Below are 72,089 nucleotides of genomic sequence, written 5' to 3'. Positions count from 1 at the left end.
CTGTTTCAGGGAACCTGCTTTCACTAAACTCACACAAGCGTCACTGACTGACTCCTGTCCTCACTATTGAATAAAAAACTAAATGCTCCGTCCTTGTAAGAAATGTCGACAGCTCTGTCCTATCAGCACCTATAACACTATCAATCCCTCTCAAGACATCTCACACAGGAATGCTATTACTGTAATGGAGATATACCCAGTGCCCAATACAAAACACCTCAAGATCCAATGTTCCTCCCCTACAGAAGCTCAAAAACTCTTGCATCATGAGATAAAAATTCTCAAGACCAGCACTCCTCCCTATCTCATTAGTCCAGTTGACTATCTTCCTTTGCTGCAATGCTTCAAATGTTACAAATACAGTCATGAAACCCGAAAATGTAAAAGCCCACAAATTTGTTCTAAATGTACTGCAGAAGTCCGTTTTTATACTCAGTGCTCAGCCAATACTTTAAAATGCATTAATTGCCAAGGAGATCATTCAGCAGTTGACAAATCTTGCCCTTTGAGAAAACAAACCCTAAAAACTCTTTGCAATAACCAACCTCGCACTCAAGCGCACCTCCTCATTCTTCTTCAACCTCCCATAACTTATCTCATCACCAAACAGCATCAGCCTCCTCCATGTCCTATGCCAGTGTCCTTAATGCTTCACCTCACCAGCAACATCATCTCCACAATACTGCACAACAAACTCAGTCTTCTCCACCTCTCTTCCCTCACCCACCACCTCCACCTTATTCTCCTCTTCAGAACCTTTCATATGAACGAGTCACTGCCTGTGTACAAGCTGCTTACTTGAAGGCCAAGGACGATGGCCGTGACTTTGCTGACTATCTTCCTATTTTTTTCACTCAGTGAAATTGACACCAGTAATTCCATCTATCATCATATTATCATGCAAGAGGAGCCACAGATCTATGGATCATCCAATAAAATCAGCAGACTTCTAAATGTTACTACTGCTCGGCTTAGACTCGGTTACAAGTATCTCTGGGAATTCTCATTATCTGCTGATATAGACCTGACCAAATGTGAACTGTGTCAACAAAATTATTCGCACACCCTCCGTCACTATGTGATGGAGTGCGAAAAGATACGTGAATTTAGAGACAATTCTATAACCAATGTTCCAGCGATGTGTCAATATTTCATTCAAAATGATCTGCTACCAGAAATTTTAGCCAAATATCCCCAGTTTGCTAACTGTAGGTAGTAACTAAGTGATTGTAACCTATCCACCGCTGCCCACTGGATGGGGGGGCGGGGTGCAGGACAAACATAAATTTTGACACTAGCTCTCCACATGTCAGTTGCTTAATTTAGAACCTGTACTTGAGGTCGATCTCGAACCCATTGTTGATGTGACGACTTATATTGAATTTTGTAACTAGCTCATCAAGATTGTAACTTGCTTAGCTAAATGAATTGTGGGGTTCAGTCCCTGAGCCCATTATGTGCCTCTGTAACCCTTTCCACTACCGCCCACAAGATGGGTATGGGGTGCATAATAAATGAACTAAACTACTATAACTTTCTCACTCATAACGGCCTTCCTAGTATCTCTGTTCCTCCTACTCAACTATTGCGCTCTGCTCCATTCTCGCTTACAGTCCTCACTCCACAAAACACCACGTCGTCAGCTGAGGAAAATACTACAGTTCCCCCTCAACGTCCTACCAACCTACTCCTGACTACTACAGAAAACGGTGCCACTGACCAAACAGCACATCCTGGACTATCCCAAACTGAAGCATCCATGTCAAAGGCACTTTCAACCTCTTCTCCCAACATTGTCCCCTCCACTCTCAATCTGACTTCAAACACTACAACCTCTGATACCTCTCACCCGGTTCCTGTCAACAAGCCTTCTGCCTTCCTCCATCCCCCAACAACTTCAGTCATTTCTTCTGTAACTCATCTCGTCTCGTCCCGAGCCCGTTCAGCAACCCGTTGTCTTACTCCCACCTCCCGCTCTAAATATCCTACAATTCCTACCACCCTCCTCCAAGATGCACCCTCCTCAATAACTGCCCAACTCAGTGAATCACGCAACCCTCATGCTCCTGTACATGCACAAAACCCCACCAGCACCCCATCAAAACCTAAGAATTCATAAAGATCATCCAATTTAATGTGCGGGCATATTTCTCCATTAGACACATGGTGTCAGATTTTATTGAGATCGAGAGACCTGATGTGTTATTATTAAATAACACATACATTACGAACTCATATAAAATCAAACATTATGGCTACTCCTCTTACCAGTCACCAGATGAAGCATATGAAGGAGTTGCAATACTCATCCGCTCTTCATACAAACACGAACTCTTACACACTCAATGGCTTCACAAACATTTCCTAGCTATCAAAGTTCACACACAAATGGGTCCTCTCATCATCTGCACAACCTACACCCGTCCTAACACCGGCATTCCCATGCAAGATTTCACAACTCTTTTCAACCACACTCACTTGCCTGTTTTTCTGCTTGCAGATCTCAATGCACAACATCCTACATTCCACCACAATACCACAAATCAGCATGGCAGACAGCTTCACCAAATACACACCCAAAAACATCTATTCTTTCTTGGCTCTGACTTCCCCACTTGTTTCACACATGTAGGTTCTGGCAGGCCTGATCTCATATTCACCAACAGACATGGCAGCAACTTGCAACACTTCATTTCACCAGGGCCCATTACGGGTTCTGATCATATTCCCCCAATTCTCACAGTCTCCCCAAACCCGATTCTCATCCCCAGCACTCCTCAATTCTCATACCTTAGGGCAAACTGGGACATGTTCATTGATGACACTGATCTCACTTATGAATACAATGACAAACATCACACTGACATCGACACACAAGCACGCAACATACAAGACACCGTCATTCATGCAGCAAATATCTCCATTCCTAAAACAACACACAAACCACATTTCACTTTCACCCCTTCCATTCGCTCAAAACGCCTCTTAGCTTGCTATCACACTAGATTCTTACAAAACATGCATCGTCATGGACAAATACTATGGGACCTAACAGCATTAAAAAACCACATCCTTAACAGCCTAGATGAAGATCACACAAAACATTGGAAACACCTCATAGAACAAGCAGAACAACACAGAAAACTGACACCTCAAGAATTCTGGAAACAAATCAAACGCTTACAAGGATCAACCCACACACCGTTTAAATACCTTCTTCATAATAACAACAAAATCACTGATCCTGATGTAGTACTCAACATTTTTAAACACCACTGGGAACGAATCTTTCACCCACATCCTCCTGAACCATTTGCCCACCCCAACATTGAAGTAGTCGAAGACTGGATACACCATAATAGACACGCAACTACACCAGACGACCTCATCCACCTTGACAATCTCAACTCAAACACTGAACTACAGACTCCCCTAACTCTAGCTGATGTCAAGACAGCTCTCATGGGCACTCGTCGTAGAGCCCCTGGTGCGTCTGATATTGGACATATCGGTCTTAGACAACTCCCTGCTTCTATCATTACTGCTATTACTAACCTATTCAACGCCTCCCTTGCCTCTGGATACTTTCCACTCAACTTTAAGTCTGCCACAGCTGTTCTTATTCCAAAACCTGGGAAACCCCACACTGACCCAAAGAACTACAGACCCATCAGCCTTCTAGAGACACTTGGCAAAGTCTTTGAAAGGCTGATCAACCAGAGACTTAGAACCCTCCTAGAACACAATGACTTACTCACTAACAAACAGTTTGGATTTCGGCGTCACCGGTCCACTCACGACGCCTTAAACATCATGACCAACTACCTCAGTATCAATCAGCACCAAAGACTTAAGACTGCACTCATCACTAAGGACGTTGAGAAGGCCTTTGACACTGGCATGACGGCCTAAAATTCAAATTATGCAACAACTTTAATCTTTCTCTTATCACCACCAAACTTCTTTCTAACTACTTAGACAATAGGACAATGAGAATTAAGTTCCTCTGACAACACTCTGACTACTTCAACTTACATGCCGGTGTTCCGCAAGGCTCTGTTCTTGCCCCGACACTCTACATCCTATACATCAACGACATTCCTGATCCTGTTCATCACACTTCATTAACCATATGTTACGCCGATGATGTCTCTCACCTTGTCACCAGCAACACCATTGATACACTAACAAACAGAGCACAAACAGAACTTGATGTTGTCACTGAATGGGAGTATAACTGGCGTATCAAAACCAACTCCACCAAATCCAAAATCACCTACTTTTTTTGTAAAAGAACTATTCGCCCTATTCCTCTTAAACTCTATTCATACATTCCAAATCCTACTTATATCTCTGTGTCTCCCTCCTCCACAGTCCTGTGTCTCCCTCCTCCACAGTCCTGTATCTCCCTCCTCCACAGTCCTGTATCTCCCTCCTCCACAGTCCTGTGTCTCCCTCCTCCACAGTCCTGTGTCTCCCTCCTCCACAGTCCTGTGTCTCCCTCCTCCACAGTCCTGCGTCTCCCTCCTCCACAGTCCTGCGTCTCCCTCCTCCACAGTCCTGTGTCTCCCTCCTCCACAGTCCTGTGTCTCCCTCCCCCACAGTTCTTGGACTCACTTTTGATCGACAACTACTCTTTCACACACACATTACACAGAAACATGCAATAGCTCTTCTAGCCATGGAAAAACTGTACAGACTTAGATTTGCAAAACCTGACACAAAAATCCACCTTTACAAAGCACTTATTAGACCTCTTTTAACATATGCTCCACTTGCTCTTTCTCTATCTGCACCTACAAACAAACTAAAGCTTCAACGAATACAGAATAGAGCACTAAGATGGGTACTCAACACCCGATGGCAAGAGTTTATTACCAGTCAAAGTCTCCATGAAAGTACGAACATTCCTGCCCTAAATGTCTACTGGAAAACTTTATCAGACAGACAAATTGATAGACTACTCACTTATCATGAACATCACATTGATTTTCTCCTACACACTCTCAGACGACCACGATACACTCATGACCTCTTCTCTACCATTCATGATCCTCCTCCTAACTCTGTATTTCGATAAACTTTAGCTCTCAACACCCAGCATCCACCATCATTACATATTCAGCTCTCAACAACCAGCACAAACCATCCGTAAAAGTTCAGCCCTGACGCTCTTGAGCCAATCACTGCGATGTTGTGAGTTTTGTGATGTCCCTGCTGTTGTCACTGAAACACCCGACTGAGTCCCTGCCTCGAATGCCGCAACCAAACGACACGCAGCTGGGTTTAGCCCTGGCACTTTTTCTCCTACAAATCTTCTTCCTCTCACCCCCGTTATCTTCTTCTGTCCCCACTTCAAGGCTCGCCCCACGGGCATCTTCTCCTGTATTTTCAGATTTTTTTAGTCTCTCCCTCATTTACGTTCCAGCTCCGGCCCGCATCGCTTCGAAACGCGCGCCCTCCTCCCTTGCCTGCAGGACAACTATGCCCAGTAGCACTCCTCACGCTTTCTTTTATGCACACATTTCTACTATGCACTAATTTGTGGGGTGCTGCGCCGGATCCCCAAGGCTAGAGCTGCCCGCAGCTACTTACAATATGTCAAGTGCACACTTGTAGTGCAAGTTGGGGGTTGCACACTTTACATGTAACCTAGGCACTAGCATATCATTACCCCTGGAAATTCTTATCTATCTTTTCTATGGCTTCTGTGTATACAGAATATATATTTATATACATACTGTACTGGCTGTGCCACTCAAATTATAACTCTGGTGTTGTACTTTAATTATAGCATTAAACTGATTGTGTGTACTGCAACATTGCATTGACTAACTAGCACTAGGCTCTGTTATTAATGTGCTACGACTTATTTCTTTAGTTGCATCTTTACAGTACTGGTATACTACTCAGTTATGTTATACAACATCAATTATATTGTGATACAGCAGTTGTTCTCTATACAATAATTAATAAATAAGTCCCCCCATACTGGCTTGTGTTTTTCTCCCCGATCAGAAAAAAAACATCCTATCCCTGAACTGATATAACTAAATACAATATCCTTAATCCTTCAGCAAAGCTAGCTAGCAAAGATCATTGGCTCCCCATTAGTCATACACGTGTTCCATCTAGAACACGAATTTAAACACAGACTGAAATCTCAGTCTTTCAGGAGAGGAACACTGAACTCCTCAAAGTTCATCCAGGTGTTCCACTTGTCCTTTTCTTCAAAAATCTAAGGCCTACATGACCTACCCTAAGATTAAACAATCAAACACAATATATCATTTATTTATGAATACAACTAATATCACAGTTCTAGCTGAAATTACAGCCATAAGGGTGTTCACACTATCACTTTAGTGTTAATTGTTTCTTTAGTTCGCCCCTCTTGCTCTCAAAGCACAGAACAGGACATGACAACAATTTTCCTAGTACCTGTTGTTCTAGATACCGTACAATAGGTTTTCATTAGACAATGTTATTTAACCAAAATTTCCATATTTCCCTCCTCCAGAATTCTAGTAACTTATTTTCTTGGTTTCAACATTTAATCACTATTATTTCAAACTCATGTTCCTAGGTATTAAGAAGCATTACGTTAATATTATAGAGCAAAGATGACATTTACTTTTTCTGTTTCACAATTGTTCATGAACAAAAAAAACATCGATGTTAGAAGACTGACGATTAGTTGATTGTAGTTCCACGACCATCAGTTGTTGACTGTAGAGAATCTTGATCCTCTTGTACTACATACCAGTTACCGTTGAAGGACAATAGACTGTCGTCCGAGAATTGAGTGTTGAGTGACCAGTGACAGCCCGTGACTGGCTGCCGCCGGTCGGGTGAACCTCGCTAACGAGACGCGACTCATTACTCATCTTGTAGCCCACAAAACACTCTTGATAGAAGCGACTGAACCAGTAGATGAACCGCGGGAGTGCAGGACTTAGACGCACAACGATGTCTCGTGACGGAGGTAGCTGCAGAAAGGCGTTGAGGTGGGTGGCGTGTTGACAGAACAAGTGGCTCCCAATCTTCAGTCACCATGGTTCACTTCATCTCAGGCGGGTCTTGATGACACCAGACTACTAGACCGTAAACACCATGCGTGTTGACAGAACAAGTGGCTCCCAATCTTCAGTCACCATGGTTCACTTCATCTCAGGCGGGTCTTGATGACACCAGACTACTAGACCGTAAACACCATGCGTGTTGACAGAACAAGTGGCTCCCAATCTTCAGTCACCATGGTTCACTTCATCTCAGGCGGGTCTTGATGACACCAGACTACTAGACCGTAAACACCATGCGTGTATACCCTTGTACAGTTAACCTCGGGCCGAGGGAGGCTGTGGCCCGCTTTTATGGCGAGTACACTGTACTCTGTAGGGAGCTCGTGTCGTTCATCTAGTGTCCGCCTCGTTCCGCTTATGTTACAATAGACGACGTAACCATGGATCCAACGACGAGAATAATTTGTACTGCTACATGCTGGCTCCCTCTTCGATTTTTCCACAATTACTTCCGATCTGCTTGCAGTCTTGACGACGCAGCTGGTGGGTGGTGAGGACGTCGAGACAACCACCCACGATGGTGTGAAACGTTGACATCTGGTGACTGCATCCTTGTAGACAGCATACTGAGCCAAGACAACCTCGTTAGTGACGTGAGGTGTCGGCTGGGTGACTGGTGTATTGTCACTAACCCTAAATAACCATGTGATTAGTTACTGGGTCTGGTCGGGGAGGACTTTGTGTAACGTGCCTCCCCCTTGATCTTCTCAGATAGGGTTCACGTGTGGCTGGGACAACTGGCCAGGTGTACAAATCAGACCTGGGAAAAGACAGACAACAACATGGCGGAAGCATGGATATAACTCTGGGTTTGTTGGAAGTTGGAAACCCCAGAGCAAGGTAAAGTCTGCTATCTGAGTTAAGTACAGTTAAGAAATCAACATCATTATTGCCTCTACAGGAAAATCTAATGAATTCTAAATGATACTAACTAAGGGAGTTACTTTAACCTTTACTGTACAGTGCGAGATCTTGTTACCATGGGGTGACGAGAGTGCACTTGACTACTGACGAGAGATGACAGAGGGTCATTCTCCCCATCTGACTCGTAACTTGAGTCATTAGTCAGCTCTGCTGAGTCAGGAATTAGACTTGCTGAAGGCAATTCCAGTTCCTCCCTAGCATGGTAAATCTTCAACTTATTAATGTGGACAGTTCTTTCCACCTGATCCTCAAATACCCCCATTATGACAACATTGACAGGGCCGTCTTTCTTGATCACTCTGTACGGCCCCCGCCATCTAGGAGATAGTTTCCTACTGTGATTGGTGGGAGCAGCTTCATTGCTTCTCAAGACCAGGCTGCCCTCCTTCAGTTTCAGAGGTCGTACATTACTGTCATAATAGTGAGCATATCTACCCCGTGCTTCTCTTGAAGCCTCAGCTGCAACTCTCCAAGCATTCCTCATTTTGTTCAGAACTTCTAAAGGATAGTCCTCTCCATATGCAACATTGTGTCTGTTAAGCAGACCTGATGGGAAATTGCATGATTGACCAGTGAACAAAAGAAGGGGGTTGGGTATTAATAGACTAGTGGATAGTAGTATCCAGAGCCAGCTGAACATAACGTAGGTGTTCGTCCCATGAGTTTGCATCGCGTTCAGCAAGGATTGCAAGCATATCCTTAACTGAACGGTTGGTACGTTCAGTCATCCCGTTTTCCTAAGGGTGGTAAGCTGTTGTAAAGGCTGAGGTTGTCTCCAATATCTTACAAACTTCTCAAAATATATCCCCATTAAATTTTTGACCTCGGTCCGTAACTAAAACTTTAGGAGGTCCAAATACATTTACGAACCTATTTAAAAATACTCGGGCAACAGTATGAGAATCCTTTTGAGGGATGGCGATCAAGGTGGTGTATCTGGACAGATGGGCCACTAATACCAACACGTACCGATTGCCTGAATGGCTGCAATGGAGATCAATCAAATCAGCCCCCACTCGGTCTAGCGGTTCTGAAATCTCCGGAAATTCTTGTAGTGAGGCTTGTGCCATAATTTCAGTAACACGATCAATAACGCTCCGAATATTACGTTCCTTTCTTATATTAAATCTCTGCTTGGCACGAGGGCACCCAAGGGTAATTCACACGGCTTCCTTCTACAGTTTTTCAAGCCCTCCAAGCCTCCAACCCTCTCCAAGCCCTCCAACCCTCTCCAAGCCCTCCGAGCCCTCCGAGACCTCCACGCCTCCAAGTCTCCAGCCCCACGAAGCCTCCAAGTCCTCCAGAGCAAGCAGACAAGCAGAGGTGCAACATAATCCACTAAAGATCTGATGTATGCAAGGTACATCATTTTAACAGTTCTAACATTGGTACCATAGCCTGAGTGATAACCTGCAACAGCCTTGAGAGCTCGGAGCCTCTCTTTATACTGACGACAGAGTCTGAATACAACAGGACCATACAGTGGCACCTCAAGGCCAAGGTATTTGAACCTGTTAACATAGTCAAGCTGGGAGCCATCAGACAGTTGCATCTTGCGAACGTAGCTCCTCCCTGCCTGGGTGGGCGCCGATTGTGTATCTTTTTTTTCTCTGCTGAGATGACTAAACCTAGGTCCTGACATGAGTCTAATACAGAGTTAAAAGTGTTAAGAATGGTGGTGATGCAATGATGCACACTCCTTCCATGCATGAAGCCATATATGGTTCTTATTCTATGGAGGAGACGCTAAGCGTGCTAGTGGCTTTACAAGAATGTAAAATCAACTCAATTTCTATGTTCTCTGTTAATCCCCAATGTACTTTCTTATATATAAATAAATAAATAAATAAAAAATAAATAAATAAATAAATAAATAATAAATAAATAAATACTGTCAATGATATAATCGATAATTTTATACATTTTATGATAAACATTTTAACCCAGTTTTATCCAGTGCTCCCACATGTCCCTTAGGCTTGTATTTTAAATTATTTATGTTACTTAGTCTATAATTGTCGCGCTATCACGGAATAAATAAATTCCAGGGACACATTCTAAACATATCAAAAAAAGTATTTAAATGTATTTAAATACTTTAATAATAAGTATTTAAAGTATTTAAAGTATTATAAGTATTTAGTAATAAGTATTTAAAAGTATTTAAATTATTTATGTTACTTAGTCTATAAATGTCGCGCTATCACGGAATTATAAGTATTTAGTAATAAGTATTTAAAAGTATTTAAATTATTTATGTTACTTAGTCTATAATTGTCGCGCTATCACGGAATAAATAAATTCCAGGGACACATTCTAAACATATCAAAAAAAGTTTCAAAAACTGTGGGCATTCTTTCTAAGATCAGATATTATGTACCACGCCCTGTCCTGGTGACTCTCTATTACTCCCTTATCTATCCATATCTCAACTATGGTATTTGTGCTTGGGGCTCTACTACCCAAAATCACTTACGTCCTCTAATTACTCAACACAAAGCTGCTATTAGGACAATATCCAATTCTGGCCCCAGACACCACTCGGTACCCCTACTTAAATCTCTGAATATGTTAGACATTAAGTCACTGCACATTCTCTCATGTGTATTATACATATATAAAACGCTAAACTATAATGCCAATCCTGATCTCAAAAGCTTCATAGAAGGTTGTATCAGAACCCATGAGCATCACACCAGAAATAAATACAGTTTTGATATTCCTAGAGTACGACTTAATCAAACTAGAAATGCTCTACAAATCAAGGGGCCCAGAACGTGGAATGACCTTCCCAACCATGTTAAAGACTGTACCTCTCTCAACCAGTTTAAGTTAAAAGCGAAGCTATACCTAATAAATTCCCTGTAACCTACCTTACCCTTCTATTGTCATCCAATGTCTGTTTTTTTCTTTAAAGAGCGCTGTTTGTCGACATAATTGTATTTGTGCTGCTTTTTCATCTATGTTTTCATTTCTTGTTTTCATTCTACTCATTATGCTCAATTAGTATTAAGCTTGTCATTTAAGTTTATCATGCCTGAAACGCTTTGCGTAATAGTGGCTTTAGGCATTGTATGTACTAGCTCTACCTATAAGTCAAACAATCCTTGTAAATATTTATTGTATGTATGTACCTTACCTAAATAAAATTGTATTGTATTGTATTGTATTGTATAAATCCACATGTTGATTTAGATATCTCTGAAGTTACACAGTTTATGTTATTGACAAATTTTAACATTCTCTGTGATTTTTGTTTGACAGAAAACGAGATACATTTATGGGGTGACTCTGCTGGTTAGTGACCTTGACACCTGTTGTACGAGGAACGCTCAATGACTTGCTATGGATCATATTACACTAACAATTAACAATACCCAAATTGAAAGCAGAGTAGGTGGAAAATTATTTTTGGTCTTCACATTGACAAGGAACTGAATTTCACTTGTCATATACGAAATATAGCAAAAATAAATGTCTCAGACAGTAAGCATCGTAAATTTATTTATTAATTTATTTATTTTATATATACAAGAAGGTACATTGGGTCAACGACTCAAAAGTCCCCAGGTATAAACGAAATTAAATCACGTTATAAAAGAACTGGCAGATGAACTGTGTCTCCCACTGAAATTAATATTCAGAAAATCTTGTATTAATAAGCTTAGGTCTACACAGCAATATGCTGCTTCGCTATTCTATATGATGGATTACAAAGTGTAGATCAAAAACTAGCCACAAGTTCATCTAACCTCCCCGCCTCACAGGAAGGCCAGTCATACACGGAATCAGGAGAGAATATGGAATGCCAGGCTGATCCACCAGTACACTAGCACAAGAATATCTTCCAATACACGTAAGTGTATGAAGTAGTCCCGGTGGTGTAGTGGTTAAGACTCGCCTGGCGTTTAGCTTGCGCTTTGTCCTGAGTTCGTATCCTGGCCGGGGAGGATTTACTGGACGCCGCCAATCCTTAACTATAGCCTTTGTTTACCCCTACAGTAAAATGGGTACCTGGTTGGTATTCCAGGGAACATAGGACTAAGGACCTGCCCGAAACGCTATGTGTGCTAGTGGCTTTACAACCATGTATGAACTCCTCCATATATAAATAATAATAATAATAATAATAATAATAAAAGTAGTTACAGAGCTCAAAATACCTCGTACCATTTGGTCTGAAATCATTGATAACAGGGCAGTCAGAGATGTTACAATATTCCCAGTGTTATGTTTAGGCCGGAAGTTAGTTAGTTTAGTTCATTTATTATGCACCCCATACCCATCTTGTGGGCGGTAGTGGAAAGGGTTACAGAGGCACATAATGGGCTCGGGGACTGAACCCCACAATTCATTTAGCTAAGCAAGTTACAATCTTGATGAGCTAGTTACAAAATTCAGTATAAGTCGTCACATCAACAATGGGTTCGAGATCGACCACAAGTACAGTTTCTAAATTAAGCAACTGACATATGTGGAGAGCTAGTGTCACAACACAAGTGTCACAATGCCCTCGCCGATGTTTGTAAACACAGCATCTGCTCCCCCTCCTCACTCCCCCCCTTCAACTCACCTCGGATCTCTAGCTTTAGAATTCACTCAATCTATGGCTCCCTGTTTAAACTTCAAACCTCTCCGAAGTAATCCATGGCTCCAGAAACTGCACAACCTTGTGAAAATGCAATCAGAAGCTATTTTGGCCCTCCAAGACACAGTCACCCGACAACAACATACCATAGACTGCCTCCTTAAATCGTCGATGAACAACAACCAAGAAATTCTCAACATACAAACTGTTGCAAATGATGCAATGGATCAAATACGTAAGATTCAGGCTGAAGAAACCCTCACAGCTCAAAGTGACCTCCTTAAAAAGCTGGAAAAACAGATCAATCTCCTTCAGACTCACCAGGCGGCTTCCAAAGATGACCAAGAGCAACAACAACTTCATGACTCCCTGATAATTAGCTCTACTGATCTACCTGTTGAACAACAAGGTGAGGATTGCTGTAACATAGCCAACACCCTAATTAATTCAAAGATCAGTGTCAATGTTCAAATCAAATCGGCTATTAGGATAGATAAAAACAATCCCCGTAACTGTAGGAGAATGCTCATCAAACTTGCAAATCCCTCTGCGAAGTTTGACCTCATGCAAACAGCTGCTAAACAAAAAACCAACCTCTATATAAATGAGTGACTTACAAAGCAGCGTGGATCCCTCCTCTACAGGCTGCGCCAAGTTCGCAAACAAAACCCTGGTCTTATCAAGCAGTGCTACACTAGGAATGGTACGATTATTGCGAAGAAAGAAGCTACAGGAAAAAGATATGAAATAAAATATGACCAACAACTCCTGGCCTTCTTAAGTGATTGTGGTATATCTGAAAACCTGAACCCGACCAATGCCAGTACTTAAAATAAATCTTTCAGTGCCTGAGCCTAACCTAACTTAATCTAACTTTGTCTAAGGTGCTGTCTCTGCCTTACCATTTACCTGATGTTCTCCTATTCATATAATTTCCTAAATAATCCATCAAGTCTCCATGCACTTATGCAAGCATCTACCTCAGTTTCATTGTAAAATTTTACTCTTAAATCTAATCTTACCCTATTCCATTTATATTTTAAATTTATTTTGTATTGATCTATGTCATTTATTGAAATCAATTATTGATCTCATTTTTGTTCTTTTAATTAAGTTCATACTAATTATAAGTTAAAACTAAGCTTAATAAAATTTATTATCTTTAAGATTATTTTACTTTACAATTATCATTTGTCAAATTTTTTTATATATTCATCTTGACAGTCTCTACTGATTTTTTGTTCTCTCCACCAAACTTGTGTATCCTCCATGGCTATCTAGTGACCTTAATTCTACCTCTAATTGTTTCAATTCCTTGTTTACTTGCATTTTTTGTTGCGTCTTGCCATAATTATTCTCTAATTTAGCAGATTCAATACTTTGTAAGCTCGTATTGTATTGTTATATTATTATATTGTGTTTTGCTATAATTACTTCCTATTTTACAGCAGATTTGTTTTTCATCTGTTCATGTAATTGCTTATCTTATTGTATTGTGACATTCTTTTCTATATTGATATATATTTTCTGTCTATTGTTACTTACAGTGTACCTGAGAGTACCTGTAAGCAATCTACCTCATTTTTCATTTTTGCTCAATTTTTTTTGTATTGCTTAGTCTTGTTTATATTTTTGTTTTGTATATCTATATCTTGTGTTTTGTATAGTCCATGTTTATATGTTTTTTTTCTTTAATCTCATTTATTACCTAGGTTTCCTAGCCTAGCCATACTCCCTTACTCCATTGTACCCCTGTAAGCCCCTTTTGTGTTTGTTTTGTACAGTATTGTGTACATTTTTTTTTTCTTGTTTTTCCTGCAATCAGCTTTTTTTATGCAGTCAAGTATAGACCCAGAACTTAACCTCTTATCCACTATCTATGACAATAATCACTTTAATGATCTAAATTGCAGATATTTTGCAGCACATGATGTAAACAATGTATTAACTCATAATCACAATATCTCTGTAATCAATTTGAACGTTAGATCCCTAGGTAAACACTTCGATGATGTTAGTGCCTTGATTGAAGCTATTGACAACACATTCTCTTTTATTATACTTACTGAAACATGGTTGAAAGAGGATACTACTCAACTCTTTAACATGCCTAACTACTCAGCAATTCACAACTGTCGTCAACTTCAGAGAGGTGATGGCACTGCTCTTTACTACCACCAAGAACTAACATGCTTAAAAGAAATAAGAACTAGAGACTGCTATGGGGAGTATATCTTCGCCAGCTTCAGAGTCAAGGGTGCCGAGTCTATCCTGTCTGTGGGTGCAGTTTATAGAATTCCTAACACTGATGTGTCCGAATTCAACTCAAACCTTAGAAATCTAATACTTGATAACAGACTGAACAAAAACCACCTAATTATCACAGGGGACTTTAATATTGACCTCTGCGAGCCAGAACACCCTACTGCTGTTAGCTTCCTCAACTGTATGAATTCCTGCTTCCTCATATCCTTAATCATTAGACCTACTAGAATCACTGATAGCACTGCCACGACTCTAGATCACATCTGGACAAACATAACCTCTCCGCTTACTTCAGGTATAATCACTGATAGCACTACAGACCATTACCCCACATTTCTCTTAACTAACATTAGCAAACCACCTCTCGAGTCAAGAGAGACACGTTTTAGACTACACAATGAAACTGCTATAGACAATTTTATAACTGCTACTGATAATGTCAACTGGGAGTCCGAGTTAGGTAACATAGAGGACATCAACCTAGTAGTTCAATCTTTTCTTCAAAAAACTCTTAGCCTCTATAATACCCCACTGTCCTATGCTTACAAAACAAGTCACAACCAAAAGGCTTAACAATCCCTGGCTTACAAAGGGAATACTTAAATCTATTAATAAGAAACATGACCTTGAGAAGAAGTATAGGTTAGGAATTGTCTCCAAAGAATTCTCAAAGAATTACTCATTATTGCTATCTAAGATAATTAGACGAGCCAAAGCTAAATACTACGAAGATAAATTTACCCAAATAAAGAGCAACATTAAACAAACTTGGAGAACAATTTCACAAATATTGGGATCAAAGAAGTCTTTAATTAACAAACCGACTCTCCTGTCTAATAACGATGGTCAGCTTTCAGCCTCAGATTCTGCTATTGAGTTCAATAGGTTCTTCTCTTCCATTGGTTCATCCCTTGCTAATGATATTCCATCTTCCAGTACTGACATTAAGAACTATCTTACAGGGAACTATCCACAGTCTTTGTACCTAAAGCCTATTAATTCCACTGACGTCAATGAGATAATCCTTTCCCTTAAAACCAAGTCTGGTGCCCTTGAGGAGATACCAACTTTAATCTACAAAAAAGCCTCCAGATCTTTAGCCCCTGCTATTGCTTTGCTTTTCAACAAGTCACTTGAACTCCAAACCTTTCCAGATATTCTAAAAAAAGCGAGAGTAACGCCTGTCCACAAATGTGGTGATCTCACAGATGTTAACAACTACAGACCTATATCAATCCTGCCAAACTTGTCAAAAATTTTTGAAAAACTAATCTATAAGCAGCTTTACTCATATCTAGCCAAACTCAATATACTTAGCCCTTGCCAATATGGCTTCAGGCCCAAAAAAAGCACTAACGATGCACTTATTAGTATGCTTAACTCGATTTATACAGCTCTTGATAAAAATGAGTTCCCTGTTGGGTTATTTGTGGACCTGCGTAAAGCTTTCGATGCTGTCAACCACCAAAACCTTCTTCTTAAATTACATCATTATGGTGTCAGAGGACACTCCCTACAATACCTCAAATCCTACCTTACTGACAGGCTCCAATGTGTTTCTGTGAATAATACAATTTCTCCCACCCTACCCATCAACATTGGTGTTCCCCAGGGCAGCATACTTGGCCCTCTCCTCTTTCTCATCTACATTAATGACCTTCCAAATGCGTCCCAACACCTCAAACCAATTCTATTTGCTGATGACACAACCTTCATTTACTCCAGTCCTGATCCCCTTGCTCTAAATGCCACAGTAAATACTGAGCTAAATAAAGTCCATCTGTGGCTAACTGCCAACAAACTCACCCTTAACATTGACAAAACTTTCTATATTCTGTTTGGCAATAAATCCTCTAATCAAATAAATCTCAAAATAAACAATACCCAAATTTGTAACAAATTAGATGGCAAATTCCTTGGCATTTTCATTGACCACAAGCTGAATTTCCAGGGACACATTCTAAACATATCAAAACAAGTTTCAAAAACTGTGGGCATTCTTTCTAAGATCAGATATTATGTACCACGCCCTGCCCTGGTGACTCTCTATTACTCCCTTATCTATCCATATCTCAACTATGGTATTTGTGCTTGGGGCTCTACTACCCAAAATCACTTACGTCCTCTAATTACTCAACACAAAGCTGCTATTAGGACAATATCCAATTCTGGCCCCAGACATCACTTGGTACCCCTACTCAAATCTCTGAATATGTTAGACATTAAGTCACTGCACATTCTCTCATGTGTATTATATATATATATATATATAAACCGCTAAACTATAATGCCAATCCTGATCTCAAAAGCTTCATAGAAGGTTGTAACAGAACCCATGAGCACCACACCAGAAATAAATACAGTTTTGATATTCCTAGAGTACGACTTAATCAAACCAGAAATGCTCTACAAATCAAGGGGCCCAGAATGTGGAATGACCTTCCCAACCATGTTAAAGACTGTACCTCTCTCAACCAGTTTAAGTTAAAAACGAAGCTATACCTAATAAATTCCCTGTAACCTACCTTACCCCTCTGTTGTCAACCCATGTATGTTTTTTGTTTTGTTTTTTTGTTTTTCAAATCAACGCTGTTTGAATGTAATTTTCTGTAATAATTTGTAATTGTATTTGTGCTGCTTTTTCAACAATGTTCCCCCCTCTTTTACCTCTATTTTTATTTGTACTCAACACATTTTATTCTTTTTACTCATTAGTTTTAAGCTTTAGTCATTAGTGTTTTTTCCTGCCCGAAACGCTTTGTGTAATAGTGGCTTTAGGCATTGTATGTACTAGCTCTATCTATAAAGCCAACAAACTTTGTAAAATCTCTTTATGTATGTACCTTTACCTAAATAAAAATTATTATTATTATATTATTATTATAAACACTCTATGCAAATAAAGGGACCCAGTTTATGGAACTCACTCCCTACTGAATTGAAAAGCTGTCCAACTTTTACATCATTCAAAATCAATACTAAAAAGTACCTAATTTCATCTTCATAGTTTTTCTCTTTTTGCCTTAAAATTGCACTGTATCTATTGCTACCCAATCTCCCAACCTTTTTGTTCCCAATTTGAACATCTTTACCATTGAGATCATTGCTGTTTTCTTATATGTGCTGCCATTCTATTGTATGGTGTTTATGAATCTTGTTTATCTGTATCTTTTGCTACCCAGTCTCCCAATCTTTATGTACCCATTCTGAACATCTTTACCATTGTGATCATTGCTGTCTTATATGTGCTGTCAATCTGCTGTATGGTGTCTGTTAATCTTGTTTAAATTACTAATCAAGCTGTCAATGTAATCAATCAGAGCTTTAATATAACAATGTGCTTTAATATACTTACTTATCTCTCTCATCTCATTTTTCTCTTGTAATGTATCTTTCATTTATCGATTCTGATTGAAATTACCTACTTAAAATTATCTGCTAGATTAAGGACCTGCCCGAAACGCTGCGCGTACTAGTGGCTTTACAAGAATGTAATTACTGTACTATCCAATGTATTCTCACAAACCCAATTAACCTTCTTGTATATATATAAATAAAATAAATAAAATAAAATAAAATAAAAAATAATATAATGTTTCCATGATTCAGTGCTTACCTCTTGTGAAAATTGCTTAGAGTTGTTTAGTTAGAGTTGATTAGTTTTTTGTATTGAGGCTGGTATTTTCTAAATTGATTCCATGTACAGTATGTCTAACCATCCTGTGAGATGGGAGTATTAGATAAACTTATAGCTAGTTTTTTATCTACACTGTGTAATATTCCATATAGAATAGGGTAGCAGCACATTGCTGTGTATACCTAATCTTCTTAATAAAAAAAATCAGTAATAAAGATTTTAAATTATAGTCTGTATTATTACAAATACAGTACTGTATTATCCTTATTAAATCATGTTGACCATGGATCATTAAGATCTCATGTTGATATGTAATACAAGTCATATTTCTTTTGAACTGCTAATCTATGCTAATCATTCAATAAATTGTGCATTATGTCTCAATTTTTCACTTCCTTGGATATACTGTACAGTACAAAAAGATAGGATAAAAATAAACCAGTAATATTTCTTTCATTATATTTTTCATTTATATAACTGCATCAATATTTTTACAGCTGACAGGATTTGTTTTCCCATACAGGTGCATTATTTGTTAAAAAAAATTTGGTTTATTGTTACACACAATGGTGCTACATAGCCTTCCCAGCTTGGTGCCTTCTTTTAATACTTACTGATTAAAAAATAAATAATAAATATATTTTATTCAGGAAAAGTACATACAGTTGATTTACAAACATAATGTTGGATTTATAGGCAGAGCTAGTACATACAATACTTAAAGCCTCTAATACTCATAGCATTTCGGCACATAGCATATGTTGGTGAACAGCGTTGTTTAAAAAATAGCAAGACATGGGTTGACATTTAGGAGGTAAGTTAGGTTACATGGAGTTAATTAGGCAGTACTTGGTTTAACTCTTAAACTGGTTTAGAGAGGTACAGCCTTTGACATGATTCGGGAGGTCATTCCACATTCTGGGTCCCTTGATTTGTAGAGCACTTCTAGTTTGGTTACACACAGCCAAATTGAGTAACAAGAAGAGGTCTTGGACACAAATTTGTTCCATGCTAAATGTAGAGGAATCAGCCGAGTATTCCTCAAATAAAATAAGTTGCCTCAGCTTATAAGGTAAATAAAATAAGCATTTCTGAAATAAGTAGCTGCCTCACCTCACTGCCTTACTGCAACATAGCCTTCCCGGCATGGTGCCTTCTTTTGATAATTACTTGTTCCACACCCAAATTGTATAACAGGAAGAGGTCTTGGACCCCTACTACCCTCTTTCTTTTTTAATAATCTATATAGTCATAATTATAGCTTTAAGTATTCAATGAATAAAGTTTTTGACATTTTTACCCTTTTCCTTACCTAACATCATTTGTGCAGCATATTTTTATTTTATGTCTAACCCAGATTTAATTTCAAAATAAAACCAAACTAAATAAATTAGAAATGGGTATGTATAGCTAAGGTACACCCTTACTACTAGGTGAACAGGGGCATTTGGTGATAGTAAATGATCCCATCAGGCAGGGCTCATCACCTTCTCTCATATTTCATGTTCACCAGTGTTTATTTACTTAATAACTACTGGTATAATATCTTGCTATTATAAAACTAATTCTACTATCATCAAACACATATTTACTTCAAGTTTCAAGCAGAGAATGCATTTATAACTAACACGAAGGACTACTCTTCACTAGATTCACCAGCTATAATATTTTGGTCATGTTCCAATATCATAAATCGATCCCAGTGTTATGTAGTAGAGAAAAAATGACCTATATCCAGTTTACGTAAAGCTACGAGTGGTCGAAACCACACTTAAATCCCGGTTTGAACTTACGAAGGTTTTTCCACTTAGGGTACCTACTTGAATACGGACGTAGCCGCCACGAAGGCGCTAAGACGGAAAACGCTCTTAGCTAAGAGGAAAAACCTTCGTAAGTACCTTCCTGAATCCGGCCCCTGGTCCACATGGGGGCTACCAGTGCGGCTCTCATAGCATTGTTTTGGGCAACTTCAATCTTTTTCCACTGTTGGTGTGATAGATTTGTGAGTGCAGGTGCGGCACAATCGATCACTGATCTGACTGCCTGTACATAGTATGTGCGAAGGACTTGCAGATTGGCTCCTCCAGAAAGGGAGGTTAGCGACCTGAGGATTGCCGTCCGGGCCGCAGTTCGCTCCAGGATAATGTACTAGGATATCTTATATACTGTTACTCGCCCCCCCCCTCACAAGCTGTAGACCCCCGACAATATATATATATATATATATATATATATATATATATATATATATATATATATATATATATATATATATATATATATATATATATTAGTATATTTTGGTAGCAGTCTTTCCTGTAGACATATATTATTAAATATGACCGAAAAAGTAAGATTAATAATTCTAACACGAATTTTCTCAATCTTTCGTACATTTCTTTTCACTGTTGGAGGTAATTCAAAAATCAATTCTCAAAAATTCATTTTTATTTCTAGTCTGACGCGACACGAGCGCGTTTCGTAAAACTTATTACATTTTCAAAGACTTTAATTTACAAATACACAACTGAATAGAACTTACACATCTTCGATTTTTGTTTATATCTACTTTTGAGTGAGGTGGATGGGGTGAGGTGGCGTTCCGCGAGCGCTATGTCATGGGTTCGTATCCTGGCCGGGGAGGATTTACTGGGCGCAATTCCTTAACTGTAGCCTCTGTTTAACGCAACAGTAAAATGTGTACGTGGATGAAAAAACGATTCTTCGCGGCAGGGGATCGTATTCCAGGGACCTGCCCGAAACGCTACGCATACTAGTGGCTGTACAAGAATGTAACAACTCTTGTATATATCTCAAAAAAAAAAAAAAAAAAAAAAAAACATGAAACAATGGGTATTGAAATGGAAGTGATTGTAGAAAGCCTATTGGTCCATATTTCTTGATGCTTCTATATTGGAGCGGAGTCTTGAGGTGGGTAGAATATAGTTGTGCATTAATTGGCTGTTGATTGCTGGTGTTGACTTCTTAATGTGTAGTGCCTCGCAAATGTCAAGCCGCCTGCTGTCGCTGTATCTATCGATGATTTCTGTGTTGTTTACTAGGATTTCTCTGGCGATGGTTTGGTTGTGGGAAGAGATTATATGTTCCTTAATGGAGCCCTGTTGTTTATGCATCATTAAACGCCTAGAAAGAGATGTTGTTGTCTTGCCTATATACTGGTTTTTTTTGGAGCTTACAGTCCCCAAGTGGGCATTTGAAGGCATAGAGGACGTTGGTCTCTTTTAAAGCGTTCTGCTTTGTGTCTGGAGAGTTTCTCATGAGTAGGCTGGCCGTTTTTCTGGTTTTATAGTAAATCGTCAGTTGTATCCTCTAATTTTTGTCTGTAGAGATAACGTTTCTATTAACAATATCTTTCAGGACCCTTTCCTCTGTTTTATGAGCTGTGGAAAAGAAGTTCCTGTAAAATAGTCTAATAGGGGGTATAGGTGTTGTGTTAGTTGTCTCTTCAGAGGTTGCATGGCGTTTCACTTTCCTTCTTATGATGTCTTCGACGAAACCATTGGAGAAGCCGTTGTTGACTAGGACCTGCCTTACCCTACAGAGTTCTTCGTCGACTTGCTTCCATTCTGAGCTGTGGCTGAGAGCACGGTCGACATATGCGTTAACAACACTCCTCTTGTACCTGTCTGGGCAGTCGCTGTTGGCATTTAGGCACATTCCTATGCTCGTTTCCTTAGTGTAGACTGCAGTGTGGAAACCTCCGCTCTTTTCCATGACTGTTACATCTAGAAAGGGCAGCTTCCCATCCTTTTCCATCTCGTAAGTGAAACGCAGCACGGAACTCTGCTCAAATGCCTCCTTCAGCTCCTGCAGATGTCTGACATCAGGTACCTGTGTAAAAATGTCGTCAACATACCTGCAGTATATGGCCGGTTTCAAGTTCATGTCGACTAAGACTTTTTGCTCGATGGTACCCATGTAGAAGTTTGCAAACAGGACACCTAGGGGAGAACCCATGGCGACCCCATCTACTTGCTTATACATGTGCCCATCCGGGCTCAAGAAGGGTGCCTCTTTAGTACAAGCTTGGAGTAGTTTCTTTAGAATATTTTCGGGTATGTCAAGAGGAGTACAGGCTGGATCACGATACACTCTGTCGGCTATCATCCCGATTGTCTCGTCCACAGGTACGTTGGTAAACAGCGATTCAACGTCCAACGAGGCTCTTATCCCTGTGGCCCGTGTGCCCCGCAGTAAGTCAACAAATTCCTTTGGAGACTTCAGGCTGAAGGCACAAGGAACATAAGGAGTCAGCAGGCCATTGAGTCGCTTCGCCAGTCTGCACATTTATTTTGAAATTTTGAAATTGGGTGTGGGTATCTGGCTAATGATTGGCCAAAGTGGGTTTCCAGGCTTGTGTGTCTTGACATTTACATACGCATATCCAGGTTTATATTCCCCAATGATCTTTGGCAGGTGGAGTCCGAATTTCTTGGCGTTCACAGTTTCGATCAGTTTGTTGACCTTTACTTTCAACTCGGCTGTAGTGTCCTTCGTTACCCTTTGGAACTTAGTTTGGTCAGAGAGTATGAGGTTCATTTTCGCCAGATATTCGTCTTTTTTAAGAATGACATATATTGGCGACTTGTTACCTCTCCTGACAACTATCTCCTTGTTCTCACGAAGGCTTTTAGCTGCCGCTTTGAGCTCGGGGGACAGTATGGTGCTTCTGTAATTGCCTCGATTCTTTCCTCCTTCTGCAATAAGTTCTGCTTGTAAGGTATCTTTGGTAGTGACCTTCTTTTGTGTCTCGAGGTCGAATATGTCGTCCAACAGAATTTCCAACTCTACTTTCCGGGCCATCTCACTCGGTCTGGACATAACGTGACAGTTTATGCCCAGATTTAGGAGAGTGACTTGGTCCTCAGTGAGGTTAATTCCTGCAAGGTTCAGGAAGCCATCTCTTGGTCGTGGAATTGCCATAGGTCCTCCATATTATATGGAGGTTATATATAGGTCCTCCATATTATATGGAGGACCTATGGCAATTCCACGACCAAGAGATGGCTTCCTGAACCTTGCAGGAATTAACCTCACTGAGGACCAAGTCACTCTCCTAAATCTGGGCATAAACTGTCACGTTATGTCCAGACCGAGTGAGATGGCCCGGAAAGTAGAGTTGGAAATTCTGTTGGACGACATATTCGACCTCGAGACACAAAAGAAGGTCACTACCAAAGATACCTTACAAGCAGAACTTATTGCAGAAGGAGGAAAGAATCGAGGCAATTACAGAAGCACCATACTGTCCCCCGAGCTCAAAGCGGCAGCTAAAAGCCTTCGTGAGAACAAGGAGATAGTTGTCAGGAGAGGTGACAAGTCGCCAATATATGTCATTCTTAAAAAAGACGAATATCTGGCGAAAATGAACCTCATACTCTCTGACCAAACTAAGTTCCAAAGGGTAACGAAGGACACTACAGCCGAGTTGAAAGCAAAGGTCAACAAACTGATCGAAACTGTGAACGCCAAGAAATCCGGACTCCACCTGCCAAAGATCATTGGGGAATATAAACCTGGATATGCGTATGGAAATGTCAAGACACACAAGCCTGGAAACCCACTTCGGCCAATCATTAGCCAGATACCCACACCCACGTACAGACTGGCGAAGCGACTCAACGGCCTGTTGACTCCTTATGTTCCTTATTTACAAGAATGTAATTACTATGCTATGTATCCTCTCTATCCCAATGTACCTGTGAGCCTCTTGTTGATCACTTGTGACACAAAGATTATTGATGTGTGTATTTGTGTGGGTGATTAGATATGTATGTGTTTCTATATATATATACGTGTATATATATATATATATATATATATATATATATATATATATATATATATATATATATATATATATATATATATATATATATATATGTACATGTATTTATGAGAGTGTATACATGTATATAACATTAATAATTTTGTAACTAGCGTAAAAAAATGTTATTTGCTTAGCTAAACGAAGTAGAAGGTTCAGTTCTTGAACCGATTATGTGCCTCTGTAATCCTTTGGGGTGCATAATAAAGAAATTGAATTGACCATATATATATATTGTGACGGTAACGCGTTGGTGTTCGGCTGTTCAAAGCTAGGGGTATGGCCTCGTCACATAGTATTAAAAAAAAATAGAAAATCTGGAACTTCGTCTGTGGTAAGGTAAGGAGAAGACACACAAAACACAAGTAAATTTTAACAATGGAATTTTAATTACGTTAAAGAAATAAAACATGAATAAAATGGACAAACAAATTCGTATAATAAAATCAATTAATCAAAATAATAAGAATAATTAAATGACACAATGAAAAGTTACGTTAAGACAAAATAACAAGAAGTGCAATATTCAAGTATATGAAAGGTGCTGGAATATTGGCTTTAAGCTATCACCTCTCTCAGTATACGTACGCTAAAGCTTACGTCTAGCAGGGAGAAGTGTTAACTGTGAAAGCACGGAATATTCTGAGGACTGAGGTCGTGGCGGCCCCAGACATCAAGTAGTATGGGGGGGTGGAGTGCAGTTGCAACCCGACCGGCGACCAATCAGAGGAGCCGGCAGCAAGACGGGTAGTTTGGCGGTTTGAGTCTGAGCAGGTGTTCCTGGCTGCATACGTTTTGCACTCTGGCAAACCTTGGAGATGTTGTTGTCGTTGTTGGACATTTCTTCCATAGTAGTTTTATATATTTGTTGCGACGTATTTGTGGAGGGAAGAGCAGGCTCAATCTCTTGAAGGAGATTATCGTCACAACTCTCCCCCGAAGCCTACGGTTCTGGAAGAAGTACGTCGTTATGTGGTGGAGTAATGGATGGAGTTGCTTCTATTTCATACACTCTGGAGAGATCATGGGCTAAGATGTTGTCAGACTCTTGGTATAGCGTGTCTCCAGGTTGAATTTCTGCAGTTAGCAAGCCCATAGTAGAAGACGTTGAGATGAGAAGTGGGCGTGCTGCAGGAGGTGTAGGGTGGTGTGGTCCGTGTTGATGGTGGACCGAGCACTTTTCAGGTGTGGAGGGAAGTGCTGAAGCTTCAGGATGAGGAAGAGTAGCTCCTTGCCAATTGTTCCGTAGTTCCTTGTAGCAGTAGTTGCCGACAGGTGTATTCTCCTCACCTCGTTGCTGCATCGCGACACCACCAATGTCGGTACCACTGGCGTCGACATGGAGGATGAAGGGCTTATCTGACGAGGTGAGAGTGGAATTAGAATAGGGCAAAGGAGCACGATTATTATCCTGAAAGCATTTGGGAAGATTATTAAGGATTTCGGAATTAGAAAGCGCTGACTCCTTGTCAGTGCTTTCGGGAGGAGAAGCTGGGAAGGTCTCACTGTGGATGTAGGGTTCTGTTAAGGTAGAACAGTTTATTAGGACAGTGGGAGGAGTACCATTATATTGCTTCAGGAGGTTGACGTGGCACAGCTGGGTCTTCCGCCGCCTATCTGGAGTCTCTATTACGTAGTTGTTGTTATTCCTGCACTCTTTGACGCGGTAGGGTCCTGAAAACCTGTTTTGTAAAGGTGAACCTGGGATAGGGAAATATGCAAGGACGAAGTCTCCCGGCTTGAATTTTCTTACTTTGCTGGTCTGGTCATAATGAGTCTTCATTCTCTCCTGGGCTTTCAATAGATTATCATGGGCAAAGCGGTGGACTCTCTCTAGAATGTGTTGAAGGTTTTGAAGAAACTGGGGCACATTCTGATGCTCACTGAAGGTGGCATCTCGGAGAGAGTCTTTGAAAGCCTTAAGGGGAGTACGGCACTTACGGCCGTAGAGCATCTCATAAGGAGATACTCCTAGGGACTCATTGGGGAGACTTCTGAAAATACACATTATAAGGTCAATCTGCTTATCCCAATCCTTCGAGGTTTCACTACAAAACTTTTTCAAGAGTGCTTTGATTGTCTGATGACTACGTTCAAGAGAACCCTGTGAAGCAGGATGATAGGGGCTGGACAATACCTGTTTGATGTTGAACTCCTCCAGTGTCCTTTTGAAGAGATCACTGGTGAAGTTGGTACCACAGTCGCTCTGAATCTCCCTGGGAAATCCGTATTGAGTGAAGATCTTCAATAGATGTTTTATAACCGTAGCAGCCGTGATGTTCTTCACTGGAACTGCTATGGGAAATCTGGTGGTAGGACACAGGATGGTTAGGATGTAGGCGTTACCTGAACTGGTCCGAGGTAAAGGACCGACACAGTCTATTATGAGTCTGTGGAAAGGTTCCGCAGGCACCTGTATGGGAATCAGTGGCGCTCTGGGAATGGAGATGTTCGGTTTGCCTGCCATCTGACATGTATGACACTGTTTTACGTACTGTTTGACGTTATTTACCATACCTGGCCAGTAGTAGTCTTGACGAATTCCATGGTAAGTCTTGTTGAAGCCGTAGTGGGAGAGTGCTCCGTGGGCCAGGTGTAGAATAGTGGGCCGCAGGCTGGTGGGAATCACAAGTTGTTCGATGTTGGCCCAATCGTCCTCCTCCTTCAGTTTACTGGGTCTATATCTGCGGTAGAGCAAGTCGTTCTCTAGGAAGAACCCAGGAATACTGTCGGGTTGAGTCTCAGCCTGGAAAAACAATGGTGTTAAAGTAAGATCTTCCCTCTGCAACTTACGGAACTCCAACTTGGTCAGATGCGGGGGGAGTTTCTGAGGGTCTTGAGGGACAGCGGTAGCAGTAGAGTCAGCTGGCTGTGGACGTGCGGCTTGTGCACGGGTGGTCACGAGAACCGGAGGAGAAACTTCATCACTCTCTTGAACCTCTGCTGGAACATACTCTAGAATAGGGTTACTTGGCACAGAGTTACACACCTGGGGTTTGTCCATGACGATCAGGTTGGTCGGTTGCAGGTCTTCTGCCAAGTCGTTGCCTAGGAGAAGTTGCACTCCAGGCATGGGAAAAGGCTTTTCCCTGACGGCGACTTGGACTTCTCCTTTCACGTAGGGACAATCCAGGTGGACTCTGGCGAGAGGGTATGGAGTGGTAGCAGTGAGGTCAGTGATGAAGACAGTTTCTCCGGTGTAGGTGATGTTGGGCACAGCCGACTTCAAGATGATCGATTGAAGAGCCGCTGTGTCCCTCAAGATCTTCAATTTGAAACGTCCCTCCGGATTTGAACCGTTGGCAGAGACAGTTCCAGTATACAGGTGGTTACTGAAAAGAGAAAGATCATTAACATCAACACCAACATTCATCACAGGCTTACCGGACTTAGGAGGAGTTGGTTTGGGTTTTTGTTGGTCAGTGGTTCCCTTGTATTGAGACTTACCACACTTGTCTATGGTATGTCCACAGAGTCTACAATACTTGCAGTACAGTTGTGAACCAGCTTGATCGGGGCTCACTTTCTCGTAACTGTACCACGACTTCTTACTGGAGGATGGTTCGGGTGTCAGCCGGTGGATGAGGCTGTAAGTGTCAGCCGACTTAGCACACTTCAGGTAGTCGGTTTCTTCTTTATCTGCTAAGTAGAGGCGGACAGGAGGCGGCACACGTCTCAAGAATTCTTCAACAAGCATCAGGTTGACGAGTTCTGCAAAAGTAGAGACATGTGCTGCTTCCAGCCATTTCATGAAATACCTCCGTTTCGTGTTAGCAAACTCGAGGAAGGTAGTGGTACTTGCCTTCAGGTGGTCACGGAATTTCCTTCTATAACTTTCAGTAGAGAGGAGGTAGGCGTCCAACACTGCTTGTTTCAGAGTGTGGTAGTCATTCTCAGACGCCAAAGTACTGAGTGTGACTGCAGCTCTACCTGTAAGATGAACTCTGAGAAGTGTGGCCCATTGGTCGACAGGCCAACTGAGTTGATTAGCAAGGGTTTCAAAGGTGGTAAAGAACACATCAACTTCTGCTTCTACAAAGGATGGCATTAACTTACTTGCATGTGATATATTAAAACTGACGGGAAGATTGGCAGTAGCTTGCTGGCGTTGAGTGAAGTGTGAAGTTTCCAAGGCGATTTCACGTTGACGACACTCTAGAGCCAGAGTCGCTTGTTGCTTGTCATGTTCGCGTTGCATCTCTAACTCGCGTTGTTTGGTTTCGAGCTGTACTCTCTCACGTTCACGGAGTAGTGCAACCTCACGTTCCTGGAGGGCGATTCCACGTTCGTGTTCTTCTCTCCTCAAGGCAGCTTCACGTTCTTGTTCGTCTCTCCTCAAAGCAGCTTCGCGTTCTTGTTCGTCTCTCCTCAAAGCAGCTTCGCGTTCTCTGAGGGTGATTTCTCGTTCTTGTTCTTCCCTCCGTATGGCAGCTGTTCGTTCATCAATCTTGGCCAGCTCTAGTTTGAGTTTCATCGTCGCCAAATCAGTTTTATCTGTAATATAGTAAGTTTCATGAGTTTCAGAGTCTATCTTACCTTGCTCTAAATAGTAATCCAGCAACAGGTTGTGTAGGTCATTTTTGTTGGCTTGGTAGGGAACTTCTAGTTGATACTCATGTGCAAGAGTTTGTAATTCAGTCTTCTTGGCACGACTTAAAGTCCCTATTGCACCTGCTGGATCTGCACGGAAAGCTTGGAGACGAAACATGGTGAAATTAGCAAATAAAGGTACACGAATATTCAATAGTGAATGTCAGAAACAGGACAACGTGGCAACTGGTACCTATCCTGTGGGATCTTTAACAATTAAAGTTAAGTAAAAGATGTTAAATGATTAAATTAAATCAAGGGCGCAGGAAATCTTGTACCCGGTACTCATGTAAGAGGATAAGGGCAAGAAAATCCTACTAACAAATGAAACAGAGTTTCGAAAACAAATGAAACAGTAAATTGCCTCAAAAGTAAAATTGGTAGTCCAAGGATGTAGGCATACCTTGCCAAGTCTCTATAGGACATAAAGCAAGTTTTTCCTACTGAATTTAATATGATACTTACAGAATTAGCGAACTTTTGTGCTCTGAAAAAGTAAGCTAATTCCCTACCGTTGTATGTATCATCATCTCTGACTGACGTGTAGGGGTGCGAGGTGTTAACTGGTGACGAGAACTGCTGCTGAGGTCCCAATTCAGCAACTAAAGTTCGAGCTAGAGGAACTATGGCCCTCTTTGTCCTCCTTGTTACGGCCCTCTCGGGACGCAACGGGGTTCTTACTCTGATGTCGTTAGAGGAAGATATATATCCGACCCCAAGCCAGTAGAGGCTTTCAAGGGATGCGATCCGTGACGCAAGTAACTTAAAGGGAGTATGGAAAGAAAGCTAAGAACTTAATATTATAATTAGTACCATCACCATTTATATATATAAAATAAAAGAGTACACAAGGGGGAGGGGTATTAACACTTTACAAAGGGGATCATGCACAATCTAGTCTTCTGCTGAAGACTCTTGATCAAGAAGCTAGGTGCTGAGTCCGCGGTGCTTTCTTCGTGGCCTCAAGACGTGTCCTCTGAGAATGCCGAGCCTACCCTGGCCACAGGTCAGCCACAACACAGGTCCACTGGGGGCACCGTCGTGGAGGCCGTCAACCACACGTCCAGCTGGTCTGCTGGCAGGTACTGCGCCACCAAGGCTGGTACGGCCACTCCACGAACGATATAAGGGGTATGCCCTAGACAGGAGTCTCGTGTGATATCACAAATCACCCTCCTGTCCTCAATACCCCAGTGGATTATCGTCTCCAACAGTCGGTCCCGGGTAAATCCTTTCACTGCCACTCCACTGGCAGGCTAACACACCACAGTGTTCTTCCGGGGGGGATGACGTCACAACAGCTTCAGCAAACTTCACAGTATGGAGACTGGCTGCCTCGGGTAGACTGACTCAACCGTCAACACAGTGGTCCCAGGTCGACTCTGTAAACAGACACGTCATCAATAACTGGGACACACTAATACATCTCACTTACGGGCTCGGGCACAAACACCTGACGTATCCAGTCCATAGATGGCGCTGTCGTCGGAGCACCACCTCACCAGAGGTCAGGGGCGGCGGTGTTGAGCGCTGAACCAGACTGGAAACTGGTCCTCGAGGCCAGTACACGCTGTCCTCACTAGGTGTCGTCGTCCGTTTGGCGGGGGTTTCGGGAGCTGACCCACAGATGGCGTAGTTGTTACTGCTCCTTGCTCGGACGCTGGATCCGGGTTCGTAACACTCCTACAGTCAGATTGCAGAAGATTGGGTACTCTTGACCCGGGGCAGACCACAGTACCAGGGTACCAATATGATGATCTGTCAAAAATGAGAAATATCCAAGGGACAAAGATGGTAAACACGAGTAATAACACGGAGGGAGAGATGACCAATTAAGAGTATGACTGCGGCCTACAGTCACCACGTAATCCAAAGTTGTCTCACCTTCACCATATGTTACTCTCGTAATGCACAATACACCGCACCTTATAAAAAATGAAATTGAATATGAAAAATAGTAAAAGCTACGTTAACAAAGTTAAATACGCTTACCATAAATTACCACTTGGCACCAGTACCTGAGTGAAGCTCCTAGGACAGGCCCCCATATAATATGTGACGGTAACGCGTTGGTGTTCGGCTGTTCAAAGCTAGGGGTATGGCCTCGTCACATAGTATTAAAAAAAATAGAAAATCTGGAACTTCGTCTGTGGTAAGGTAAGGAGAAGACACACAAAACACAAGTAAATTTTAACAATGGAATTTTAATTACGTTAAAGAAATAAAACATGAATAAAATGGACAAACAAATTCGTATAATAAAATCAATCAATCAAAATAATAAGAATAATTAAATGACACAATGAAAAGTTACGTTAAGACAAAATAACAAGAAGTGCAATATTCAAGTATATGAAAGGTGCTGGAATATTGGCTTTAAGCTATCACCTCTCTCAGTATACGTACGCTAAAGCTTACATCTAGCAGGGAGAAGTGTTAACTGTGAAAGCACGGAATATTCTGAGGACTGAGGTCGTGGTGGCCCCAGACATCAAGTAGTATGGGGGGGGGGTAGAGTGCAGTTGCAGCCCGACCGGCGACCAATCAGAGGAGCCGGCAGCAAGACGGGTAGTTTGGCGGTTTGAGTCTGAGCAGGTGTTCCTGGCTGCATACGTTTTGCGCTCTGGCAAACCTTGGAGATGTTGTTGTCGTTCTTGGACATTTCTTCCATAGTAGTTTTATATATTTGTTGCGACGTATTTGTGGAGGGAAGATCTTCCCTCCACAAATACGTCGAGCCTGCTCGAGCAGGCTCAATCTCTTGAAGGAGATTATCGTCACAATATATACATATATATATATATATATATATATATATATATATATATAAATATATATATATATATATATATATATATATATATATATATATATATATATATATATATATATATATATATATAAATATATATATATATATATATATATATATAAATATATATATATATATATATATATATATATATATATATATATATATATATAAATATATATATATATATATATATATATATATATATATATATAAATATATATATATATATATATATATATATATATATATATATATATATATATATATATATATATATATATATATATATATATATATATATATATATATAAATATATATATATATATATATATATATATATATATATATATATATATAAATATATATATATATATATATATATATATATATATATATATATATATATAAATATATATATATATATATATATATATATATATATATATATATATATATATATATATATATATATATATATATATATATATATATATATATATATATATATATGTACATGTATGTATGAGAGTGTATACATGTATATAACATTAATAATTTTGTAACTAGCGTAAAAAAATGTTATTTGCTTAGCTAAACGAAGTAGAAGGTTCAGTTCTTGAACCGATTATGTGCCTCTGTAATCCTTTGGGGTGCATAATAAAGAAATTGAATTGACCTTATATATATATATATATATATATATATATATATATATATATATATATATATATATATATATATATATATATATATATATATATATAAATATATATATATATATATATATATATATATATATATATATATATATATATATATATATATATATATATATATATAAATATATATATATATATATATATATATATATATATATATATATATAAATATATATATATATATATATATATATATAAATATATATGTATATATATATATATATATAAATATATATATATATATATATATATATATATATATATATATATATATATGTCGTACCTAGTAGCCAGAACGCGCTTCTCAGCCTACTATGCAAGGCCCATTTTGCCAAATAAGCCAAGTTTTCATGAATTAATTGTTTTTCGACTACCTAACCTACCTAACCTAACCTAACTTTTTCGGGTTCCTAACCTAACCTAACCTATAAAGATAGGTTACGTTAGGTTAGGAAGGGATGGTTAGGTTCGGTCATATATCTACGTTAATTTTAACTCCAATAAAAAAAATTTACCTCATACATAATGAAATGGGTAGCTTTATCATTTCATAAGAAAAAAAATAGAGAAAATATATTAATTCAAGAAAACTTGGCTTATTAGGCAAATCGGGCGTTGCATAGTAGGCTGGAAAGTGCGTTCTGGCTACTAGGTACGACATATATATATATATATATATATATATATATATATATATATATATATATATATATATATATATATATATATATATATATATATATATATGTCGTACCTAGTAGCCAGAACGCACTTCTCAGCCTACTATGCAAGGCCCGATTTGCCTAATAAGCCAAGTTTTCCTGAATTAATATATTTTCTCTAATTTTTTTCTTATGAAATGATAAAGCTACCCATTTCATTATGTATGAGGTTAATTTTTTTTTTATTGGAGTTAAAATTAACGTAGTTATATGACCGAACCTAACCAACCCTACCTAACCTAACCTAACCTATCTTTATAGGTTAGGTTAGGTTAGGTAGCCAAAAAAGTTAGGTTAGGTTAGGTTAGGTAGGTTAGGTAGCCGAAAAACTATTATTTCATGAAAACTTGGCTTATTAGGCAAATCGGGCCTTGCATAGTAGGCTGAGAAGTGCGTTCTGGCTACTAGGTACGACATATATATATATATATAAAAGTGAATAGGAAACTCCTGTTGGTCAACTCTGCGCATGTAGTGCATCCACTGTGGGAGAGCTATTTAATTCAAAAAGTATAATCATGTGGCTTTTTGTTTAAAAAAACAATTTCAAGTACATTCTTTGATTGAAAAACATGAATATAAATACAAGTGTTAATTGTAAATGACCAGTTATAAACAAAAATAAGAAGTAGGAAAAATGATATGTGGAACCAGACAAAAACATTGGAACGCTCAGGTGATGAGAGGGTAAACAACCGCCACCATTTTAGCAGCATCCGCCGGTGATGTCCAGCACGAGCATTAAGGGAAAACCTTGACACACACTGTACCTATCATAAAGAAGAAGCACCACCATTGACCGCCTTGTGCTCACATGAAGTCTAACTCTAAGAAACAACACTCAAGCCTTGACGCTTCTCCCAACATCCGGGGGAGAAAACCTTCACACAAACTGCACCTGTCATAAAGAAGATGAAGACTCACCAGTGTCCACAGTGTCCGAAGGTATTCACCTGTCCTTCACATGTGAAGACTCACATGTTAGTGCATTCAGGTGATAAACCTCACGAGTGTCCAGAGTGTGGGAAGAGATTCAGTCAAGGTGGAAGTATGAAGACTCACATGTTAGTGCATTCAGGTGAGAAACCTCATGAATGTCCAGAGTGTGGGAAGAAATTCAGTCAGCATGGACATATGAAGACTCACATGTTAGTGCATTCAGGTGACAAGCCTCACGAGTGTCCAGAGTGTGGGAAGAGATTCAGTGAGCGTGGACAGATGAAGACTCACAGGATGGTGCATGCGGATGAGAGACCTTTTCAATGTGCCGAGTGTGGCAAAAAATTTAGAGAACGTGGAACTATTAAAAGGCACATGTTAGTGCATTCAGGTGACAAACCTCATGAATGTCCAAAGTGTGGGAAGAGATTCAGTCAAGGTGGAAGTATGAAGACTCACATGTTAGTGCATTCAGGTGAGAAACCTCATGAATGTCCAGAGTGTGGGAAGAAATTCAGTGAGCATAGACATATGAAGACTCACATGTTAGTGCATTCAGGTGACAAGCCTCACGAGTGTCCAGAGTGTGGGAAGAGATTCAGTGAGCGTGGACAGATGAAGACTCACAGGATGGTGCATGCGGATGAGAGACCTTTTCAATGTGCCGAGTGTGGCAAAAAATTTAGAGAACGTGGAACTATTATAAGGCACATGTTAGTGCATTCAGGTGACAAACCTCACGAGTGTCCAGAGTGTGGGAAGAGATTCAGTCGTCTTGGTAATATGAAGAGGCACAAGATGATACATGCAGATAATAGGCTAAACACTTAGAGTGTGGAAGGTAATTAAGAGAATGTTGAAGGATAATGAGGCAGATAATGGTATATTATCTTACCTTTAATCTAACAGTGTGCTATCACAATGCCAGTTGGATGTTCTTCAGAGGTAATTATATTTTGCTTGAGAAATACACTTCACAATGAAAAGGTAAAGATCTGAAGGTATTTTATTATATTGTTCTTTTATGAAAGTTAGATGACTAAGCAAGAACTGGAGAAGCTGTCACTAGGAAAACTCAAAATTGCTTATAAGTACTGTATAGAAATATCTCTTTAATTTAGCAAAGGTAAAACAAAGCTTTAAATGTTTTTCTTCATATTTATGTAAATAATGTGCTTCCTGTGGAAATTTATTTAAAATGTAATATACTCTGTTGTTGTAATATTGTTGTTTTTTGTTGTAATATTATTTAGCATTGGAGTTGGTGAAGAAGACAATCTGAGATGTACTTAAGGTGACACTATTTGATTGGTAAGGAAATGTATATTAATCGAGGAATCTTCTCAGGAGATTCATATGCAAACTGATGTCCATTTTTTATTTTTTGTTTAGGCCTATTTATGAGTTCTATTCTTGATTATAAATATTTCACCGAAGAGCATATTGAAGGCTGATTGGCATTTATAGCTGTCAGTCAAGTTAATATGAAATTTAAATTTATATTACTCTAAAAATTTATCACTCTAAATTTACCAGAAATTTATTACTCTAGCCTAACTTTATCAGTTATGCTGTAATTGTCTGGGAATAATATTTTACCCGATTTACCTGAGGGCCACTAACCCGAGTAGCCTCAGTGAGCACAGGAAGTCGTCGGCTTGTTGAAGGTTCCCTTCCCCCTCCCAGTTTGCCTTCATGATTTTTTCCAGGTATATTTTGAAATTCAGCCTTCCCTATAACGATCCCTTCTCTCTGAACTTAAGTCTGCCCGGTCCCTCTGTGGTTCTATGGCAGTGGGTTCTGATGGCATTCATTATGAGATGCTTCACCATCTCCATCTGTGCATGTCTCGGTATTTACCGAGTCTGTATAATCGGGTCTGAGAGTCGTCTTCAGTACCTGAGGACTGGCTCGATGCCGTTGTCCTCCCCGTCCTCCCTGTTATGTTTCCAGGGTCTCTCGGGACATTCCCTAAGGACTTCCACCCTATTGCTCTTATGAGTTGTCTGCAAACTCTTTTGAACATATGGTTAACGTTTGTCTGATGTGGTTTTTAGAATACTCACCACCTCTCCCCTTCTTAATTTGGTTTTCACAAGTGCCGCAGCACAACAGATGTCCTGGTGAACTTGGAGGTCTATATTTGTACTGTTGTTGCTGCGAAGACCTCTGTTGTTCCTGTCTTCTTTGACCTGGAAAAGGCTTACGACACCACCTGGAGATATCATATTCTGTCACAACTTCATTCATCTTGCCTTCGTGGTAATCTCCCTCTCTTCCTCCAAAGCTTTATCTCTCGTTTCTTTCGAGTTAGGCTTAGTGCCACTCTCTCTGTCCCTTTTAGGCAATATGAGGGTGTACCCCAAGGTAGTGTTCTGAGCACTACTCTTTTTCTAGTTGCCCTCAATGGTCTTTTTTTCCTCCCTTCTGGCGTTTTCTTCGCTCTCAATGTCGACGATCTTGCCCTTTGCTGTCGGGATGATGATTCGCCTCTCCTTCAACGGTGGCTTCAACTTGCGATTGATGCCATGTCATCTTGGGCCACTGATCATGGCTTCAAGTTCTCTATGTCTAAGACTTGTGCTATGACTTTTACTCAGAAGCATGTCATTCTTTGTCCCTCTTTTGCTTTATGGTCATCCCCTTGTGTTCAGGGAGTCCACTAAGCTTTTGGGGTTAATCTTTGACACTCGTTTGTCTTGGTCGCCTCATATCGCTTACCTCTGAGTTGAATGCTCCAAGACCCTTACCATCCTTAAGGTTTTGTCCCATACTTCTTGGGGAGATGATAGCCGCACACTCCTCTCTTTACATTCGTCTCTCGTCCTGTCTAAACTCGATTATGGTTGCCCTGCTTACTCGTCTCCTTTTACTCTTCGTCGTCTTGATGCTTTGCACCATACTGGGTTGCGCCTCAGCTCTGGTGCCTTTCGTTCGACTCCCACCCTCAACTTATATGTTGATACTGCCTTCCTATCTTTCCAGGATTGCCGTGATCGCTACTGTCTTTGATATCTTGCGCGGTCCTTGCAACATCCTTCCTCTCGCCTCTTGTCATGCTTTGACTTTTACCCCTCCTGTAGTTCCTCTTCTTTATCACCACCTCTCTCTTTTTCGTCTTCTCTTTATTTAGATTTCACGTGGTGGGTTCTTCGTGACCTCTATAACAGTGACCATTTCCCCATCCTTGTCACCTTTTTCTCTTTTCACCCTTCTCTCTCCTTCCCTAGGTGGCAGTTTGCCAAGGCTGACTGGAATCTATTCACCCTACATGCTACTCTTTCTGACCTCTCCTATCTTCCTCACCGTCGAGCCCTACTCCTTTTTCATCACACCATATTAGATGCTGCCCTCCACTCTATTCCTTGCTCTACCTCCAGGGGAATGCGGAAGTGCGTTCCCAGGTGGAATGCTGGGTGTTTCGACTGTCCTCTGTAAGAGTGCAGCCTGGAAGAAAGACAGATGCAGACAGACAGCTGTTTTCTTTTGTTTTATAAGGTGACTGCGGTCCGTACGGTTAAACTTGAGAGTTGGAAACCTTTGTCTCCACCATTACGTCTGATATTCCTCTGCCCCGGATCTGGAAGAAAACCTGTAAGATTGCGGGTAAGTTTGTTCCAGATGTCTCACCAGTCCTTCACTTCCATGATTCTATTGTGGCGGATCCTGTGTCAGTCGCCACCGAACTGTGTTCCCCTTTTTCGAGTGGTGGCTCCAGTTCTAGTCTTCCTCCATCTTTCCTTATTCATAAGCACCTTCATGAATCTTGTCTTATAGATTTTCGCATGCATCTCCAGCTTCTCTATAATGATCTCTCTCTCCGAACACCAGTCTGCCCTGACTCTCTGTGGTTCTATGGCAGCGAGCTCAGAAAGCGAAACATCTCCTAATGAATGTCACCTCTCTCAATGCATGGTTTCAGTATATACTGAATCTGTTTAACCTTATCTGGCAGTCATCATCTGTCCCTGAGAACTGGCTTCAGGTGGTGGTTTTTCCTATTCAAAAACCAGGGTCTCTAGGGATAGCTGCTAAGGACATCTGCCCCATTGCCCTCACGAGTTGCGTCTGCAAACTCTTTGAACGTATGTTCAATGTCCTTATGATGTTGTTTTTAGAACACTATCGCCACCACTTACCTTCTCAATTTGGCTTTTACAAGTGTCATGACTGATGTCTTGGTGAACATGGTCTATATATGTACTGCTTTTACTGCAAACACCTCTGTTGTTGCTGTCCTTTTTTTGACCTGGAAAAGGCATATGACACCACCTGGAGATACCATATTTTGTCCCAACTCCATTCGTGGTAATCTCTTCCTCTTCCTACGAAGCTTCCGCTCTAATCGTTCCTTTAGTGATGGTTTGTACCATTCTGCCTTTTTACGGCAATATGAAGGTGTACCTCACAGTAGTGTTCTGAGCACTTACTAATTTTCCTGGTTGCCCTCAGTGGTCTTCTTTACTCCCTTCCCTCTGGAATCTCATCAGCTCTCTATGTTGACAATCTTACCCATTGCTGTCAAGGTGATGACTTGCCTTTCCTTCAACGGCGACTTCAACTTGCGATTGATGCCGTGTCATCCTGGGACACCAATCATGGCATCAAGTTCTCTACAACTAAAACTTTTGCGATGACATTTACTCGGAAGTAGGTCGTTCTTCATCCCCCTTTGTCACTTTATGGTAATCCCCTTTTGTGCAAAGATTTTGCTAAACTTATGGAGTTAATCTTTGAAACTCGTTTGTTTTGGTCTCCCCATATCTCTAACCTCTGAGTTGGATGCTCTAAGGTCCTTAATTTACTTAAGGTAAGTTATACTTCCTGGGGAGCTGATACAAGCACGCTCCACCTTCGTGCTGTCTAAACTCAGGTATGGTTGTCTTGCTTACTCGTCTGCCTCTCCTACTCTTTGCTGTCTTGATGCTCTGCACCATAATGGGTTATACCTCAGCTCTGGTGCCTTGCGTTTGACTCCTACCCTAAGTCGGTATGATGAAACAGGCATACTGTATCTACAGGATCGCCATGATCGCTACTGTCTTTGCTACATTGCACAGTCCGTACAACACCCTCCTCACTCTCGCTTATGTCGTACTTTTCCTTGCACACTTTTCTTCACACTTCCGCTCCATTTCCATCTTCACAGATGGGGTCAAAGTCTGCAGATGGTGTAGCCTACTCTGTTGTTTTTCCTCACCACACCTATGTGTCGCCTGCATCCAGAGACTAGCATCTCCACAGCAGAACTTTGTGCTATTTTGTATGCTCTTTGTCAACAGCTTTCTTGCTGTCAATTTTCCTTTATTGTTGTAGTTGACTCTCACAGTGCCCTCATGGCTCTGGAGCCCTTTAATCCAGTTCATTCGGTTGTAGTCGAAATTCAACATTGGCTGTTTATCTCCAATAGATTTAAGACAGTGGAATTTTGCCGGTTTCCCAGCCATATTTGTGTGTCCTTAAATGAGTGTGCGGACTCTGTCACTAAGGAGGCTATCTGCACTTGCCCCATCTCCCTTAAAGGTGTTCCTTATTCTGACTTCTACCCAGTTATTCATTCCTCCATCCTTACCCATTGACAGGATTGTTGGTCTTCTGTTACTCGTGACAAACTGCATACTCTTAAAGGTAGTGTGTCCCCATGGCCCTCCTCCCATCACCATAATTGGTGGTGAGAAATGGCTCTGATGAGATTACGTATTAGCCATAAATGTCCCTACATTTATGTTTAATTCATAGGCACTTAATGGAGTGCCGCCCTTCTCTTTATTTTCCAAACTGCATTGTCCCTCATTTACTGGGACCACTCATTTACTGGGACCGACTAAAGAGCCTAAATCTGTACTCCCTTGAGCGCAGGTGGGAGAGATACATAATAATTTACACGTGGAAAATAATTGAGGGGCTGGTCCCAAACCTGCACACAGAAATAACACCACATGAGACCAGAAGACATGGCAGGATGTGCAGAATACCCCCGTTGAAAAGCAGAGGTGCAACAGGTACTCTGAGAGAGAACTCTATCAACATCAGAGGCCCGAGACTGTTCAACACGCTTCCACTACACATAAGGGGCATAACTGGCAAACCCCTCACAGTGTTCAAGAGAGAACTGGATAAGCACCTCCAAAGGATACCTGATCAACCAGGCTGTGACTCATACGTCAGGCTGCGAGCAGCCGCGTCTAACAGCCTGGTTGATCAGTCCAGCAACCAGGAGGCCTGGTCGACGACCGGGCCGCGGGGACACTAAGCCCCGGAAGCACCTCAAGGTAGCCTCAAGGTAGTCCCTCTTACGGTTGTGCATATCCTTATCGAATGTCCTGACTTCCGAAACGCTTTGCGTAATAGTGGCTTTAGGCATTGTATGTACTAGCTATACCTATAAGTTAAACAATCCTCGTAAATATTTATTGTATGTATGTACCTTACCTAAATAAAATTGTATTGTATTGTATTGTACTTCCAGGAGGTGTGTGTGTCTTGTTTCCTGACTGTCCCTCGTGGTCACTTGTTCCTCGATAGAATCCTTGATGAATCAGATACCTTTGATATTGTTTGCCTTATGCACTTTTGTTCTCGAATTGGCATCCTTAGTGATATTTACCGTTTTTTTTATATCCCACACAGTTGATGGTGTTTCGTAGCCTTCCGGGTTTGGTGCCCTCTTTTGATAATTACTTGCGTACGCTTTCTCATTCACATTAATGACATTCCGAATACCTCTCAATACCTCAAGCCAGTTTTATTTGCTGTTTACACAACCCTCATTTTCTCCATTCCTAAGAATTGGCAATATCCAGATAGGTAATAAAGTAGATGGTAAATTCCATGATGTTCTCATTGATAAAAAACTGAATTTCCAGTGTCACATACAAATTATAGCGAAAAAAATATTTTAAAATCACTTGGCATTCTTTACTAAATCAGATATTATGTACGTCACCCTCTACCTTGGTTAAGCTTTATTGGCCTCTCGTCTTACCTTATCACAATTTTGGTATCATTGCCTGGGGTTCTCCCTAAATTATCTATGATCTCTAATTACTCAAGACAAATAATCAATTAGAACAATAACAAACTGAAGCCACAGACAGCATTCTGCCCTCCCCCCCCCCCTTTCTTAAATCTAAATCATTGAATATTTTAGATATTAAGTCTAAGTCACTTCACACCCTATCAAGTGCACTATATATATATATATATTGTGACGGTAACGCGCTGGTGTTCGGCTGTTTCAAAAGCTAGGGGTATGGCCTCGTCACATATAGAAACAAAAAAGAGAAAATCTGGAACTTCGTCTGTGGTAAGGCAATGGGAAGACACACAAAACACAAGTAAATTTAACAATGAGACTTTAATTACGTTAGAAAAGCAAAACATGAATAAAATGGACATAAAATTCGTATCATAAAATCAATCAATCAAAATAATAAGAATAATCAAATGACAAAATGAAAAGTTACGTTAAGACAAGTGGGTAATAACAAGTGAACAATATAAAATGCAAAATATGGATGCAGGAATATTGGCTTTAAGCTGCCACCTCTCTTAGTACACGTAAGCCAGAGCTTAGTCTACCAACGAGACGTGTTAACTTGTTGAAAGCACTGGATATTCTGAGGTCGAGGTGGCCCCAGACATCAACTAGTGTGGTGGGTAGGGAGCAGGTGCGACTGACCACCAGCCAATCGGCGATGAGCAGGCGACGGACAGGTAGTTTGGTGGTTCGAGTGGCGGGGGGAGCAGGTGTTCCTGGTGCTGAATACGTTTGCTCTCTGGCAAACCTTGGAGTTGTACTTGTTGGATATTTCTTCCATATTAGTTGTATAGGGATGTATAGCGACGAACTTAGGAGGGAAGAGCAGGCTCAATCTCTTGAAGGAGATTATCGTCACAATATATATATATATATATATATATATATATATATATATATATATATATATATATATATATATATATATATATATATAATATATAATATATATATATATATATATATATATATATATATATATATATTATAATAATAATAATAATAATAATATAATATGAAACACTGAATTGCAATGCTAAACCTGTTCTTAAATACATGGTAGGGGGCTGTAGCAGAATCTTTGAAATCCACACTAGAAACAAATATTTATTTGATATTCCAAGAGTGCGACTTAGCCAAAGTGGAAATATTCCACAAATCAAGAGTCCCAAAATGTAAAATGTTCTTCCCAATAACATCAAAGACTGTCCCTCTCTCAGCCAGTTTAAGAGAGAAACTAAGTACTACCTAATAAATGCCATGTAACCTACCTTACCTACTGATTGTCAACCTATGTCTTGCTATTATTAAACAATAATGAATAATGACTGAACTTGTAATACTGCTATATGCCAAGTAAACAAAAAAAGTTACCATGTTTATTTAGTTAAAATTACCATCGGCTGTTCTGTTGCAGTTTTGCTGTTCCGTTCCAGACACAAAGCAGAACGCTTTAAAAGAGACCAACATCGTCTATGCCTTCAAATGCCCACTTGGGGACTGTAAGCTCCAAAAAACCCAGTACATAGGCAAGACAACAACATCTCTTTCTAGGCGTTTAACGATGCATAAACAACAGGGCTCCATTAAGGAACATATAATCTCTTCCCACAACCAAACCATCGCCAGAGAAATCCTAGTAAACAACACAGAAATCATCGATAGATACAGCGATAGCAGGCGGCTTGACGTTTGCGAGGCACTACACATTAAGAAGTCAACACCAGCAATCAACAGCCAATTAATGCACAACTATATTCTACCCACCTCAAGACTCCGCTCCAATATAGAAGCATCAAGAAATATGGACCAATATGCTTTCTACAATAACTTCCATTTCAATACCCATTGTTTCGTGTTCTGTCTTGTGTTGATGAAATTAATACCCTATTAATGCCACCTCTTGTTCTGTCTTGTGTTGATGAAATTAATACCCTATTAATGCCACCTCACCCCATCCACCTCACTCAAATATAGATATAAACAAAATTGGAGATGCGTAAGTTCTATTCAGTTGTGTATTTGTAAACTAAAGTCTTTGAAAATGTAATAAGTTTTACGAAACGCGCTCGTGTCGCGTCAGACTAGAAATAAAAATGAATTTTGGAGAATTGATTTTTGAATTACCTCCAACAGTGAAAAGAAATGTACGAAAGATTGAGAAAATTCGTGTTAGAATTATTAATCTTACTTTTTCGGTCATATTTAATAATATATATATATATATATATATATATATATATATATATATATATATATATATATATATATATATATATATATATATAAATAGCATAAATATGTTAATTACATTATCTTGAATCGGGCAGTTTTATATTTATATGGGTCTAGCAATTCGATATATGTATATATGAATCTGGCAATTATATATATATAAGTAGCAAGGAATTCTATATATATATATATATATACAGTACTGTATATGAATCTGGCAATAATATTAGCCTGATTCTGATATTTGCATTATCTTATATCTGGTATTTTATAAACCAAAACTTTGCATATACTGTATATGAGTGACTCCAGAATTTGTATTATAATGCAGAGTATTTCATCGAAGGCTTAATTACTAATATTTATTTCATTTGTTTACAAATGCCTTAATCTGACAATTTATTAATATAAAAGGATGTCTGCTTTTAAATTAGTGATTTAAAAAATTTGATGTAAAGTCCTTAGTTTGAATATTGTTTAATTGATAGGTATATATATGATCATTATTGGCGTGTATTATGAGATGTAGGAGTAACCTATATGGTTTTCATTGGTCGTTTAATTTCTTGTCTTGATGGATGTGAATGATGTTTAATTATTATTTATTTAGGCTCTTTTATTAGTTCAGATTATTTATAGATAGAATAATGTGCAATAGATGGCTCTTAAAACCTGTTAATTATTATATTATTATTACTTGACAATTGTCTCAACATTCCAATTTACTGTCCTCTTACTATAAGTGTTGTTTTAATTAGCACATAAATGATCTTCACGTAATATGGTTTATTTACCCCCATGACAATGCTTCAGTATTTGTAAATTTATAAATCCCGGTTATTAAGGTAATTAGAGAAATAACAAACCCTGAATATATGAACGTTAAAAGCATTTTGGTATGTGCAAAATATTCTTGTTTTGCAAGAACACTGGCTTACATCTTATGAATATCAAAACCACTTCAAATTTATTGATAGTTCTTTTTCCACTGCCAGTATTGACATGTCTATTGACTGGTCAGGTCCTGGAAGACCCTATGGTGCTGCTGCTATCCTGGGCATAACAATATGCAATGTAAAGTTGGGGTTGTCAATATTGTATCAGGGCTCACTCCTGCTATACTTGTGTCCTATAGTTATCTGGAGATGATTTCGGGGCTTATCGTCCCCACGGCCCGGTCCTCGACCAGGCCTCTTTTTTTTTTTTTTTGTTACACAATCCCAAGGAAGCAGCCTGTAGCAGCTGTCTATCTCTCAGGTACATATTTAGTGCTAGGTTAACAGACGCATCAGGATGAAAGAAACTGCCTCAGCAGTATTTGATTATGTGTGTGTGTATATGCATGGTTTCCACAAGCAATATCAACTGTGCAGATGAGTATGGAAATATATGATCAGAAATATATCAGTTGACTAATTTGTATCATAATGCTGAACTCATGGGTGGTAGGTGATTTTTAACGCTGATTTTACCCGCTAAGATGTATACTTAAATTTGTTTAATGCATTCATGGATGCTGAAAATTTACATAATCCTGCTATTAATGATTTATTTACTATTACTATAGCTTTATGTCATAAGATAGGAATGGAAGGTCTCATATTGATCATTTTCTTATTGATGATATAACTGGTCACACCTTTAAGTATAAGGCTGTCAGTGATGACAACCTGTCCTGGTATCATCCTGCCATGGCCACCTCCAATATACCTCACTCACAAGTTGCTGCTGCCAAAGATAACATAAACCTCCCTAGAACACACCTAAACGTAGGAAGGCCACTCTTGCTGACCTGGATAAGTTTAAATGCCTGCTTAACCAATACTCAAATCACAAGTGATGCAATTGCTTGCAATATTATTCAGTGCAATTTGCATCAGAATAATCTCAAGGACTTTTTCACATCAGTCGTTTCAGTGCTAGATAGGGCCGGGGAAGACAGTATTTATCTTATAACCAATAAAAGAAGTAGTATGCCTGGTTGGAACAATCATGTTAGGGGAAATTCAAAATAGATCTACCTTTTGGTATAACCTACAGAAAGATGCAAGGTGCCCCAGATCTTTTGGAAAACCCTACGGAAAGTTGCAGGAGTGCCCAAGACCTTTTGGCATAACCTATGGAAAGAAGCAGAGGGAGCCCCATTCCTTTTCCGGCAGACAGCCGACGCTGTTGAGTGCACGCTACCCACGCTCCTCACTCTACGCTGTATTTCAGCCCTTAAACTACCGCCAGATGATGTAGACCGCCACCCACAGGCAGCTAAGTACATGGAGTCCAAGCATGTCATAGCACAATCAAAGTAACCAACCCAAATCGACTTATTCCGACGCAAACTAAATTCAAAACAATCCTCTACAGCTGTGAGTACCAGTGCATGCTGCCCGTCTCTGTCCACCACCGCGCTGCCTGATGCAAGTTTCCACTACAACATATACTCCAGTCATCCTCGACCTATCATGTCTCCCAGGAACAGGACTGTGCAGGTAAATAAGAGCAACAAAGCCCCTAACAAGCCATCCATCCCGACAAATACTGTCAGTCATTGTGTTTCTCCCTCTGCAACCCGTTCTCGCAAATTTAATAAGTCAATATTGACTTATTAAATATGTGCATAGGTGACATACTTAACATAATAGATACCCTTAAAAAGATTCATAGAAAACACCGACCTTACCTAACCTACTTAGTATGTTAAGATAAGCATCTTATTGCTTCGTAATTACAATTATTACCTAACCTATAATAGGTATAGGTTAAGTAATAATTGTAATTACGAAGCAATAAGTTGCTTATCTTAAGATACTAACAAGGTTAGGTAAGGTCGGTGTTTTCTATGAATCTTTTTAAGGGTATCTATTATGTTTAGTATGTCACCTATGCACATATTTAATAAGTCAATATTGACTTTACGAATTTGCGAGAACGGGTTGCCCTCTGGAAGCTCTGGGGCCTGTGGCGGCGGTGCTGCTCTCCCCTCCACCCCATTGAGCCAGGGAGGGTTGTCCTCCCAATCCTCTCCTATTACCACTCTTACATCACTGTTTACGAGATTCAAGCGTGCTACTGGTCCCTCACCGGATTTCCCCAGGTGGTAAGATAATCAGTGGTTCAAAAAGTTGTGCTCAGTCCTTGAGGCTCAAATTACGATTATCTTGAGTCTTCAAACTGAAAATTAAGCAAACTGCTCGAACCTCCATCAACAACAAGAAGAAATAATCCTCCTCCGCGAGGATATTAGAAACTTAAGGGCTAGCCGAGATCAACTCCAGCATGACTTGAATGGTCTCCGTGAGGAAAACATTCGTCTGAAATCTGATGAGTCATAAAAAAACAAGAGGAAGCTCTCAGCAAAATGACTGCATGTATCAATACATTATCTGCCCAACGTTCCGTCACCCAAGATGAACAAGATCAGCAAAAGCTGCTTGACTCTGTAGTTGTGTCGTCCCAAGATATTCCAGTGGAAAGCGAAGGTGAAAAGTGTATTGAAATTGTTCAGGATCTCTTAAAAAAAGAATTGCAGGTCTCTCTAAACAAAACAGACATTATTGCTGCCTACAGAGTAGGCAAAAAGAACCCATCAAGACAAAACCAGCGGAAAATTCGCCTGAAATTGGCCTCCCAGTCCACGAAATCGCATCTGTCCGGACAGCTGCATCCCAACGAAAGGGTATCTACATCAACGAGTGCTTGACTAGAAAAAGACAGCAACTCCTCTACCGCCTGCGTCAAATCCGTCATCAAAACCCAGATGCGATTCATCAGTGCTTCGTTAGAGATGGCATGATTAAAGTCAGAAAGACATCAGGAGGTAAAATGTTTACAATTGCTAATGAGGATAACCTCAACACTTTCCCCAACTAATGTGGTTTGTCTCACCTTATTAACACTCCCAATGAGTCGACATAATTAACCCACTTGTCACCTAGTGCGGGCTAGGTATCCTAATGTCTCTTTGTTTCACTTTTTAAATTGATTTTTAATTTACTTTTTACTATTCATTTATTGGACTTAATTAACTGAGTGCTTTAATATTTCTTTAGGTCTTATTAATTATACGATCATAACTAAACTACTTGTAGTTAATAATCTTTAACTTAAATTTGCCTATGTTTATTATTCAACTTTTTTCTTGGATTTCATTTACTACCTAGGTTGCCTAGCCTCGCCATACTCCCTTACTCCATTGTACCCTGGCTTTGCCTGTGTCTAGCCCCTTTGTAAGCTACCTCATTTCTTCTTTTTTTGTTCATTTTGTGTTTGTTTTGTATAGTCTTGTTTATATATTTTCCCCCTTTTATATCAAAATTCTATTTAGTAATTTGCCATTCTTGCCTTGTTTTCCTGCAACCAGTCTTTTCATGCAGACAATTATAGACCCAGAACTTAGCCTCTTATCCACTATCTATGACAATCATCACTTTAATGATCAAAATTGCAGATATTTTACAGCACATGATGTAAACAATGTATTAACACATAATCACAATATCTCTGTAATCAACTTGAACGTTAGATCCCTAGGTAAACACTTCGATGATGTTAGTGCTTTGATTGTAACTATTGACAACAAATTCTCTTTATTATACTTACTGAAACATAGTTGAAAGAGGATACCACTCAACTCTTTAACATGCCTAACTACTCGGCAATTCACAACTGTCGTCAAATTCAGAGAGGTGGTGGTACTGCTCTTTACTACCACCAAGAACTAACATGCTTAAAAGTAATTAGAACTAGAGACTGCTGTGGGGAGTACATCTTCGCCAGTTTCAGAGTCAAGGGTGCCGAGTCTGTCCTGTCTGTGGATGCAGTCTATAGCATTCCAAACACTGATGTGTCCGAATTCAACTCAAACCTTAGAAATCTAATACTAGAAAACAGACTGAACAAAAACCATCTTGGGGTTCTTGGGGTGCTTGGGGTTCTACTACCCAAAATCATTTACGTCCTCTAATTACTCAACACAAAGCTGCTATTAGGACAATATCCAACTCTGGCCCCAGACATCACTCGGTACCCCTACTCAAATCTCTGAATATGTTAGACATTAAGTCACTGCACATTCTCTCATGTGTATTATACAAATATAAAAAGCTAAACTGTAATGCCAATCCTGACCTCAAAAGCTTCATTGTAGGTTGTAACAGAACCCATGAGCACCACACCAGAAATAAATACAGTTTTGATATTCCTAGAGTACGACTTAATCAAACTAGAAATTCTCTACAAATCAAGGGACCCAGAATGTGGAATGACCTTCCCAACCATGTTAAAGACTGTACCTCTCTCAACCAGTTTAAGATAAAAACGAAACTCTACCTAATAAATTCCCTGTAACTTACCTTACCCCTCTATTGTCAACCCATGTCTGTTTTTTTTTTTTAATCAACGTTGTTTGTCGACCTATTGTATTTGTGCTGATTGTTCAGCCATGTTCCCCCTTTTTTTATCTTTATTTGTATTTGTTCTAAACACATTTTATTCTTTATACTTAATTAGTATTTAGTTTTAGATATTAAGGTTTTTCCTGCCCGAAACGCTTTGCGTAATAGTGGCTTTAGGCATTGTATGTACTAGCTCTATCTATAAATCGACCAATTTATGTAAAATCACTTGTATGTATGTACCTTACCTGAATAAACCTATTTATTTATTTATTTATTTATTTATTATTTATATATTTATTTACAGGCACACTCTCCCATGGTACATCACCACCATGTGTCTTACAGGCACACTCTCCCATGGTACATCACCACCATGTGTCTTACAGGCACACTCTCCCATGGTACATCACCACCATGTGTCTTACAGGCACACTCTCCCATGGTACATCACCACCTTGTGTCTTACAGGCACACTCTCCCATCGTGCATAACCACTATGTATCTTATAGGCACACTCTCCCATGGTACATCACTCCTATGGTACACCACTCCTCCACTCATCACTCCATCACAGCTACGAGGAAAGGCTAAAGGAATTGAACCTCACATCCCTGGAAAACAGAAGAGTAAGGGGAGACATGATAACCACCTACAAAATTCTCAGGGGAATTGACAGGGTGGACAAAGACAAACTCTTCAGCACGGGTGGGACACGAACAAGGGGATACAGATGGAAATTTAGTACCCAGATGAGTCACAGAGACGTTAGAAAGAATTTTTTCAGTGTCAGAGTAGTTAATAAATAGAATGCACTAGGAAGTGATGTGGTGGAGGCTGACTCCATACACAGTTTCAAATGTAGATATGATAGAGCCCAGTAGGCTCTGGAATCTGTACACCAGTTGATTGACAGTTGAGAGGCGGGACCAAAGAGCCAAAGCTCAACCCCCGCAAGCACAATTAGGTGAGAACAATTAGGCGAGTACCTTTTGCCTTGCTCTAACCTTCCTCTAAGATTTCCATCTCCTCGCCTCTCTCTTGCCTTACTTAATGCCTTTGCCTCCCTCGTCTCATCACAAACGACTTGATAATGGTCCAGGACGGATCAAAACGTCGTCGTCTCTTCAATTTCTAGAGTGTGGTTTGCGTAACAGTAATAAATGTTCCTAATCCTTGGGTGCCCGCGTACCACAAAGATACCTAACATGAGAATGGAACTTAATATTCCAAGCGTCGTTGATCGTGTTGCTGAAATTAACTGTTAAATTGGCATAAACATGCTTAGATTCAGATTCAGATTCAGATGTTTATTCAGGTAAGGTATATACATACAAGTGATGTTACATTAATGGATTGATATATAGATAGAGCTAGTACATACAATGCCTAAAGCCACTATTACGCAATGCGTTTCGGGCAAGAAAAAACATTAATATCTAGAACTTAATACTAATTGAGCATAAAGAATAAAAGATGTTGAGAACAAATACAAATAAAGATAAAAAAAAAGGGGGAACATGACTGAAAAAGCAGCACAAATACAATAGGTTGACAAACAGTGTTGATTAAAAAAAAGAAAAAAAAAAGAAAATAACAGACATGGGTTGACAATAGAGGAGTGAGGTAGATTACAGGGAATTTATTAGGTAGTGTTTAGTTTTTATCTTAAACTGGTTGAGAGAGGTACAGTCTTTAACATGGTTGGGAAGGTCATTCCACATTCTGGGCCCCTTGATTTGCAGAGCATTTCTAGTTTGATTAAGACGTACTCTAGGAATATCAAAACTGTATTTATTTCTGGTGTGGTGCTCATGGGTTCTGTTACAACCTTCTATGAAGCTTTTAAGATCAGGATTGGCATTATAGTTTAGCGTTTAGGCTTAGGCTAGCTCACCCTTACCCTTGCACAGAAGCCCTCCAGAATTTCTTTATTGAAGGTCAACATTGTTCCAAATGGATAACTAAAACTGGAACTGAACTCAGAATGTATCAGATTTATCATTTGTACCATGAGAGACAACAACGGCCCTTTCCTGCACCGTGGGAGGTTACACCCTTTCCAGTTTTATTCCCTCCCTTTCCTCCCAAGAAACAAATTAGAGATCAGCCCAAGCTTCGTCTTGAGGCAAAGCTCAACACCTTAAGCCATATTGATGCTCTGTCCATAGAACATTCTCTCTCTCAAATCATATACACTGATGATTCCCTACACCGCACCACGGGTGCAGCTGGAAGTGCAGTTGTCCTGATAATGGGCAATAGCTTAGATTTTAGGTGGTGAGTCCGTATAAACAACTGGGCCTCTAGCCTTCAGACCGAACTATTTGCCTTGCTTCTTGCACTGAAATGTGCACAAGTCTCCAGATTTGATATATTAATTGTAAGTGACTCTTTATCATCCTTAATTGCTCACAACTATTTAAGACAAATGTAACATGCTCGTGTCTGAAGCTTGACACAAATACAACAAAATTTATAATGATGGTAACGGAGTCCATTTCATGTTGGACTCCTAATGAATGACAGAGCTAATTAGCTAACCAAAGAATCTGCCTTTAAAGGAGAAATTCAGTAAACCTTGAAATGGTCAATAAGCAGTCTGAGAGCAATAGAACACCAAAAGTTTCAACAAGATCTTGTAGATCTGAGGAAAAGTGAAATCGACACCAGTAATACCATCTATCATCATACTATCATGCATGAGGAGCCACACATCTATGGTTCACCCAATAAAATCAGCAGACTTCTAGATGTTACTACTGCTCGGCTTAGACTCGGTTACAAGTATCTCTGGGAATTCTCATTATCTGCTGATGTAGACCTGACCAAACGTAAACTGTGTCAACAAAATTATATCGCACACGCTCCGTCACTATGTGATGGAGTGCGAAAAGATACATGAAAGTAGAGACAATTCTATAACAAATGTTCCAGAGATGTGTAAATATTTAAATCAAAATTATCTGCTACCAGAGATCTTAGTCAAATATCCCCAGTTAGCTAACTGTAGGTAGTAACTAAGTGATTGTAACCTACCCACCGTTGCCCACTGGATGGGGGGCGGTGTGCAGGATAAACATATCAATTGTGACACTAGCTCTTCACATATGTCAGTTGCTTAATTTAATTTAGAAACTGTACTTGTGGTCGGTCTCGAGTACATTGTTTATGTGACGATGTGCATTTAGTTTTGTAACTAGTTCATCAAGATTGTAACTTGCTTAGCCGAATGAATTGTGGGGTTCAGTCCCTGAGCCCATTATATGCCTCTGGAACCCTTTCCATTGCCTCCCATAAGATGGGTATGGGGTGCATAATGAATGAACTAAACTAAACATCAGCATGGAATCAGTTAAGGCAGATAATGCACTACGACTTTATAAGTGTTATGATTAAATAAAAATGATAAAACTAAAAAAAAACACGGGTACGCTGCCTGTAATTTTATTGATAATCAACAAACGTGTAACACTGTTCCATTTAGAAGGTCCCCATCCCGTAATTGAAAACTAGGATTTCATAACTAAAGGAGTGCTGGTGTGGAGGAGAGAATATACCATTAGGGGCCATGGGACCAGGATTTAAAAAATTGTTGTAGGGTATTCGTAATTTATTATCCTGATACATGTGAAAGGTGCTGCACCTAGGCCAAGTTTCAGCATCTCAGCCTAAATAGAGACGGAGAAAAAAAACAAAACAAAAAAAAAGACAAATTTTTCAACCATGTTCAATTGATTTCACAGCCCACAATTGTGAACCAAAATCATTTATACGACACTCAGCTATGACCTTACTATATAATAAAGATTTGCATGTCACATTATTATCCCAGATGTATTTAGTGCAATAATACAGATTTTATAAAAGTTTCCGTAAAACGTATGCAACAAAATGAGGTGTATCATTATTTATAAAATCAATAAATCTACGTAGATAAGAATAATGACATGCGTTTATAGAGGCGTAAACTCTACATATAATGTGCAAGTTTCATGTAAATAGAATAATAAATAAAGGCTGTGAAATTTTATCTAGTTGTAAAAGTTGGACTTGCGTAGCGCGCTCTCAAAGTTTACTCAACCTGCGGTCACTCGTGACTGGTGATTTACGCATTGCGGCCAGCTCGTATGGAGAGCTCGCATGCATCTAGCTGTCAATGCTTTTCTCTTGTTCGTTTGGTAAGTCATATTGCAGTACAAATAGCTAAAAATAGCATGTTCTGGGAGATATTGTGTGAGCGCGTCAGCATACATCCTCTCTCCATGAGAGACACGCAGTCACTGACTGCACCACCCTCGTGTCAGACAATAGAGTGTTGCCATTTGTGTGAGTTTATATTCATTTTATGCATAACATGTTATTTTCAACGCTATTACGAAAAATAAGACATCTACAACGTAAGATACAATACCCCGCGGCGTACTCACGGCGCGAGGACCAGATTCACGAAAGTTGCAGCGGGAAATTTGACTCTAATTACGTTATTTTTCAAGATATCATTAAACGGTTTGGACCACAGTGTTGCCAGAACGTTGTAGTATTTTTCGTAATTTTTCGTAAATATTCCATTTTTCATCGGATTTTCGGGTACCATGGGCCCTTAGTTGAAAACAGAGGGTAATGCTGAAAGAAGATAAATCAGCAGCGAACAGTTGCAAGTATTAAAAAACGCAAGTAGTGTACTCCCGCGAGATCATTTGGGGTCTTTCAGATTGTGATATATATCATCAAACTGATAGAAGAAAGTCTTAAGTATCCTTACTTGCAGATTATGCACATTTGCTGAGATTTTCGAACGAAAACGTTTGAGGGAGAGTACAAGGAGATCTAGATGCGCTCAAGCGGTGGTCGGACAGATGGTCACTTTCCTTTAACACTGACAAATGCAAAGCACTAAACATAGGTGAGACGAAGAGAAGGCACCAGGAATAGTCTAGGCTAGACCGCTATTTCTTTATTTATTTATTTATTTATTTATTTATATATTTATTTATATATATATATATATATATATATATATATATATATATATATATATATATATATATATATATATATATATATATATATATAAGAAGGTACATTGAGATTGTGAGGATACATAGCATAGTAAATACATTCTTGTAAAGCCACTAGTACGCGCAGCGTTTCGGGCAGGTCCTTATTCTAAGAAGATTATAAGTAGGTAAATACTTGTAAAATTTATAAAAATGATAAAAAAACAAGAAAAAAATAAAGATGAGAGAAAATTGTAGGTATATTAAAGCACATAGGTAGCTCAGATTGATTGCAATGACAGCTTGAATGGCAGTTTAACAAAAATAATAGGCACAATACAGCATATGGCTAGCACATAAAAGAAGACAGCAATGAACACAATGATAAAGTTGTTTGGATTAAGTACATAAAGATCGGGAGATTGGGTAACACTAGGTACAGAGCAAATTTAAAGCTCAGTGTAGGAAACTACGAAGATGAAATTAGGTACTTTTTGTTTTTGTTTTTAAATAAGGCAAAAGTTTTACAGTTTTTCAATTCACTAGGGAGTGAGTTCCATAGACTAGGTCCCTTAATTTGCATAGAGTGTTTACACAGATTAAGTTTGACACTGGGGATATTAAAGTTTTAGTTTAGTTCACTTATTATGCACCCCATACCCATCTTGTGGGCGGTAGTGGAAAGGGTTCCAGAGGCACATAATGGGCTCAGGGACTGAACCCCACAATTCATTTAGCTAAGCAAGTTACAATCTTGATGAGCTAGTTACAAAATTCAATATAAGTCGTCACATCAACAATGGGTTCGAGATCGACCTCAAGTACAGGTTCTAAATTAAGCAACTGACATATGTGGAGAGCTAGTGTCACAATTGATATGTTTGTTCTGCACACCGCCCCCCATCCAGTGGGCAGCGGTGGATAGGTTACAATCACTTAGTTACTACCTACAGTTAGCAAACTGGGGATATTTGGCTAAAATTTCTGGTAGCAGATCATTTTGAATGAAATATTGACACATCGCTACAACATTGGTTATAGAATTGTCTCTAAATTCACGTATCTTTTCGCACTCCATCACATAGTGACGGAGGGTGTGCGAATAATTTTGTTGACACTGTTTACATTTGGTCAGGTCTACATCGGCAGATAATGAGAATTCCCAGAGATACTTGTAACCGAGTCTAAGCCGAGCAGTAGTAACATCTAGAAGCCTGCTGATTTTATTGGATGATCCATAGATGTGTGGCTCCTCTTGCATAATAGTATGATGATAGATGGAATTACTGGTGTCAATTTCACTTTGCCTCAGATCTACAAGATCTTGTTGAAGTTCTCGGTGTACTGCTGCTCTCAGATTGCTCATTGACAATCCAAGGTTACACTCAACGGCTCCTTTAAAGGCAGATTCTTTGGCTAACTTATCAGCTCTATCATGCATTCGGAGGCCAACATGAGATGGAGACCATATGAAATGGACTCTGTTACCATCCTTAATAATTTTGTTGTATTTGTGTCTAGCTTCGGACACGAGCAAGTTACAGTTATGTCTTAAAGAGTTGAAAGCATTTAAGGATGACAAGGAGTCACTTACAATTAATGTATCAAGTTTGGAGACTTGTACACATTTCAGTGCAAGGATCAAGGCAAATAGTTCGGTCTGAAGGGTAGAGGCCCAATTGTTTATACGGACTCCCCACTCAAAGTACAAGCCATCGCCCATTGTCAGGACAACTGCACTTCCAGCTGCACCCGTGGTGCGTTGTAGGGAACCATCAGTGTATATAATTTGAGAGAGAGAATGCTCTGTGGACAGAGCATCAATATGGCTTAAGGCGTTGAGCTTTGCCTCAAGACGAAGCTTGGGCTGATCTCTAATTTGCTTCTTGGGTGGAAAGGGAGGGATTAAAACTGGAAAGGGTGTAACCTCCCACGGTGCAGGAAAGTGCCGTTGTTGTTTCTCTTGGTACAAATCATGAACCTGATACATTCTGAGTTGAGTTCCAGTTTTTGTTATCCATTTGGAACAATGCTGATCTTCAATAAAGAAATTCTGGAGGGCTTCTGTGCAAGGATTAGGATGAGTTAGCCTAAGCATTTTTATACCAATTTGACAGTTAATTTCCGTAACACGATCAACAACGCTCAGAATATTAAGTTCCTTTCTCATATTAAGTATCTTTGTGGTACGAGGGCACCCAAAGATTATCCTCAAGGCTTCGTTCTGCAATTTTTCAAGCCCTCCAAGTTTTCTTTCAGGCATCAAAACAAGCAGAGGTGCAGCATAATCCACTAAAGATCTGATGTATGCAAGGTACATCATTTTGACAATGCTGACATGTGCACCATAGCCTGAGTGATAACCTTCAATAGCCTTGAGAGCTCGGAGCCTCTCTTTATTCTGACGACAGAGTCTGAATACAACAGGACTATAGAGTGGCACCTCAAGGCCAAGGTATTTGAATCTGTTTACATAGTCAAGCTGGGAGCCATCAGACAGTTGCATCTTGCGAACAGCTCCTCCCTGCCTGGGTGGGCGCCGATTTAGTATCTTTGTTTTCTCTGCTGAGATAATTAAACCTAGGTCCTGACATGAGTCTAATACAGAGTTAAGAGTGTTCTGCGTGATAGCATACCCAGTGGTGTGTATCATTATATCATCAGCATAGCTAATGATGTGGACGTTGGGTTTGCTCGGTATAGAGTTTAACAGCGTGTTTATTAAGATATTAAATAAGGTAGGACTGAGGACACCTCCCTGCGGGGTACCTAGTTCAAAGTCTCTTGTTACACTCCTATGCCCCTGGAAAAATACAGATGACTTCCTGTTGGATAAGTAACCCCTGATCCAACAAAGAAGCCGACCACCAATATTCATTCTTGCAAGCTCACTCAAGATAACATGTCTATTTGCAATATCAAAGGTAGACTTAAGATCTAGGAAGGTGGTGTATGACTTTTCAGTGTGCAGGGTAAGAAAGGTGGTGATGCAATGATGCACACTCCTTCCATGCATGAAGCCATATATCTGGGGGGATAGCATGGTTCTTATTCTATGGAGGAGACGGTTTAGGACCATTCTCTCGAATGTTTTGCAAATGCAGCTAGTAAGGGAAATTGGGCGGAAAGCATTCTCTTGATTTGGCTTGGGAATTGGAATGATTATACTGTTGGTCCAAGAGACAGGAAGTTCCCCAGTAACATAGCTCATATTATACAGCTCAAGCAGGGAATTCCCTGGTACTAAAGGGAGCAGACGCAATATGTCATAAGTGATACCATCTTCACCGGGGGATGTGGCTTTGTTTTTGTTTAGGGCCGCGAGTAATTCAAACTCAATAAATGGCACGTTGCATTCATCTTCCTTGTGGAGCATGAAGTCAACGAGCCTTTCTCGATCTCCGTAACCAGCATTTAATCTGAACTGTATGTCTGGGGGAAGATTATTGAAGCTAGAGGTGGTTGCCCAAGCATCGACTTACTCGTTTGCTCTGTGTAGAGGGTGAGGGTGTGCTACTTGGCCGATCTTATCGCCTTTAATTCTTTTAATATCCTTCCATGCCTGGCTGAGGGGGTGTGAGAGTTGAGACTGTTAACAAAAGTTTCCCCAGTTATCTTGCCTGAGCTCTGTCATGCGCTCCCTCGCCTTGGCTATGGCTTTCTGAAAGAGCTTGAGCATTGCTGGCGTACGTGTTTCCCTATATGCAAGCCCAACTCGTCTGGCAGTGCGTTTCAAAGTACGCAGTTTGGGGTCATTGTAATAGGCATGGCGTTTATTACCTTTCATATCGTTCCGACTATTGGATGGTGCAGGGGGCCGACCTATAGGGTCAGCAAACATCTGAATGTTCTGTACTAGACCGTCGTTAAATGTCTGGACTGTGGAGGGATCATAAGTGCTGTACCACTCTGACACATGAGCAACAAAGTCTTCACGTCGAGCAGGAGGAACACTGAGCCGTTTGCGTTTGAAAGTTCCACCGGGCAGGATGGTATTTCCTATACATAGAGTAGTCAATCTAGGGTGATGATCTGACAACAAATCTGGTACAATACATGATGATCACCAGACGTGAGAGACGTTGAAACCAACACAGAGGTCTAGAATGCCTCCACAAATATGCGTGGGTTCAAGGTCACCCACAATCTGCACATCTTGGTGACTATTTAGTAGCGACAGCAGTTGATTCCCATTACCGTTACTGAAGCGAGAGCCACCAATGTCCCTTTGTCTAGCATTGTAGTCACCAAGAATGATGGTGGGCTCTGCTTGAGCGCAGGCCGGAAGATCAATATAATTTAACTTTCCTGCTGGAGCATATAGATTAAATACATTGAGAACAGAGTTGCCCACATAGATTCAGATTCAGATGTTTATTCAGGTAAGGTATATACATACAAGTGATGTTACATTAATGGATTGATATATAGATAGAGCTAGTACATACAATGCCTAAAGCCACTATTACGCAATGCGTTTCGGGCAAGAAAAACATTAATATCTAGAACTTAATACTAATTGAGCATAAAGAATAAAAAGTGTTGAGAACAAATACAAATAAAGATAAAAAAAAAAAGGGGGAACATGACTGAAAAAGCAGCACAAATACAATAGGTTGACAAACAGTGTTGATTAAAAAAAAAAAGAAAATAACAGACATGGGTTGACAATAGAGGAGTGAGGTAGGTTACAGGGAATTTATTAGGTAGTGTTTAGTTTTTATCTTAAACTGGTTGAGAGAGGTACAGTCTTTAACATGGTTGGGAAGGTCATTCCACATTCTGGGCCCCTTGATTTGCAGAGCATTTCTAGTTTGATTAAGTCGTACTCTAGGAATATCAAAACTGTATTTATTTCTGGTGTGGTGCTCATGGGTTCTGTTACAACCTTCTATGAAGCTTTTGAGATCAGGATTGGCATTATAGTTTAGCGTTTTATATATGTATAATACACATGAGAGAATGTGCAGTGACTTAATATCTAACATATTCAGAGATTTGAGTAGGGGTACCGAGTGATGTCTGGGGCCAGAGTTGGATATTGTTCTAATAGCAGCTTTGTGTTGGGTAATTAGAGGACGTAAGTGATTTTGGGTAGTAGAACCCCAAGCACAAATACCATAGTTGAGATATGGATAGATAAGGGAGTAATAGAGAGTCACCAGGGCAGGGCGTGGTACATAATATCTGATCTTAGAAAGAATGCCCACAGTTTTTGAAACTTTTTTTGATATATTTAGAATGTGTCCCTGGAAATTCAGCTTGTGGTCAATGAGAATGCCAAGGAATTTGCCATCTAATTTGTTACAAATTTGGGTATTGTTTATTTTGAGATTTATTTGACTAGAGGATTTATTGCCAAATAGAATATAGAAAGTTTTGTCAATGTTAAGGGTGAGTTTGTTGGCAGTTAGCCAAAGATGGACTTTATTTAGCTCAGTATTTACTGTGGCATTTAGAGCAAGAGGGTCAGGACTGGAGTAAATGAAGGTTGTGTCGTCAGCAAATAGAATTGGTTTGAGGTGTTGGGAGGCATTTGGAAGGTCATTAATGTAGATGAGAAAGAGGAGAGGGCCAAGAATGCTGCCCTGAGGAACACCAATGTTGATGGGTAGGGTGGGAGAAATTGTATTATTTACAGAAACATATTGGAGCCTGTCAGTAAGGTAGGACTCGAGGTATTGTAGGGAGTGTCCTCTGACTCCATAATGATGTAATTTAAGAAGAAGGTTATGGTGGTTGACAGTATCAAAAGCTTTACGCAGGTCCACAAATAACCCAACAGGGAACTCATTTTTATCAAGAGCTGTATGAATCGAGTTAAGCATACTAATAAGTGCATCGTTAGTGCTTTTTTTGGGTCTGAAGCCATATTGGCAAGGGCTAAGTATATTGAGTTTGGCTAGATATGAGTAAAGCTGCTTATAGATTAGTTTTTCAAAAATTTTTGACAAGTTTGGCAGGATTGATATAGGTCTGTAGTTGTTAACATCTGTGGGATCACCACATTTGTGGACAGGCGTTACTCTCGCTTTTTTTAGAATATCTGGAAAGGTTTGGAGTTCAAGTGACTTGTTGAAGAGCAAAGCAATAGCAGGGGCTAAAGATCTGGAGGCTTTTTTGTAAATTAAAGTTGGTATCTCCTCAAGGGCACCAGACTTGGTTTTAAGGGAAAGGATTATCTCATTGACGTCAGTGGAGTTAATAGGCTTTAGGTACAGAGACTGTGGATAGTTACCTGTAAGATAGTCCTTAATGTCAGTACTGGAAGATGGAATATCATTTGCAAGGGATGAACCAATGGAAGAGAAGAACCTATTGAACTCAATAGCAGAATCAGAGGCTGAAAGCTGACCATCGTTATTAGACAGGAGAGTCGGTTTGTTATTTAAAGACTTCTTTGATCCCAATATTTGTGAAATTGTGCTCCAAGTTTGTTTAATGTTGCTCTTTATTTGGGTAAATTTATCTTCGTAGTATTTAGTTTTGGCTCGTCTAATTATCTTAGATAGCAATAATGAGTAATTCTTTGAGAATTCTTTGGAGACAATTCCTAACCTATACTTCTTCTCAAGGTCGTGTTTTTTGTTAATGGATTTAAGTATTCCCTTTGTAAGCCAAGGATTGTTAAGCCTTTTGCTTGTGACTTGTTTTGTAAGCCTAGGACAGTGGGTGTTATAAAGGCTAAGAGTTGTTTGTAGAAAAGATTGCACTACTAGGTTGATGTCCCCTATGTTACCTAACTCGGACTCCCAGTTGACATTATCAGCAGCAGTTATAAAATTGTTTATAGCAGTTTCATTGTGCAGCCTAAAGCTTAACTCCCTTGTTTCTAGAGGTGGTTTGCTAATGTTAGTTAAGAGAAATGTGGGGTAATGGTCTGTAGTGCTATCGGTGATTATACCTGAAGTAAGCGGAGAGGTTATGTTGGTCCAGATGTGATCTAGAGTCGTGGCAGTGCTATCAGTGATTCTAGTAGGTCTAGTGATTAAGGGTATGAGGAAGCAGGAATTCATACAGTTGAGGAAGCTAACAGCAGTAGGGTGTTCTGGCTCGCAGAGGTCAATATTAAAGTCCCCTGCGATAATTAGGTGGTTTTTGTTCAGTCTGTTATCAAGTATTAGATTTCTAAGGTTTGAGTTGAATTCAGACACATCAGTGTTGGGAATTCTATAGACTGCACCTACAGACAGGACAGACTCGGCACCCTTGACTCTGAAGCTGGCGAAGATATACTCCCCATAGCAGTCTCTAGTTCTAATTTCTTTTAAGCATGTTAGTTCTTGGTGGTAGTAAAGAGCAGTGCCACCACCTCTCTGAAGTTGACGACAGTTGTGAATTGCTGAGTAGTTAGGCATGTTAAAGATCCTCACTCCATGATACTGTTGACCGGCAGTTTGTTTTTCTGGCAGAAGTTGATGGGGTAGGGATTGTTTGATGTATAGAATGCAAGAGTTACTAGATCTGAGGTTGTAAGAAACAAATGAGGGCAATTTCGTGGGTGAGGATCGTGCGGGAACTCTGCACTCCTGGAGACATACAATATCGATGTGTTCAGTTGTTACTTTGTGATGTAAATCTGAGAACCTTTTTTTGAGGGATGCAATGTTCCAGCTAAGGATGGATAACTTAGTTAATTGTGCATTTAAAGTCAGCATTATTTATTGATATTATTAGTTCACTTAATATATATTATCTATATACATATTATCTATTGCACTACGGTATAAGTCCAGGAACATTTCTTAGTTTATTACCAATGTCACACATTTGCATCCAATGGTCTAGTACAATTTGTCGGTCATTTCCAGCTATAGAGTCGCTTTGAACATACTTTAGCACAACTCTGGCAGTTAACTTGCGTGGAAGGACTCCACTACACAAGATTTCAAGATCACTAGAAGTTTCCCCTGATGGGCAAGCAAACACATGTTTGGAGGGTTCAGGGGTGGAAGGGGGAGTTTGGCGGTCATTGCTTACAAGTCCCCTCACACACGTGAGCATCATCGAAATATCGCTGGTGGATTTTTTCTCATGTTGGAGTTGCTCTTGCAGCCGCTCCGTTTGCTGCTGTGACTGCTGCTGGTGTTCTTGCAACCGGTCACGAAGGGCAACCACTGCTTGAACAGTGGAGCAACCCAAGGGCGAGGTGGTAGGGAGGCTGAGGTTGCGATCTGTCTCATTTTGATCCAGTTCTTTATCCCCCACTTCCAGTTGACTGTGGGGTCCAGCTGTGGATGGTGGTCTCACAGCAGGTGACATTATCCCAGAACCAGGAAGTGGCCACTCCACATCAAGAGAAGGCCCACCACTGGCAGAAGATGCAGCACCTGGTTTTTGTGGGAAATATTGACACATCGCTGGAACATTGGTTATAGAATTGTCTCTAAATTCACGTATCTTTTCGCACTCCATCACATAGTGACGGAGGGTGTGCGAATAATTTTGTTGACACAGTTTACATTTGGTCAGGTCTACATCGGCAGATAATGAGAATTCCCAGAGATACTTGTAACCGAGTCTAAGCCGAGCAGTAGTTAGCATTGTAAATGTGTGGCCACGTCTGTGGTAGAAAATAATAATAATAATAAAAAAAATTCCATGACCGATAAGCAACTGAATGCCACTGTAAAAACATATATATCTTCACTTGAGCTTTATATATGTCTATGGTAAAGTATTTAAAATGAAGCTTATGTTTCTATCTTTCTTGAGACATAAAACTCTTACGTTTATTAAGGAATCTGCGTGAAATAAGCATTGTTCTGAAATTAATATTGCGGGTTTCCAGATCTACGAGCCATTAAATATGCAACTTTTATACCGCTACAAATATCTTCGGTTTTACTTTAAATATTGTGCTGGAAAAGTTTTCACATACAGTTCCTTTTTCCAGCATGGGCAACCATTTTGGAAACACCACACAAGGGTTGACCCGATTGATACATGGGTTAGATTCTATTACGGTTCAGATCACATCCACTATGGGAGAGCTGTTTCCTTCAAAAAGTATAATCATGTGGCATTATGTTTAAAGAAACAATTCCAAGTACATTCTTTGATTAAAAAACATGAGAATAAATACAAGTGTTAATTTCAAATGACTAGATATAAAAAAAATAAGAGGTTGGAAAAATGATATGTGGAACAACACCAAAACATTGGAACGCTTAGGTGATGAGAGAGTAAACAACCGCCGCCATTTTAGCAGGCCGGTGATGTCCAGCACGAGCATTAAGGGAAAACCTCGACACAAACTGCACCTATCATAAAGAAGAAGCACCACCATTGACCACCAAGTGCTCACATCAAGTCTAACTCTAAGAAACAACACTCAAGCCTTGACGCTTCTCCCAACATCCGGGGGAGAAAACCTTCACACAAACTGCACCTGTCATAAAGAAGATGAAGACTCACCAGTGTCCACAGTGTCTGAAGGTATTCACTCGTCCAGAAAGTGTGAAGCGTCACATGTTAGTGCATTCAGGTGACAAACCTCATGAGTGTCCAAAGTGTGGGAAGAGATTCAGTGAACGTGGAAATATGAAGACTCACATGTTAGTGCATTCAGGTGACAAGCCTCACGAGTGTCCAGAATGTGGAAAAAGATTCAGTCATCATGGAAATATGAAGATTCACAGGATGGTGCATGTGGATGTGAAACCTTTTCAATGTGCCGAGTGTGGCAAAAAATGTAAAAAACGTGGAACTATAATAATGCACATGTTAGTGCATTCAGGTGACAAGCCTCATGAATGTCCAGAGTGTGGGAAGAGATTCAGTCGTCTTGGAGATATGACGTCTCACATGTTAGTGCATTCAGGTGACAAACGTCATGGGTGTCCAGAGTGTGGAAAGAGATTCAGTCGTCTTGGACATATCAAGTCTCACATGTTAGTGCATTCAGGTGACAAACCTCACGAGTGTCCAGAGTGTGGGAAAAGATTCAGTCGTCTTGGAAGTATGAAGACTCACAGGATGGTGCATGCGGACAGGATGGTGCATGCGGATGAGAGACCTTTTCAATGTGCCGAGTGTGGCAAAAAATTTAAAAAACGTGGAACTATAATACAGCACATGTTAGTGCATTCAGGTGACAAGCCTCATGAATGTCTAGAGTGTGGGAAGAGATTTAGTCGTCTCGGACATATAAAGAGGCACAAGATGATACATGCAGATAATAGGCTAACACTTTGAGTGTGGAAGATAATTAAGAAAATGTTGAAGGATAATGAGGCACATAATGGTATATTAACTTACCTTTAACAGTGTGCTATCACAATGTCAGTTGGATGTTCTTCAGAGGTAATTATATTGGGTCCGTCTAATTACCACAAGCTAACACAAGCTACACAAGCTTCAGAAAGCTTCCTGTCAATACGTTAGTAATGAATAAATATGATATATTTACTCATTATAAAGTTGGTGCTGAACGTACAACACGAAAAAACATAATTTTAATCTGAAAAAGTATCTTTTTATAAAGAAATTAGACGAAAATAAAGAGCTGGTGACGCCAAATCAAGTCGATGATCCAAGCGTCAATGTTGTGGAGCGACTTATCCAAGACAGATTGTTGCCTGGAGAGTGTTTGCTGGCATATCAGCCTCTTGTACACACGTCGCACTTCTCTGCTCAAATTGTCACAAATTGAAATAATGGTATAAACTACAATAATGCATAGTTACAATAATATTTAGCATAAATAGCCAGAAAATATTGAAATTGTATTGAAAAATAGATATCTGGAAGTGAAATTAACTCCATGGGACAATTGTGAAATTAACTCCATGGGACAATTATCTCTAAGATTATTTTACTTTACAATTATCATTAGTCAAATTTTTTATATATTCATCTTGACAGTCTCTACTGACTTTTTGTTCTCTCCACCAAACTTGTGTATCCTCCATGGCTATTTAGTGACCTTTATTCTACCTCTAATTGTTTCAATTATTTTGTTTACTTGCATTTATTGTTGTGTTTTGCTATAATTATTCTCTAATTTTAGTAGACTTAATACTTTGTAAGCTCTCATTGTATTGTTATATTATTGTATTGTTGTGTTTTGCTATAATTACTTTCTATTTTACAGCAGATTTAGTATTTTACTGTTCCTGTAATTGCTTATCTTATTGTATCGTGACATTATTTTATCTATATGCTTACTGATATTGATCCTGATCGAAATGTTCTGTCCCATATCCACACAAATCAGCACATTGATCATCATTATTGCAGGTATTACACAGCAAATCTTGCAAAAAACAAACTCCTAAATAACACCTGCTTATCAGTTTACAACCAAAATGTTAGGTCACTTGGTAAACATTTTGATGATATAAATGCACTACTTACAGCACTAGGCACTAAATTATCATTCATCATTTTAACGGAAACTTGGCTAAGTAATGACTATACCCAACTCTTCAATTTAGCTGGTTATAAAACAATTCATAACTGCAGGCCTAATAAAAAAGGTGGAGGCACAGCAATATATTACAAAGATACCTTCATTTGCAATAGTGTTATTAGTGATAGAGACGACTATTGTGAATATACCTTTGCCAAGTTCTCCAGTAAATCCCTTAAATCCTCCCTGACTATCGGTGCCATCTATAGATTTCCTAATACCAACATAGCTTTATCCTCAGACAATGTAAGGAATCTTATCATAAATAACAATCTCAATAAAAATCACATCATTCTGGGAGGTGATTTCAATATTGACCTGGGTCTTCAAAACAACCCTCAAGTTGACTATTTCCATAACAGCATGCACTCCTGTATGCTAATCCCCACAATCACCAAGCCCACCCGAGTCACTCAAACATCTGCCACTACCCTGGATCACCTATGTACTAATATAACAGATCCCCTTACATCTGGGGTAATTTATGATGGAACAACTGCCCACTATCCTACCTTCCTCATAGCAAACTTGGACACATCACCACCAGAAACCAAGAAACTCTCATTCAGGCTACATAGTGAATCGGCTTTAGGCAATTTCTCTAATGCACTTCACAATATTAACTGGGAATCTGAATTTAATAATACACAGGATATAAACTCGTCAACTAACCTCTTTCTCTCCAAAACTCTAAGCCTCTACAACACTCACTGTCCCCTCCTTACCAAACAAGTAACTGATAAAAGAAAAAAATAACCCCTGACTCACAAGTGGCGTAATTAAATCAGTCAACAAAAAACATGAATATGAAAAGAAATTTAGGAGTGGCTTAGTTTCAAAGGAAGTAGTTAAAAGGTACTCATCAGTGCTTACCAGTATCATAAGAAAAGCAAAACTTTCATATTATGAGACTAGATTCAAAGAAGCAAAAGTCAACATGAAAAGCACATGGAATACCATCTCTAATATCCTAGGAACTAAACAACACTCCCACAACCAGATAACACTCTCTAAGGATGGCCTTACACCGTTATCTGACTTAGAAATGGCGAATGAATTTAATAGCTTCTTTTCATCGATTAGTGCTAACCTTGCAAGTAAAATCCCACAGACTCAGACACATAACACATATCTCTCAGGCAGCTATCCAAACTCTCTTCTCCTTTCACCAGTCAGCCCGACAGATGTTGTGTCCATCATACACTCACTAAAAACCAAAGCTGGGAACATCAGTGAAATCCCATCCATTGTATACAAGAGCGCCTCCCATGCCCTTGCGCCACCTATAGCTCTGCTGTTCAACAAATCCCTTGAGTGTCATACCTTCCCTGATATCCTTAAAAAAGCAAGAGTAACGCCAGTTCATAAAGGAGGTAATCCGGCAGACATAAACAACTATAGACCAGTATTGAACCTACCCATTCTATCAAAAATATTTGAAAAAATTATCTACAAACAGCTCTACTCCTATCTCGTAAAATTCGACATTCTTAGCCCCTGTCAGTTTGGCTTCCGCTCTCAAAAGAGTACCAACGATGCAATTATTAGTCTCCTTCATATAATTTACTCAGCCCTTGACAAAAATGAGTTTCCGATTGGACTCTTCATTGACCTGAGAAAGGCCTTTGATACTGTTAATCACGATTACCTCTTATGTAAACTCCATCATTATGGAATCCGAGGCCATTCACTGGACTATATCCAATCCTATCTTAGTGATAGACACCAATGTGTAGCCATCAACAATATAACCTCTCTCATTCTACCAATAACCGTTGGAGTGCCACAGGGCAGCATCTTTGGACCTCTTCTATGTCTTATATACATCAATGATCTGCCTAATGTCTCTAACATTCTGAATCCTATTTTGTTTGCTGATGATACTACCCTCATCTACTCCAACCACAACCCACATACATTAAATGATGTTGTTAATAATGAACTAAAAAAAAGTCCACTTATGGATGTCAACCAACAAACTAACACTTAACATAGAAAAGACCTACTACATCTTATTTGGAAGCAAATCTACAAATGCAATTCAGCTTCAGATAGACAATGTAAACATTAGCAATAAAAATGATGGAAAGTTTCTTGGCCTATTCCTAGACAAGAGACTCAACTTCAGTACCCACATACAACACATAACTAAGAAAGTCTCTAAAACAGTTGGTATACTCTCCAAAATCAGATATTATGTACCTAACTCTGCTCTCATCTCTCTATATTATGCATTAATCTATCCCTATCTCAACTATGGTATCTGTGCATGGGATTCAACCACTGCAAACCACCTCAAGTCCATCATCACCCAGCAAAACTCTGCCATCAGAATAATAACAAATTCTGCTTTCAGACAACACTCAGCCCCCTTGTTTAACTTCCTAAACATGCTAAACATAATCTCACTCCACACATTCTCTTGTGTCAACTACATTTACAAAACCCTGTTCTTAAATGCAAATCCTGCTCTGAAACTCTTCCTGGGCAGATGTAATAGGACCCATTATCACCACACCAGAAATAAATATCTCTTTGATATCCCCAGAGTTAAACTTAATCTGTGTAAACACTATGCAAATAAAGGGACCCAATTGTGGAACTCACTCCCTACTGAATTGAAAAGCTGTCCAACTTTTACATCATTCAAAAACAATACTAAAAAGTACCTAATTTCATCTTCATAGTTTTTCACTTTTTGCCTTAAAATTGCACTGTGTCTATTGCTACCCAATCTCCCAACCTTTATGTTCCCAATTTGAACATCTTTACCATTGTGACCATTGCTGTCTTATATGTGCTGTCAATCTGCTGTATGGTGTTTAATATTAATCTTGTTTAAATTACCAATCAAGCTGTCAATGTAATCAATCAGAGCTTTAATATAACAATGTGCTTTAATATACTTACTAAGCTCTCTCATCTCATTTTTCTCTTGCAATGTATTTGTTATCATTTATCAATTCTGATAGAAATTAGCTACTTAAAATTATGTGTTAGATTAAGGACCTGCCCGAAACGCTGCGCGTACTAGTGGCTTTACAAGAATGTAAATACTGTACTATCCAATGTATTCTCACAAACCCAATGTACCTTCTTGTATATATATAAATAAATAAATAAATAAATAAATAAATAAATAAATAAATAAATAAAGCGATCTTACATTCAAGTTAATTACAGAGATATTGTGATTATGTGTTAATACATTGTTTACATCATGAGCTGTAAAATATCTGCAATTTTGATCATTAAAGTGATGATTGTCATAGATAGTGGATAAGAGGTTTAATTAGTTCTGGGTCTATACTTATCTGCATAAAAAGGCTGGTTGTAGGAAAACAAGGCAAGAATGGCAATTACAAAACAAAATTTTGATATAAAAGGGGGAAAATTAAAATATAAACAAGACCTATACAAGACAAACACAAAATGAAGAAAAAAAAGAAAAATGAGGTAGATTGCGTACAAGTACTCTCAGGTACACTGTAAGTAATATTTTGCATTTTGAGACACAGGCAAAGCCAGGGGGTACAATGGAGTAAGGGAGTATGGCGAGGCTAGGCAACCTAGGTAATAATGAAAGCAAAGAATAAAGTTGAATAATAAACATAGGCAAGTTTAATCTAAAGATTATTAACTATAAATAGTTTAGTTATGATCCTATAATTAATAAGAACTAAAGAAAATATTAAGGCACTCAATTAATTAAGTCCAATAAATGACTAATATACATTAAATTAAAATTTACTTTAAAAAAGTGTAACAAAGAGACTTAGGATACGTAGCCCGCACTAGATGACAAGGGGGTTAATTATGTTGACTCAATGAGAGGGATAATAAGGTGAGACAAACCACATTGGGAGAGGAAAGTGTTGAGGTTATCCTCATTAGCAATTGTAAACATTTTACCTCCTGAGGTCTTTCTCACTTTAATCAAGCCATCTCTAACGAAGCACTGATGAATCGCATCTGGGTTCTGATGACGGATTTGACGCAGACGGTGGAGGAGTTTGTGGGAACCGACCTGTGAGATTTATATTTATTTAATTTATATAGAATTTATATTTACGTTAATTTGTATACTTCGATAGCAATTTGTATAATGATAAGTGGACTGTATTTCTGCAATAATCTCATAATCTCACAAATCGATCCTCTACACATTAGGGGGGTTTATCAAATTAATATATGCAGCCAATCAAACTACAGGAATAGACTACATACATTGAAAAGGTTCCTTATCTTATAGTACAGCAGGTTAGTCCACCAGGTATAACTAGGGTGTAGACACCAAATTATCCTCTTTGAGGTAGCTTCCATCACCCAGTAACTGGTGCACAAAATCTTCCATCCTCGTCTTGACCTGTCAAAAGTGCGCTAGCTGTGAAGCCAGAATCCTATATATGACAAGTATTTCAGAGAAAACTGTACATGGAACATGAAGACCTGGCTTAATTACCTTTAGTTTGAGGCTTCCACGTGCTCTAACCGGTTCACCCTATATAATGACATTAATGGCCATAAATGAAAGATACATGACTTTCGGAAAGAACACTTAACTTGAATTGTAGACATCGTGTTGGAGATGGTACCTTTGGTTTCCATAACACTACGTCCAAGTAAAATTAACAGGAGCCGAATTTGCTCCCGTGTGAGCCTCTGGTCTCAATATAAACAATGGCTGTTTAACACTCCATACTATTGACGTTACTGGCCGACATTGTCCAGATATGATAGGAGCTAAATTTGCTCCACACGTCTCGGAGGTGACACAACAATGGCTCCCTCCTTCCTCCCTCACGCCTGGCCTACTTTGTCCACATGTCAGAAAGTGATAGAAGGGTCACATTTACTCTACTTTAATATTGATAATTAAGTTAATTTATATAAGATGTTTTATGATGGTAAAGTCCAAAGACTAATGTATTTAAGAATAATTCCCAGCAAAATAGCTGGTGAATTATAATAGTATGTGGTGATGATATCCCGTTTTCTATAGACGGTAATTCCACTACAAGTTACGTTTTCTATGGGTAACTTGTTTATACAATACAGCTATTATCTGTATGATATATTAAATGGTGTCGGATTTTCCGACATAATTCCCCAGGGGGCTGCTCACGGGTCGAAGTCCTATTTAGAACAGACGAACACCGATACTCCTCCTTCGAATTATTAGATTAATTTGATGTTAGTAGTTAGTAATCACACATTTGTGTCTGTTCGTACAGGACGGATGTCCCGTACTAGAGTTGCAGGGGTTAGAAGTCTAATGCGATTTCATTTCCCTGTCAACTCTTGAAAGGCTAATATTCAAGCCTTATTACATATTATTTAACCCAGAAGACTGGATGTGATCAAGTACTACAGTCAAGTAAGACTCAGGGACTGCAGTGAAATCAGTGACATTAGATATAACTTGAAGTTTCTTCAGGTAACTGGTCACTGATATATAAACACTGAGGCCCATGGAATACATCTTGATTAAATAATAAATGTATCAAATCAGTCATCAGATTTATTGGGGTTTAATTTAGTTAATTGATTCAGAAGATTGAATAGCTCATCATTAAAGTAAAGTATGGTTCTGAGACTGCAGTGGGTTCAGTGACATTGGTCGCAGTGACTTGTAGCTGGTTTAGGCTACTGTTCACTGATTTGCCACTGAGGCCTCATGAACTCATCTTCAGCTTCAAATGATGATACTAACATCAACCTCTGTTGGTATAGTCAGCTGTAATCTCCTTAGTATAATGCTACTGGAGAAATATAATCAGCTGACAAATTTAGATTTCTATTGGTATTGTTTATCTGCAGGCATAGGTCTCCTCAGGCTTGATACTGGACCTGAGAGTAATTTACCTCCTGCAGACTTTAACATGGTTATGCCCTGATATTTAGTAGGGCTACCGATGAATCGATGGTAGTAGTCTGCCCCCACAAGGACAGCCATTTGGCATTTGATTTGCTCAAATTTACCTGCAGCTGCTTGATAATAGCTTTCCAGGTCAGCATAATCAACTTGAGATTGTTGTGACAAATCTTCACATTTCTTGATCTGTCTTGTTAAGTGGCCTTTATGACCTGCAAGGGTTCTTTTCATTCTCCCTGCATTATTCATACTGGCTCGTTGGTGAAGCCTTGTGGGACTTGTACTTGGGTCGCTCATAATACTGAACAAGTACTGATGGTAGCCTAGGGTAAATTCTGCACTCGCTAGGCTGTAATCCTACCTCTACTAGAGGTTAGCACTTAAAATTAATACACATTATATATATACAATCATACACACTAATGATTTGAGTGATAAACCAGTGTCACTGGAAGTACCTTTAGGTTAGCTCTTCTATATCACCCTAGGATGGTAGAGACACTAATTAATCACTCAAAGGTGTAATGATCATAATTAATTATTATATATACACAACTCAACTCGAGTTGATAAAAATTACACCCAAAATAGGGTCTGGACCATTCATTAATGGTGTTAGGTTGTTCAATATAGTACAACTGACTATAGTAATAATGGGACTAGGATGAACAATAATAGTTCAACTAGTCAGTATCCTACCCTGTTGTGGGTTGGCAATTAGTAAATATTATACTGTGATCACTAGTGCAATTTATATTAAATAATTCTCTATTTGGAGAAATAATATACACAATTATTGATAATAGCCTCTTAATTAGCCTCTATGAAACTTCTAATATTATCTAGAAGTATTAAATATTATTAGTGACCTCACGAAATAAACTCCACAAAATTCGTAGATAATCTCTCGCGAAATGTAACACCACGAAATCTGTGAACAATCTCGCGAAGACACAGTCACTAATTTGGCTGGCTTCAATATTAGCGCTGTCATTTCACGAAATAAC

The sequence above is a fragment of the Procambarus clarkii genome, chromosome 35 (assembly GCF_040958095.1).
Source record: "Procambarus clarkii isolate CNS0578487 chromosome 35, FALCON_Pclarkii_2.0, whole genome shotgun sequence".
Lineage (NCBI taxonomy): Eukaryota > Metazoa > Arthropoda > Malacostraca > Decapoda > Cambaridae > Procambarus > Procambarus clarkii.
Note: the sequence above shows the minus strand (reverse complement) of the source record.